Raw genomic sequence first — 72,089 nt, 5'->3', positions numbered from 1 at the left:
TGATCCTGCCATATAATTCCAGTGGTACTGGCGTATAAATCCAGTGATACTGCTGTATCATTCCAGAGATACTGGTGTATAAGTCCAGTGATCCTGCCGTAAATTCCAGTGATCCTGCCATATAATTCCAGTGGTACTGGTGTATAAAACCAATCCAGTGATACTGCCATATACAGTATGTCCAGTGGTACTGCCGTATAAGTCCAGTGGTACTGCCGTATAATTCCAGTGATCCTGCCGTATAATTCCAGTGGTACTGGTATATAATTCCAGCGGTACAGGCGTATAATTCCAGTGATACTGCCGTATATGTCCAGTGGTACTGTCATATAAATCCAGTGGTACTGGCATATAAATCCAGTCTAGTGGTGCTGCCGTATAAGCCCAGCCCAGTGGTGCTGCTGTATAAATTCAGTGGTGCTGTCCATTGTTGTATATGATTTACTCCAAATAAAGGGGTTATTAATATTTAATCCAAATAATTTTCACAGGGATTGCCCTGTGTGGTGTAGAGGTACGTTCTCCTGTTCTGCATATTGTTATATAACTCCAGAAAAATAATGGAGAACAAAAATTTGGAGGATAAAATAGGGAAAGATCAAGAACCACTTCCTCCTAGTGCTGAAACTGCTGCCACTAGTCATGACATAGACGATGAAATGCCATCAATGTCGTCTGCCAAGGCCGATGCCCAGTGTGTTAGTAGAGGGCATGTCAAATCCAAAAAGCCAAAGTTCAGTAAAAAAGACACGCCCCCCCCCCAAAAAAAAATATGGAAATTATCTGAGGAGAAACGTAAACTTGCCAATATGCCATTTATGACATGGAGTGGCAAGGAACGGCTAAGCCCCTGACCTAAGTTCATGACTAGTGGTTCAGCTTCACATGATGATGGAAGCCCTCATCCTCCCACTAAAAAAATTATAAGAGTTAAGATGGAAAAAGCACAGCAAAGAACTGTGCGTTCTAAGATGGTATCACAAATCCCCAAGGAGCGTCCAAGTGTGTCGGCGGTTACGATGCCTGACCTTCCCTACACTGGACAGGAAGAGGTGGCTCCTTCCACCATTTGCATGCCCTCTGCAAGTGCTGGAAGTAGCACCCACAGTCCAGTTTCTGATATTCAAATTGAAGATGTCACTGTTGAAGTACACCAGGATGAGGATATGGGTGTTGCTGGGGCTGAGGAGGAAGTTGACGATGAGGATTCTGATGGTGATGTGGTTTGTTTAAATCAGGCACCGGGGGAGACACCTGTTGTCCGTGGGATGAATAAGCCCATTGTGATGCCTGGGCAAAATACCAAAAAAGCCACCTCTTCGGTGTGGAATAATTTCTCCACAAATCTGGACAACAGGTGTCAAGCCGTGTGTTGCCTCTGTTAATCTGTAATAAGTAGGGGTAAGGACATTAACCACCTAGGAACTAGAGATGAGCGGGTTCGGTTCTCCGAGAACCGAACCCCCCCGAACTCCATGTGGTTTACACGGGTCCGAGGCAGGCTCGGTTGTTCCCGCCCGACTCGGAAAACCTGAACGAGGGAAAACGTCATCATCCCGCTGTCGGATTTTCGCGAGATTCGGATTCCATATAAAGAGCCGCGCGTCGCCGCCATTTTCACTCGTGCATTGTAGAGAGCAGAGAGGACGTGGCTACGTTCTGTCTGTGTAACATCTCAATAATATCAGTGCTCATTATCAGTGCTTATTGCTGCTCAGTAATACTAGTAGTGTGTCTCTCTTGTGCTGCATCTTGCTGCTCAATGTCAGTTCTCAGTAGTATCCTCATCAGTGCTCAGTATCACTGTTCATTGTCTTGTGCTGCATTGTGGTGCTCAGTATACTACAGTACATTACTAATAGTCCAGTGTCTTGTGCTGCATCTTGCTGCTCAGTGTCAGATCTCAGTAGTATCCTCATCAGTGCTCAGTATCACTGCTCATTGTCTTGTGCTGCATTGTGGTGCTCTGTATACTACAGTACATTACTAATAGTCCAGTGTCTTGTGCTGCATCTTGCTGCTCAGTGTCAGTTCTCAGTATTATCATCATCAGTGCTCAGTATCACTGTTCATTGTCTTGTGCTGCATTGTGGTGCTCAGTATACTTCAGTACATTACTAATAGTCCAGTGTCTTGTGCTGCATCTTGCTGCTCAGTGTCAGTTCTCAGTATTATCATCATGAGTGCTCAGTATCACTGCTCATTGTCTTGTGCTGCATTGTGGTGCTCAGTATACTTCAGTACATTACTAATATACTAGTCCAGTGTCTTGTGCTGCATCTTGCTGCTCAGTGTCAGTTCTCAGTATTATCATCATCAGTGCTCAATATCACTGCTCATTGTCTTGTGCTGCATTGTGGTGCCTGCATTGTGGTGCTCAGTATACTACAGTACATTACTAATAGTCCAGTGTCTTGTGCTGCATATTGCTGCTGTAGGGTGCTGTGATAGTGTCCTGTCACTGTGCATAGGTCATCATCATTCCAGTCACAGTGGTATCTGGTATCTATCTAGTGGTATCTAATTCCAGACATTACCGCCGTCTAATTCCAAATATATTACTGGCATATAATTCCATACATTAAAAAATGGAGAACAAAAATGTGGAGGGTAAATTAGGGAAAGATCAATATCCACTTCCACCTAGTGCTGAATCTGCTGCCACTAGTCATGGCAGAGACAATGAAATGCCATCAACGTCGTCTGCCAAGGCCGATGCCCAATGTCCTAGTAGAGAGCATGTAAAATCCAAAAAGCAAAAGTTCAGTAAAATGGCCCAAAAATCTAAATTAAAATCGTCTGAGGAGAAGTGTAAACTTGCCAACATACGCGGATTCAGGGGGGGGGCACCAAGGCACGTGCCCCCCCTGTCATTTAGGAGGTGTTTTTTTTTTAATGCTGCACTGCACAATGAGGCCGCCGGCTGTCAGTCCCTCCTTCCTGTAGCAGCTTACCTAGGAACGAACAGCCCAGCTCCGCCTCCTGCATTCTGATTCGCGGGCTGGGCTTAATCCGGACTTTAGTGTCACCCTCTCCCTGACTGCACTAGTACACGGGGGAGGAGGGGCTCCACGGAACGCTGATTGCGGGGGAGTGAGAGCCGTCAATGTCGCCGTCTGTTAGATGGAGCAAGCTGCCGCCTGATGGAGCCAGCCGGACCCGCCACCAGGAGACAGATCCCTGCACAGAGTTGGCAGTGCAGGGGTGATTGAGCTGAGCTGGGGACCGAGGAAGCAGGTAGGGTGCAGGGACACGGGAAGGGCTACTGAGTGAGTGTGTAGTGCTGCACTCGCATGTGCAGGGCCAGACAGAAACAGCAGCAGACCAGTGCTCTCTCAGTGTCTGCCCCCTTCTCCAGCCTGGTGCCCCCACCATTACTGCCCCCGGCCCCAGTATCTCCCATCCTGCCAGCCCAATGTTTCCCCTTCTCTCCCCAACAAGCCCACTGTTCCCATCTCACTGCTATCCCATCTAGAACCCCCCAGTGAGTCTAGACATACTGATCCCTCCTCACCAGCCCAGTGTTACCCCTTTCACTGCCCCCTTCCCATCCTGCCAAGTGCCTCCCCATTCATAGTGCCCTGGGCCCCCCAATCCAGCCCAGTGTCCCCCACCATCTCACTAACTCCCTTATCCCAGTATCTACCACCCTGCCTGCCCAGTGTCTCCCCTCTTCCAGCCCCCTGCCCCCATCTCACTGCAAGAACATCCCCTCATTCAGCCCAGTGTACCCCCTACTACAGCCTAATGTTTCCCCCTCCCACCACCATCTCTCTGCCCCATTCCCATCTAGACCGGTGTCCCAAATATAGATCCCACTGCCTGTCACCTACTGCCTTTCTATATCCAACTATCACTCCCCATCACTTTTCTCTCCTGTGACCCATTGCCTTTTACTCTCTACCTGACATCACCCACTGCCTCTCCCCGTCACATTCTCCCTGTCACCCACTGCCTTTCTGTCTCCCACTATTTCACCCCATCACTTCTCCCTCCTGTCTGCCTCTCCCTGTCACCCACTATCTCTCCCCGTCACTTTTCTCTCCTGTCACCCATTGCCTTTTACTCTCTACCTGACATCACGCACTGCCTCTCCCCGTCACATTCTCCCTGTCACCCACTGCCTTTCTGTCTCCCACTATTTCTCCCCATCACTTCTCCCTCCTGTCTGCCTCTCCCTGTCACCCACTATCTCTCCCCGTCATCCACTATATCACAAACAATCTCTCCATGTCACATTCTGTGGCGTCACCCACTGCCTCACGGATATGGCATTCTCTTTGAAGCCACACCTATTGTTGCAAGGCCAAACCCACTTTTCTGGAGCACGTGCGTCTTATGTGCGCTCTAAAGTACCTCCCCCTCGTTTCCTCTGTCATGGTGCCCCCCCTGTCATTTTGTTCTGGATCCGCCCCTGCTTGCCAATATGCCATTTACGACACGGAGTGGCAAGGAACGGCTAAGGCCCTCTCCTATGTTCCTCATGACTAGTGGTTCAGTTTCACATGACGATGAAAGCACTCATTCTCCCGCTAGAAAAATGAAAAGAGTTAAGCTGGCAAAAGCACAGCAAAGAATTGTGCGTTCTAAATCACAAATCCCCAAGGAGAGTCCAAATGTGTCGGCGGGTGCGAAACCTGACCTTCCCAACACTGGACGGGAAGAGGTGGCTCCTTCCACCATTTGCACACCCCCTGCAAGTGCTGGAAGGAGCACCCACAGTCCAGTTCCTGATATTCAAATTGAAGATGTCACTGTTGAAGTCCACCAGGATGAGGATATGGGTGTTGCTAGCGCTAAGGAGGAAATTGACGAGGAGGATTCTGATGGTGAGGTGGTTTGTTTAAGTCAGGCCCCCGGGGAGACACCTGTTGTCCGTGGGATGATTAAGGTCATTGACTTGCCTGATCAAAATACCAAAAAAATCACCTCTTCGGTGTGGAATTATTTAAACAGAAATGCGAACAGGTGTCAAGCCGTGTGTTGCCTTTGTCAAGTTGTAATAAGTAGGGGTAAGGACGTTAACCACCTAGGAACATCCTCCCTTATACGTCACCTGGAGCGCATTTATCAGAAGTCATTAACAAGTTCAAAAACTTTGGGTGACAGCGGAAGCAGTCCACTGACAACTAAATCCCTTCTTCCTCATATACCCAAGCTCCTGCAAACCACACCACCAACTCCCTCAATGTCAATTTCCTCCTTAGACAGGAACGTCCTGCAGGCCATGTCACTGGCAAGTATGATGAGTCCTCTCCTAACTGGGATTCCTCCGATGGATCCTTGAGTGTATCGCCTACTGCTGCTGGCGCTGCTGTTGTTGCTGCTGGGAGTCGATCGTCATCCCAGAGGGGAAGTCGGAAGACCACTTATACTACTTCCAGTAAGCAATTGACTGTCCAACAGTCCTTTGCGAGGAAGATGAAATATCACAGCAGTCATCCTGTTGCAAAGCGGATAACTCAGGCCTTGACAACTATGTTGGTGTTAGATGTGCGTCCGGTATCCACCGTTAGTTCACAGGGACTTAGAGAATTGCTCGAGGTAGTGTGTCCCCGGTACTAAATCCCATCTAGGTTCCACTTCTAGGCAGGCGATACCGAGAATGTACACAGACGTCAGAAAGAGTCACCAGTGTCCTACAAAATGCAGTTGTACCCAATGTCCACTTAACCATGGACATGCAGACAAGTGGAGCAGGGCAGACTAAGGACTACATGACTGTGACAGCCCACTGGGTAGATGTATTGCCTCCCGCAGCAACAACAGCGGTGGCACCAGTAGCAGCATCTCGCAAATGCCAACTCGTTCCTAGGGAGGCTACGCCTTGTATCACCGCTTTCCATAAGAGGCACACAGCTGACAACCTCTTACGGAAACTGAGGAACATCATCCCAGATTGGCTTACCCCAATTGGACTCTCCTGGGGATTTGTGATATCGGACAACGCCACCAATATTGTGCGTGCATTACATGTGGGCAAATTCCAGCACGTCCCATGTTTTGCACATACAATTAATTTGGTGGTGCAGAATTTTTTAAAATACGATAGGGGCATGCAGGATATGCTGTCGACCGAAGAATTGCGGGCCACTTTCGGCATTCAGCCACCGCGTGCCGAAGACTGGAGCGCCAGCAAACACTCATAAACATGCCCTGCCATCAGCTGAAGCAAGAGGTGGTACCAAGGTGGAATTCAACCCTCTATATGCTTCAGAGGATGGAGGAGCAGCAAAAGGCCATTCAAGCCTATACATCTGCCTACGATATAGGTAAAGGAGGGGGAATGCACCTAACTCAAGCGCAGTGGAGAATGACTTCCATGTTGTGCAAGGTTCTCCAACCCTTTGAACTTGCCACACGTGAAGTTAGTTCAGACACTGCCAGCCTGAGTCAGGTCATTCCCCTCATCAGGCTTTTGCAGAAGCAGCTGGAGAGATTGAAGGAGGAGCTAAAATGGAGCGATTCCGCTAGGCATGTGGGACTTGTGGATGGAGCCCTTCATTCGTTTAACCAGGATTCATGGGTGGTCAATCTGTTGAAATCAGAGCACTACATTTTGGCCACCGTGCTCGATCCTAGGTTTAAAGCCTACGTTGTATCTCTCTTTCCAGCAGACACAAGTCTGCAGACATTCAAAGACCTGCTGGTGAGACAATTGTCAAGTCAAGCTTAACGTGACCCGCCAACAGCTCCTCCTTCATTTTCTACCGCCACTGGGGCTGCCAGGAAAAGGATAACATTTCCAAAACCACCCACTGGCGGTGATGCAGGGCAGTCAGGAGCAAGTGCTGACATCTGGTCAGGACTGAAGGACCTGCCACCGATTACTGACATGTCGTCTACTGTCACTGCATATGATTCTGTCACCATTGAATGAATGGTGCAGGATTATATGAGTGACAGCACCACTGTAGGCATGTCAGACAGTCCGTACGTATACTGGCAGATAAAAGAGGCAATTTGGAGGCCCTTGCACACACTGGCTTTATTTTACCTAAGTTGCCCCCCCTCCAGTGTGTACTCTGAAAGAGTGTTTAGTGCAGCCGGTCACCGTGTCAGCGATCGGCATAGGAGGTTACTTCCAGAAAATGTGGAGAAGATGATGTTCATCAAAAGGAATTATAATAAATTCCTCCATGGAGACATTTACCAGCAATTGCCTCCAGAAAGTACACAGGAACCTGTGATGGTGGATTCCAGTGGGGACGAATTAATACTCTGTGAGGAGGATGTACACAGTGAAAGGGGTGAGGAATCGGGGGATGAGGATGAGGTGGACATCTTGCCTCTGTAGAGCCAGTTTGTGCAATGAGAGATTGATTGCTTCTTTTTTGGTGGGGGCCCAAACCAACCAGTCATTTCAGCCACAGTTGTGTGGCAGACCCTGTCACTGAAATGATTGGTTTGTTAAAGTGTGCATGTCCTGTTTATACAACATAAGGGTGGGTGGGAGGGCCCAAGGTTAATTCCATCTTGCACCTCTTTTTTTTATTTATCTTTGCATCATGTGCTGTTTGGGGACTATTTTTTTAAGTGCCATCCTGTCTGACACTGCAGTGCCACTCCTAGATGGGCCAGGTGTTTGTGCCACCCACTTGGGTCGCTTAGCTTAGTCATCCAGCGACCTCGGTGCAAATTTTAGGACTAAAAATAATATTGTGAGGTTTGAGGTGTTCAGAATAGACTGGACATGAGTGGAAATGTTGGTTATTGAGGTTAATAATACTATAGGATCAAAATTACCCCCAAATTCTATGATTTAAGCGGTTTTTGAGGTTTTTTTGAAAAAAACACCCGAATCCAAAACGCATCCGAATCCGACAAAAATTCTTAAGGGAGGTTTTGCCAAAATGCGTCCAAATCCAAAACACGACCGCGTAACAAAATCCAAAACCCGAAAAGTGTCCGGTGCACATCTCTACTAGGAACATCCTCCCTTATATGTTACCTGCAGCGCATTCATCAGAAGTCAGTGTCAAGTTGTGAAACTTTGGATAAGAGCGTAAGCAGTCCACTGACACTTAAATCCTTTCTTCCTCCTGTACCCAAGCCCCTGCAAGCCACACAACCAACTCCCTCAACGTCAACTTCCTCCTCAATCAGTCAGTAGTTCTGCAGGCCATGTCACTGCCAAGACTGAGGAGTCCTCTCCTAACCGGGCTTCCTCTGATGGATCCTTGAGCGGTACACCTGCTTTTGCTGCCGCCGCTGCTGTTGTTGCTGCTGGGAGTCGATCGTCATCCCAGAGGGGAAGTCGGAAGACCACTTGTACTACTTCAACTAAGCAATTGACTGTCCAACAGTGAGGAAGATTAAATATGACAGCAGTCATCCTTTTGCAAAGCGGATAACTGAGGCCTTGACAGCTATGTTAGTTTTAGACGTGCGTCCGGTATCTGCCATTAGTTCAGTGGGACTTAGAGAATTGTTTGAGGTAGTGTGTCCCCGGTACCAAATCCCATCTAGGTTCCACTTCACTAGGCAGGCGATACCAAGAATGTTCAGAGACGTCAGAAAAAGTGTCCTCAGTGTCCTAAAAAATGCAGTTGTACCCACTGTCCACTTAACCATGGACATGTGGACAAGTGGAACAGGGCAGACTAAGGACTATGTGACTGTAACAGCCCACTGGGTAGATGTATGGCCTCCCGCAGCAACAACAACAGCGGCACCAGTAGCAGCATCTCGCAAACGCCAACTTGTTCCTAGGCAGTGCTATGCTATGTATCACCGCTTTCTCTAAGAAGCACACCACTGACAACCCCTTACGGAAACTGAGGGACATGATCGCACAATAGCTTACCCCAATTAGACTCTCCTGGGGATTTGTGAAATCGGACAACGCTACCAATATTGTGCGTGCATTACATCTGGGCAAATTCCAGCATGTCCTATGTTTTGCACATACAATTAATTTGGTGGTGCGGAATTTTTTGAAAAATTACAGGGGCTTGTAGGAGATGCTGTCGGTGGCCCGAAAAATTGCGGGCCACTTTCGGCATTCAGCCACTGCATGCCGAAGACTGGAGCGCCATCAAACACTCCTGAACCTGCCCTGCCATCACCTGAAGCAAGAGGTGGTAACGAGGTGAAATTCAACACTCTATATGCTTCAGAGGATGGAGGAGTAGAAAAAAGCCATTCAAGCCTATACATCCACCTACGATATAGGCAAAGGAGGGGGAATGCACCTGACTCAAGCACAGTGGAGAATGATTTCCGTCTTGTGCAAGGTTCTCCAACCCTTCGTACTTGCCACACGTGAAGTCAGTTCAGACACTGCCAGCTTGAGTCAAGTTATTCCCCTCATCAGGCTTTTGGAGAAGCAGCTGGAGAAATTGAAGGAGGAGCTAAGATGGAGTGATTCCGCTAAGTATGTGGGACTTGTGGATGGAGCCCTTCATTCGCTTTGTCAGGATTCAAGGGTGGTCAATCTGTTGAAATCAGAGCACTACATTTTGGCCACCGTGCTCGACCCTAGGTTTAAAGCCTACGTTGTATCTCTCTTTCCAGCAGACACAAGTCTGCAGAGGTTCAAAGATCTGCTGGTGAGAAAATTGTCAACTCAAGTGGAATGTGACCCGTCAACAGCTCCTCCTTCATTTTCTCCTGCAACTGGGGCTGCGAGGAAAAGGATAACATTTCCTAGCCCACCCGCTGGCGGTGATGCAGGGCAGTCAGGAGTGTGGGCATCTGGTCCGGACTGAAGGACCTGCCAATGATTACTGACATGTCTTCTGTCACTGCATATGATTCTGTCACCATTGAAAGAATGGTGGAAGACTATATGAGTGACAGCATCCAAGTAGGCATGTCAGACAGTCCGTATATATACTGGCAGGAAAAAGAGGCAATTTGGAGGCCCTTGAACAAACTGGCTTTATTTTACCTAAGCTGCCCCCCCCCCTCCAGTGTGGTCTCCGAAATAGTGTTTAGTGCAGCCGGTAACCTTGTCAGTGATTTGCGTAGGAGGTTACTTCCACAAAATGTGGAGAAGATGATGTTCATCAATTTCTGCCGTATAAGTCCAGTGATACTGCCGTATAATTCCAGAAGTACTGGTGTATAATTCCAGCGGTACTTGCGTATAAATCCAGTCCAGTGATACTCATCGTCAACTTGCTCCTCAGCACCAGCAACCCCCATATCCTTATCCTGGTGTACTTCAACAGTGACATCTTCAATTTGAACATCAAAAACTTCACTGTGGGTGCTCCTTCCAGCACTTGCACAGGGCGTGCAAATGGTGAAAGGTCAATGTTGGGAAGGTCAGGCATCGCAACTGCCGACACATTTGGAATCTCCTTGGGGATTTGTGATATCATCTTAGAACGCACAGTTCTTTGCTGTGCTTTTGCCAGCTTAATTCTTTTCATTTTTCTAGCGGAAGTATGAGGGCTTCCATCGTCATGTGAAGCTGAACCACTAGTCATGAACAAAGGCCAGGGCCTTAGCCGTTCCTTGTCACTCCATGTCGTAAATGGCATATTGGCAAGTTTACGTTTCTCCTCAGATCATTTAAATTTATTTTTTGGGGTAATTTTACTGAACTTTTGCTTTTTGGATTTGACATGCCCTCTACTATGACATTGGGCATCGGCCTTGGCAGACGACATTGATGGCATTTCATCGTCAATGTCATGACTAGTGGCAGCAGTTTCAGCACTAGGAGGAAGTGGTTCTTGATCTTTCCCTATTTTATACGACAGTACCACTGGAATTATATGGCAGTATCACTGGAATTATACGGCAGTACCACTGGAATTATACGGCAGTACCACTGGACATTTACGCCAGTATCACTGGACTGGAATTATACGCCAGTACTACTGGAATTATACGGTAGTATCACTGGACTGATACGGCAGTATCACTGGATTTATACACCATTACAACTGGAATTACACGGTAGGATCACGGGAATTATATGGCAGTATCACTGTACTTATACGCCAGTACCACTGGAATTGTACGGCAGTACCACTGGTCATATACAGCAGTATCACTGGACTGGATTTATATGCCAGTACCGCAGGATAACACAGCACCACTGCAATGGACTGGACTTATACAGCAGCACTGGACATATGGCAGCAGAGGACACCACCACTGTGACTGGACTGATGCAGCACAAGACACTACCACTGAACTGATGCAGGACAATGAGGATGGAGACACGTCCTCTCTCTACACTCTCCAATGCCAGAGTGAAAATGGTGGGGACGCGCGGCTCATTATATGGAATCCAAACCCCGCGAGAATCCGACAGCGGGATGATGACATTTTGCCTCGTTCTGGTTTCCGAGTCAGGCGGGAAAACCCGAGACTCGGATCCGGGCTCGGGTACTGAAGTTCGGCGGGGATGGGGGGTTCGGTTCTCAGGGAACAGTACCCGCTCATCTCTATATAATATTATAATATAATACATTATTGCACCCCTCAGTCAGTGTGACTATTTTGATTATATATCATTGCACACTGACTGTAGCAGTCACATCCTATACACGGTAGTACTTAAAATAGAATATAATAGCATATTTATTTATCACCAGTCAGTGTGTGCCTCCACCCGAGCCATGAATGTAGCAGGATGAAATTATACACTGTACTTAAAATAACACTGTTCACCCCCCCCCCCCCCCCCTCCCCCCTTCAACTCCTGATTGGAATTTGAAGTATTGTAGGCGGTTGTGATACAAAATAAAAATAAAAATAAGATACACTGTAAGACCTCATGTTTTTCTCTATGCGTGTTCCAGTTTCTCTCTCTGCACGTATAATGTCATACACACGTGTGATGACGGGTCCTACTCACAATACTGCAGGACTGCAGACACAGGCATGCGATGGAACTGGCATCCAATGGCTTTCTAATCACTGACAGCCTGCCCAGCTCTCAGACAATTTCGGTGGAGCTCGCGGTCCGCCGGAAATGCCCTGTATACAGCCTTGTCAGCAGGCCCCCTGGGACCGCACAGGGCCCTAAGCAGCTGCTTTAGTTGCCTTGTGATAAATACGCTACTGCTGCTGCTGTGACCTGTGGTGCTGAAAAGTGAGCTGCAGGAGTAATTATCACAGGGCTCATTACGGTATTTTTTCACAATTTTTTTTTTCTACATTCAGCCAGGTTACTAAAAAAAATGACTAAAGATTTTGTAGCAGTTTTTCACGAAAACTGCTCCAAAGGCCCTTTAATACTTTCAAGTGATACTAAAAACACCCTTTTTAATATTATTTTAGTTAAAAAAATTGATAATATATGCCTTTACTGAAGTGCTGTGAGAACGAGCAAAAGCTGCAGCAGGGGATGCTGGGAAATAAAGTGGCGGAGCTCAGTAAGGATAAGTGAAAGAAACAGGAGGCAGGTCAGAGTGGCTTTGGACCTGGGGATGGGAAAGAGCGTGGCTTCAGTGGGGGTGTTGAGAGAGAGAGAGACAGAGCAGAGGCAGGTGCAACAGAGGCAGCAGCCTGAAGTGACCCGGCATATTCTCGTTCACTTCATTAACATACATGCTCTCCGGGAACCTATCACTCACTGGAGAGCCCCAGCCACAGTCTGCAACTCTCCCTGCTCCTCTGATTGGCCGGTGTACATGAAGGGGGCAGAGAGGATGGGAAGGAGGCGTGGTAACAGTAGTCTTCCCTGCTTTTCTCCTCTCACCGGCCTACTTACACCATCCTGAGATGGTGAGATTTTTCTAAGAAGCCAAACTGAGAGAAGAGCAGGAGGGCTGGAAGTGACAACCTTTTACTACTGTAGCTCACACCAGTGGCGTAAGTTCATCCCAGATGCCCGGAGACAAGATAGATATTGGTGCCCCCCCACCCTCGCTATATATAGATAAATATATGTATGTATGTACAAATGTATGTATGTATGTATGTATATATATACAGTATATATATATATATATATACACAAAAAATATATGTATATGGAATATTCTGAATAGAAAAATAGGTGCACATCCATATATATAAGGCAGACACCTTACTGATAGAGCTATTAGCTATTGATTGCATAGTAAGCCTGCAGGTTCTAACTATTTGAAGTTAGAATTGTAAGTTCAAAACCACTGCATCTAGGTAGATCTATCTAGTGTGCAATCACACACCACATAGATCTGCTCAGTCACTCACAATGCTTATTATTTCTGTACAAATTATTTTACAAGGGTCATAATCATAACCAGGATTAGAACCCATGACCTATTATACTGAAAACAGGCACCTTACTGATGGATCTATTTGCTCATGTATGGGAAGTGTGAGAATTCTAACTATATGAAGTTACTTGTAATTGCCAGAGAACTAACTTCATATAGTTAGAATTCCAAAGCAAGTAGCTTCATCAATTAGGTGTCTGCTTGCCCGTGGCAAGATCCGCTACTGGTTCTAATCCTGGGAATGATACTTGTAAAATGTGTATGTATAAGAAAGAGGCTGTGACTTGTAAGGTGCAGGGAGGAAGAGATAGCGACAGCTATCAATTAATTAATTGAATGGTGTCACTGAACACACGGAACAGGGGGAGAGGTGCCCCCCTACAGAGCAGGAGCCGGGCGGCAGCAGACTCCGTTGCCTCCCACAGTTATGCCTCTGGCTCACACTGATATGTATTATAGAGGAGAGGGGACCGCACAATGATATATTTGGGGAATAAACAGCTTCCACTATTAAAGTTGTTTTCTCCCCAATACGTGACATCTCTTTGATTATACTTTATTGTTGCTTTTTCTAATAAACCTTTCAAAATTGCATATAAGACTTTTTCTTTTTCTTGCGGCCCACACAAGACGTATCTCTGTGCACCTTACCTCCATCCAAGGCTTAGTAAATAGACCCCTTAGACCTTGAGTATTTGGCCCGGTTGGGAATTTGAGTTTGACATGCCTGGTCTACACTGATCAGGGGCACTGGGGAAATGTAAGATTTCTGTGAATGGGACCAAGCTGTGAAAAGCCCTGTTATCACTGATAAATAAAGGCTTTCCACTGCTCCATGAATAGACCCCAAAGATCTTATATTATCTAGTAATGGTAGAATTCAATATGTGAAAATAAATATTTACACTTTAATAGGCATCTCCCAATTTGTATAAAGAAATAATTATTTATATTAATAAATAATGGAATATGTGTGTGACCTACAAATGTCAAGGTTATGTTCTTTCTATTCATAAGAATTCTGTTTTAGCATATGGTAATCAAGTCAATTTGTGAATACAAATTAAACATGACTGTTATGTAGTTAAATAAAGTGCATTAGTTATGCAAATGGAATGCACTACAAATTACACAGAATTGTTTTAATAATGAAGTTGAGCTGCTGGGACAGCAATATACCGTATAATTAATTACAGTTAAAAAGAGCAGAAACCCTGAAATGCAATCTGTACAGTAGATTTGTACGTTTGTTTATATCTGTAGGGAATGATAATAACATATATTTAATTCACAAACAGACTTTAAAGGGTACAAGATAAACACATGTGGGTAATTGGTTATTTCCATTGCACCATATTAAAATAATGTCCTATCTAATTTTTAAATGTGCAAACAAATTTGTTCTCCTATAATCAAATGTCCTGGCAGTGATAAGTTGCAGCTAAAGCATAGTAATATGTTAGGTGGGGGCAGTTATACAAGACAGTGGGGTATATTTACTAAGAATCGTATTTGTGTAAATTTGGTGGGAGTTTAATCTCAAATTGTATCCGTTGTGGGTTTTTTGCAACTTTTTGAATAAATTGCATGTAATTTACTAAGCTGCCAAGTTGTCTTCTTTCGTATTTTCCGACGTCGATGTGATTCGTATTGTCGGGCAGTGTTTTACGGGAGTGATTAGTAAAACACTTCCGGACTTAACACAATGAATCCCGGCCGGATCAGTGAGATCCGTGCAGGGCTTCATTGTGTACATTATATGAAGTGTGGAAAGTGCTAAAAATAGAAAAAAAAATTGCGTGGGGTCCCCCCTCCTAAGCATAATCAGCTTGGTTGCAAAAATACAGGGGAAAAATAGCGTAGGGTTCCCCCCCATATTTAAAAAACCAGCACCGGGCTCTGCGTCCGGTCCTGGTTCAAAAAATATGGGGGACAAAAGATGTATGGGTCCCTCGTATTTTTTAAACCAGCACCGGGCTCCACTAGTCAGAGAGATAATGGTACAGGTGGGGGACACTTTTATACTGGTCCCTGCGGCCGTGGCATTACCCCCCCCCCCCCCAACTAGTCACCCCTGGCCGGGGTACCCTGGAGGAATGGGGACCCCTTAAATCAAGGGGTGTCGCCCCCTCCAGCCACTTAAGGACCAGAGTGACCCCCACAAGAGTGACCCCAATTAACTTTGCGGTTAACCGCAAACCGCAAAGTTCCCATCACTGGTTATAATGGAGCTGCGCTAAGCTACATTGTAACCAGTGTGCTCCTCCTGATTGACAGTGCAGGAGCGCACAGCCAATCAGGAGAGTGCGATGACGTGGCGCTCCCTGATTGGCTGGCAGGACCTTCACTGACAGAAGTTACGGGGGGTCCCGCCAGTCGGGGAAAGGGGTTCCATGTGTAAATATGGAACCCCTTTAGTTGCGAGGTTCAGGTTGTCGGTTTATTATTTTAAACAAGTACGTGGATTACAAAGTTAAAGAAGAGGACAGAACGACACCGGATTGTTTGTAAGTATACATTTTATTTACAGGTACCCCGTGGATTCTACGTGGACAAGGGGACCGAGGTGCTCCGTGTCAACATAGGTAAGTATGTGTGTGTGTAAGTGTGCATGTATGTCAATTAAAGTTATACTATCACGGTGTGTGTGTTGTGTATTTTGTGGTGTATTTTCTTTTGTAGTAGAACTACAGGTACCAGCGGGCCCCTTATTTCCCCGCATGCTGGTACTTGTGGTACTCCAAGTACCAGCTTGCGGGGAGGCTTGCTGGGACTTGTTGATCTACTACAAAAAACAATATTCTTTATTTTTACACAAAGGCTTTCAGCCTTCCATCCACCGCCCATGGATGAGGGGGACAGCCTCGGGCTTCACCCCTGGTCCTTGTGTGGCAGGAGGCAGGGGACCCCATGATTTAAGGGGTCCCCACTCCTCCAGGGTACCCTGGCCAGGGGTGACTAGTTGGGGGGGGTAATGCCACGGCCACAGGGACCAGTATAAAAGTGTCCCCCAGCTGTGGCATTATCTCTCTGGCTAGTGGAGCCCAGTGCTGGTTTAAAAAATATGGGGGACCCCTACATCTTTTGTCCCCCATATTTTTTGAACCAGGACCGGATTCAGAGCCCGGTGCTGATTGTTTAAATATGGGGGGGACCCTACGCTATTTTCCCCCTGTATTTTTACAACCAGGATCGGCTCCAAGAGCCCGAGGCTGGTTATGCTTAGGATGGGGGACCCCACGCAATTTTTTCCAGACATTTTTAGGGAAAATGGACCCTTTCCCACAGATAAGCATGCACGGATTTCACTGATCCATGCATGACTATCACAATACGCTTTTCAAAAGCAGGTCTATTTTTTTCCTTCATTTTATTACGATTTGTACTTTTTAACGGCAGTGTTTGGCTATTGTCGGCAGTGATTGAGAATACAAATTCATAGTAAATTACCGTGTTGCATCAAATATCAGCCATGTTTGTCCGATGGCGTATTCATTCATATTTGTGAACTCTGTCCTGAAATATATTACGAATCCCCTCATCGCTGCCGAGATTTGTGTTTAATAAATTCCCAAATTGACACTTAGAACAAAAAAACTAAATCGGTCAAAATCGGGAGTTTAGTAAATATACCCCAGTGAGTGTGATTTAGTTGAAATGTGTTGGCTTTTGTTTTCTTATTCTTATTTTAATAGGACACCACACTATAGAGCACATTAAAACTAATACTAAACTGAACCACATCAGGGTTGCCGACATTCTGGCTGGCCCCTCTGGGAGACATGACGCGGTATAGGGGCATGGTGGGGGTGTGGTGTTCATGGTGGCATCATCATGGCAACGCCCCCACTTCACAATGTTACTATTACAGGAACTGTGCAGGGGGGACAGGGCTATGATTACGCGACTCAGCATGAATCATTTAATCAGGTCCCCTTGGACTGTTCCCTTGTGCTCTGTCAGTGGGCGGCCGAGCTGGGGGGGGGGAGGAAGGTTTGCCCAATGTGGGAGACTTTCCCACCTTTCCATGGGAGGCGGGAATGCCGCTCCTCCTGGCCATTCCGGGAAGGTAGGCAAGTGTGAACCATATTCTTTCATCTAACAAAGAGTCCATCATCCTAAAACACATATTGTTGTACAGATAAATTGATTGCAAAATCTATTGCTATAACCAACTATTGGCAGCTATAGATTAATATATATGTCATATATTAATATATGTCTTCAGGGGTGGATTGGGCATAAAATTCACAGGGAAGATTTGCGGTAGGCCAGCGTGCCTGTGGGGCTACCTGTCCTGCTAGCAAGAGCTCTGAAAAGACAGCAGCAGCCAGCGCTTTAGTGATTCTCCGGTGCACTCGCTTAGAAACACTGATCAGACCAGAGAGCGGACAGCACCTTCACTACATCAGAGCGCGCCCACCAAAGAGTGCATATTTCACTGGAGGACAGTGAGTGAAAGAACCCCTTCAAAGAAACTTTCAGCATCTTAAGGTAGGTAAACTGTGTAGCAATTCACACCTCCAAAGGCACCTTGTTTCATGAGACAGAGCTACTCTGTAATCCCCACCCATATGGAGAAGAACTACACCAGTGCCACACACTGATGCAGAGCATAACTTGCAGCTCCTGCAAAAGGGCTTCCACTCTGCCCCACACACACTTGGGGCAATGCACACTGGTTGGCCCCCACACCAAGCACTGGAGCAGGTAACTGACCTGGGGGAGCCATGGGGACTGGGTCTTAGGGTTCTGGACACTAGGGGGGCTCATGAGGTGTGTGAGATAGATGGGTTTAGGAGTGGGGGGTCCAAGGCTAAGTTAGGGGACATGGCTTATTTGGGCTAATGTTGGGGTTGTATGGGCTAGTTTTTTTTGCAGAGATAAGGTGTGTACACATGGTGAGATCCCTGCTATGTTCGATTGTGACTATGCGATTTCCCTTGAACTCCCCCAGAGGCCAGATAGCACAGATAGAACAGATTTTGACTATCTGTGCTTGAGATTTTGTCTATGTACGATTTTGATTAAGCGCCAATATTGCCTATACTAGATAGTCAAGATTGATTTGACTGCACAGTCTATCTAGCCTTACGATACCGACCCCCCGGGAGCGTGCATCGGGATCGAATCTGTATCGCAAGCTGCCTAACACCTTGAGATATGCAATAACTTTTCTTAAGATTTTGACTATATAGTCAAAATCTTACAGATTTATCTCACCATGGGGTAAATTTACTAAGATGGGAGTTCTATTTAAGATGGGATGTTGCCCATAGCAACCAGATTCCATGTATTATATTCTAGAAGGTGCTAGATAAATGAGAAGTAGAATCTGATTGGTTGCTATGGACAACATCCCATCTTAAATAGAACTCCCATTTTAGTAAATTTACCCCCATGTGTACACACCTTAAGAGGACTCTGACTTTGTGGGGCTGTTTATTTTTGTAGGCTGTAATCCCAGAACATCTCCGCAAAACATCTTAAATTCTGCACAACAGACTTCAGAAGCATCAAAAATATCCAAGGACTTATCTTAACTTTGTACAGCCCTATGTGGACATCTCTCCAAAATCAATGGATTGCATTCCTGCACTGAGATTCACATTGGATTGAAACCTCTGGGACTCAGACTGGCACTACAGCTGCAGAGATCATCTCCAGATCAAGGTACAGTACCATGGAAAACAAACTACCTTTGGCTCCATCCACGTCCTCCCTTAGACATCAGTTACCTACTGTATGTTCTCTGTTCAGCAAATAACTCTTATCTCTTGCATTAATAATCTATAATACAATATCGCCAGCCACTGAATTTCTGGATGTCTACATTTGAAAACACAGTTATTCCCAAGAGACATGTTATCTCTACCCTTGCAAGGAATATCCATTTCAAAAAGGGGTCTCATGCACGGATTCACACCTATACAGTAGGAATAGCTTCTAACACCTTTCCACAAGCCTGCTTTGTCCTGAAATAATTTGTGTGACACTAAATCAGCAACTGAAAAGAAAAGTTACCTGTAGTTTATTTAATTAACCCTTGTTCAAAATACAAGAGAAGCAGCTGGATATAGCAATAGCCAATTTAAAACAAACTCCTTTCTTGAATCTATTATACTGTAACTTCTAGATCACTCACAGAATTGAGAAAAACTGTGTAATCTTCTCTCATCATCAAATGCAAGTCATACTTGCTCTGCCATTGATGACCCAATGTATTTGTACACCTCCAGCTTTATACTTTCACTCCATCCACCATGAGAGGCAGTTTCTATTAATCCAACACAGGTTTCCATTCTTAAATCGCTAGGCATTTTCAAAATAACTCACCGGGACAGTCGGGAAAAGCGAGGCTGAAAACCTCTTATCCCCTGAAGCCATCTAAGCACTTTGTCTTCAGGCTCACCAGTTTCACATAGAAAACAAATAGAAGTGGTACCCAACAGATGGCCATGTGATTTGAAGTACAGATCTGTAAACTCTCGCTCTTTGAATGACATCCCAACAGTGCCAACACACTCAACATAAAGAAAACTGCAGGACCTCTGGTATAACCAATCAGGTCCATCCTTTGTAATGCCAGATCTATAAGAAACAAGACTGCTACAATTGCCGACCTTATTGAATCTTCAGATCTAGCCTGTGTTATGGAGACTTGACTGGACGAAAATGCAGCACCTATCTTGGAAGCTGCAGTTCCAACAAACTACTCTGTCATTCACAACTCCAGACTGGACCGCAATGTAGGCGCGGTGGCCATCTGCTTTAAAAAGTACTTAAACTTAGAGTCTGCCCAATGGAAATGACTCACTCATTTCAGTGCATTGCTGTCTGGAGTTCTACAGAATTGGGTTTCAGAGTACTTCTCATTTACCGTCCTCCTGGCGATGGAAAGATATTTCTATAAGAGTTTGCAGGTATTGTTGCTGGGATAGTTCTGGAGCACCAAAGATTTCAATGCATGGAGCGATGATGAGCCCTCATAACTTGGCCAATACCTCTTGTGCACAATGAATGCTCTAGGGCTCACACAAGATCAATATGGTTGCAACCCCTCGAAACAGATCTTTGCCCATGGAATTGACCAGGTATCGTCTAAGGAAGGGTATGATTCCTCAGGCTCTTGCAGATAACTTGAACTTCTCTGAAGTAATGGGGGCCAGTGAAGATCCTTGTTACCTAGTCTGTTATAACAGGGATGTGACAGCTGTAATTGGTACAATTGCCCCTATGCCTATACGACTCTGCAAACCACACTGCCAAGTACCTTGGTTTGACAACAGTATTTGTGATCTTAAGAAAAGGGGTCATAGACTTGAAAGACAATGGAGGAAGACAAACCTGGTAGAGGATAAATTAAATCTAATCAAACACATTGGAAATATCAATCAACGATCACCCGCAAGAATACAGAGTTCCTTTCAAATAAGATCATGGCAGTAAAAAATAGGCCAGCTCAGCTTTTCCGTACAGTGGAGTTGCTTTGCAAACCAGCATGCCTGCAGCCTGACGAAACCCTCTCCCAGTCAATTTGCAATGATTTTGCAAAATTCTTGTCAGATAAAGTATCCACAATCCAGGCTGGAATTCCCACAGTGATACCAAAGGAGTACCAATCTAGCAAGCCTGCCAATGTAAGTCAGTTGTCTTCATGGAACAGCTTTGACCAAGTGAAAGTACAAAACATTGCTGAAATTATCCGAATGTTGTGTTCCTCCACCTGTGATCTGGACCCTGCTTCAACCAAGCTTCTATTAGGATGTATGGAAATAATTGGCCCCGTATTTGCAAAAATAGGTCAATGCTCTTTGCAGATAGGCATTTTTCCTGGACCACTAAAGGAAGCAATAGTCAGACCACTTCTTAAAAAATCTAATTTAGAACCTGACTGCATGACCAACTACAGGCCACTATCAAACCTATGGAATATGTGCTTAATGATCTACTAATGGCAAGAGACAGAGGTGACTGTTCAATTTTAATCCTTCTGGATCTCTCTGCAGCATTTGACACAGTGAACCATGGGATTCTAATTGAGCATCTGAAGAATTTATGTGGTCTAGATGGCACAGTCCTTAGCTGGTTCAAATCATTTCTTAATGGCAGGTCACAGAGAGTTTTGTCTGGAGTATACTCTTTGCCACCAGTGCTATTGACTTGTGGTGTCCCACAGTGTGTACAGATGATACACACCTGTACCTGTTCTTTGCTCCAGGTAATGATAAACCAATAACAACCCTAAATGGCTGCCTAGCTGAGCTCTAGGAATGGATGAGTACCAGTTGGCTGAGACTGAACCCTGATAAAACAGGAGTCCTGATGACAGGTCACAGGACAAGACTACAGTATAGCCAACTGACAGGACTTACGGTTGGGGGTTCAGAACTACAAAACACTGAACATGTGAGAAATCTTGATTTTGTCCTGAATAGTGGCCTGACACTTAAACATCAGGTGTCAGCCACAATCAAATCCTCATTCTTTCATCTGAGGAACATATCCAGAAGCAAGCACTTAATTCCCTCTGAAAATCTACCTAAAGTCATGCATGCATTTGTGTCACGCCTAGACTACTGTAATGCCCTCTACCTTGGTCTTCCAGCAAAAGAATTGCACAGCTTGCAGATGGTACAAAATGCAGCTGCCAGGCTATTAACCAACCATGCCTGTTCCATCCACATAACACCCAGTCTCTACTCCCTTCACTGGCTACCTGTAAAATGTAGAATCGTTTTCAAGATTGGCTTACTCACTTTCAAAGCCGTACATGACCAGGGCCCAAGGTACTTGAAGCAGTTTCTGAATCCTTACTGTCCCTCTTGATTACTATGATCTATAGATGAAGGATTTTTAGGAGTACCTAGAATCTCCTGGAATTCATCTGGGGGTCAAGCTTTTAACTTTGTGGCTCCGACTCTATGGAATTCTCTTCCCCGCACAGTGCAAGAAGCCTCCACTCTAGAATCCTGCAAAAAAGACTAAAGACATCTATTTACTCATGCATTTCACTAATATCTACTCTTAAGCTTGTTTTGTATTTTGAGCTGTAAAGACAATTGTAAAGTGCTTTGAGTCCTACTAAGAGAAAAGTGCTATATAAATATTATTATTATTATTATTATTATTATTAAAACAGGGATATTTCTACAAATTGTCAATACCACCTGTTCTACCAGAAAAAAAACTTGCCCACTAATGGGCAAAACCATACTGCACTGCAGGTGGGGCAGATGTAACATGTGCAGAGAGAGTTAGATTTGGGTGGGTTATATTGTTTCTGTGCATGGTAAATACTGGCTGCTTTTTTTTTTACACTGCAATTTATACTTCAGTTTGAACACACCGCACCCAAATCTAATTCTCTCTGCACATGTTACATCTGCCCCACCTGCAGTGCAACATGGTTTTACCGATTAGTGTGCTTTTTAGTTTGCTAACAAACCTGAATAAGGACCTGTATCTTAAGTTCTAACAAAATATTAACGTTGTAAACATGCTTCTAGCCCATCACTTCAGAATAAATGCTGACTTATCAGTGCTGTAATACCCTTGTATGTACATAGTAGCATACCTGCTATTGTAATACAGTGGAGTTACTAGTCTCCGACCGTATGCTACAGTATTATACATAAAAGAGTGCTTAGGTATTGTACATTCTTACTGACCTTGTGCAAGGTATGTGCAATCACCTTAACTACTGTATGATCTCAAAAAGCAGAGTTAAAAGGGTTATCCTTAATCCTCCTTCATTTAAGTTTGACTAGTTTTTTGGCCGATCATTCATTGGGTCCTCCCCTCTCACCATTGGCCGCAGACTGCAGACATCTGTTTTGTTGGTCGCATCAATCTTGGGCTTTTGCTGTGAAGGACTTTGCTTTCTGTATGCACAGCTTTCCCATCCGTCCATCTCAGCAGTACTGGCTCCTTGTATGCATGGCGAAGATGGGACAGACCATTTCCCAAAACTTGTATGAATTTTAAGCCGCGGTACGACCTGCAGCGTCACAATACTTTTATGAAATTGGAGTACGGCCTGCAGCTTCACAGTACTTGTATTAATATTACACTGGATCTGGCCTACAGCGTCACAATACTTGTATGAATATTAAGCTGCAATACGACCTGCAGTGTCACAATACTTGTATGAAATTGGGGTAAGGCCTACAACGTCATAATACTTGCATGACTATTACACTGCGGTATGGCCTGCAGCGTCACAATACTTGTATGAATATTAAGCTGCAGTACGATCTGCAGTGTCACAATACTTGTATGAAATTGGGGTAAGGCCTGTAACGTCACAATACTTGTATGAATATTACACTGTAGTCTGACTGACAGTGTCACAGTACTTGTAGATGAAAAAATAATAGCATAGTATATTGGGGTACAGCACAAAAAAAAATATTTACTGTATATATATATATTTTTAAATTGTATTTTTAGCTTATATTTTTTTACACTGGGGCAGAGCCCCAGGATGGATGGCCAGAGCACCCCTGTAGGACACAACAGCCCCTTGATGGATGGACAGAGCATGCCTAGATGGACAGCGCACCCCTGGACAGACAGAGCACCCCTAGATGGACATAGCACCCCTGGAGGACACAGCAGCCCCTTTGTGGATGGACAGAGCACCCATGGACAGAGACAGAACAGCCCCTGGATGGATGGACACAGCACCCCTGGATGGACACAGCAGTCCCTTGATGGAAAACACAGCACCCCTGGATGGACAACACAGCACCCTTGGACAGATACAGCATGTACACAGCACCCTGGACGGACACAGCACATCTGCATTATATAGGCTCCACAGCCAGAGTGAAAAAATGGTGCGATCAACGGTGACTTTTATAGAATCCAATACCCACGGGAATCCAACAGCGGGAGGATGATGTTTTGCCTCATTTTGGGATCCGAGTCAGGCAGGAAAACCCAAGCCGGAATGACTCAGATGTTGGCTCGAGAAGTTCAGGTGTTTCCAATCCTCGGAGAATCGGACCCGCTCATCTATAATAGATATTTATTTAAAATAAATTTTTTATTACTTATAATTTATTCCAAAGAAACCTTTATGTAATGTTTAGGGAACTGTTTTCGATTGAAACTTCAAGAATGCATTTTCTGCATTTTGTTTTGTGATTTGATATAAGAAGTTGTTCAGATTGAATGCAATCAATTTGCCAGCTGTCGGGATTCCGGCGGTCAGGAAACCGACGGCGGAATTCTGACAGCCGACAATGCAGACAGCCGGAATCCCAGTGCACAGGGCCTATTCCCACTCGTGGGTGTCCACGCCACCCATAAAGTGAAAATGTAACCTGTGGTGAGCGCAGCTGCTGGTATTCTGGCGGGCAGAATGCTGCTGTCGGGATCTTGACAGCCGGTATCCTGCCTGCCGGTAAAATATGTAATCTGTTCAAATATGATAAGTTATAAACTTATTGCACTTCTTTACTCCTTAACTTTGCTGCCCATGAACTATGAGCATAATCTATCACCCAACAATTGTTCTTTTCTTCTGTTTCTGGCTGAATGTAAGATGGGTGCTGGTGCGGCAATGATCATCTATAATGGCTGCAGGCTGTGTCCAGGCGATTTGCACAAACTGTCCTGATTTTAGTGGGATAGTCCATTTTTTTGGGCACTTAGCAGAGCAGCGTGAATAGACGCTGTACGCATGTGAATGGAGTCTATTCACTGGGAGAGAGGGATAGGGGCATGGCCAGCAAGTCAGTTGCCCCACAGTGCTGATAACGAGGGTGTGGCTAGCAATCGCAGCACTTCCCATAAGACCACACCCCCTAGCTGTGAGACCACAACCCCTCCCAATTGAGGCCACACTTCTTTCTGGAGCGCCTGCACCTACGGCGTGAGGGTTCCGATCTCCTGGACCCAAAAGCTGGGCGCCTTATAAATAAAATGTAATAATAATAATAATAATAATATTAAGCAAATTGTACATGGTCATAGCCCTATATATAAAGGATATGCTGGAACAAGTCTCTATGGGATATATTTATCAAAAATATTTGCAGAATATCCCCCAAAAAACACCACTTTTTGTGGGTTTCCCGCAAATATTATGGAATACAACAGAACTGCTGCCATCCCCCATTTTCATCGACAAAGCAGCCCCTGATCGGATCTCTCTCAAGGAAAGTTGCGAAAAGAAGGCCATAGGCTTGTATTGGGTAACGCCATCAAAAGATGGCATTACCTATCGGCTCCAAGCTCCAGAATGCACATATGTAGATGTGGTAAAAAACCCCGAAAACTGGATTTTTGTGGCTTTTATCGCATTTTAGGCTTTAGTAGAAAAATAGTAGGAGGAAATGTGACAAATGAAAAGCAAGGGATGTAGTTTTGTGCCTGGCGGTAAGGAGACTGCCGGTCTCTATACCGACGCCTACATCCTGCCCCCTCAACATCCCGACAGATGGCATGCCGACTAACAGGGCCTATTCCCACTCATGGGTGTCCACGACACCCATAGAGTAAAAACCTGTGGCGAGCGCAGCAAGCCCGCAAGGGGCTTTGTTGCGCTTCCCCCTGCCGGCATTCTAATTCCTGGAATCCCGGCATCAGTATGGTGACCGGCGGGATCCCAAGTGCCGGTCACCTATACCCAAACCCCGACAAACTCAGCTACAATTACATTTGGCCCAATGTGTACTAGAGTACCACTATGGTTCATAAGATTAACCAGGGCACTACTGTGGGGCATTACATTAGCTAAGGTACTACTATGGTTCAGAAAATGAACTAGGGCACTATTATGGGGCATAAAATTAACAACTGCTGCAGAGAGATGTCTCTCTAGTAGCATTAAGACAGGGGCCATTTCAAAATGTTGCTATGAGGCCCACAAAATTCTGTCTACGCCCCTGATGAAAAGGGTATATACTAGAGATGAGCGGGTTCGGTTCCTCGGAATCCGAACCCGCCCGAACTTCATGTTTTTTTTCACGGGTCCGAGCGACTCGGATCTTCCCGCCTTGCTCGGTTAACCCGAGCGCGCCCGAACGTCATCATGACGCTGTCGGATTCTCGCGAGGCTCGGATTCTATCGCGAGACTCGGATTCTATATAAGGAGCCGCGCGTCGCCGCCATTTTCACACGTGCATTGAGATTGATAGGGAGAGGACGTGGCTGGCGTCCTCTCCATTTAGATTAGAAGAGAGAGAGTGAGATTGATTTGAGACAGAGACACTTGATTTACTGGAGCTTAGGAGTACTGTAGAGAGTGCAGAGTTTAGTAGTGACTGACCACAGTGACCACCAGACAGTGCAGTTTTATTTAATATAATCCGTTCTCTGCCTGAAAAAAACGATACACAGTGACTCAGTCACATACCATATCTGTGTGCACTGCTCAGCCCAGTGTGCTGCATCATCTATGTATATATCTGACTGTGCTCACACAGCTTATAATTGTGGGGGAGACTGGGGAGCAGTGCCAGTTATAGGTTATAGCAGGAGCCAGGAGTACATATTATTAAAATTAAACAGTGCACACTTTTGCTGCAGGAGTGCCACTGCCAGTGTGACTGACCAGTGACCTGACCACACTGACCACCAGTATAGTTAGTAGTATACTATATTGTGATTGCCTGAAAAAGTTAAACACTCGTCGTGTGACTTGTGTGGTGTTTTTTTTTTTATTCTATAAAAAACTCATTCTGCTGACAGACAGTGTCCAGCAGGTCCGTCATTATATAATATATACCTGTCCGGCTGCAGTAGTGATATATATATATTTTTTATATCATTATTTATCATCCAGTCGCAGCAGACACAGTACGGTAGTTCACGGCTGTAGCTACCTCTGTGTCGGCACTCGGCAGTCCATCCATAATTGTATACCACCTACCCGTGTTTTTTTTTCTTTCTTCTTTATACATACATACTACATCTCATTATCAACCAGTCTATATTAGCAGCAGACACAGTACAGTAGTCCACGGCTGTAGCTACCTCTGTGTCGGCACTCGGCAGTCCGTCCATAATTGTATACCACCTACCCGTGGTTTTTTTTTTCCTTCTTTATACATACATACTACATCTCTTTATCAACCAGTCTATATTAGCAGCAGACACAGTACAGTAGTCCACGGCTGTAGCTACCTCTGTGTCGGCACTCGGCAGTCCATCCATAATTGTATACCACCTACCCGTGGTTTTTTTTTCTTTCTTCTTTATACATACATACTACATCTCTTTATCAACCAGTCTATATTAGCAGCAGACACAGTACAGTACGGTAGTCCACGGCTGTAGCTACCTCTGTGTCGGCACTCGGCAGTCCGTCCATAATTGTATACCACCTACCCGTGGTTTTTTTTTCTTTCTTCTTTATACATACATACTACATCTCTTTATCAACCAGTCTATATTAGCAGCAGACACAGTACAGTAGTCCACGGCTGTAGCTACCTCTGTGTCGGCACTCGGCAGTCCATCCATAATTGTATACCACCTACCCGTGGTTTTTCTTTCTTTCTTCTTTATACATACATACTACATCTCTTTATCAACCAGTCTATATTAGCAGCAGACACAGTACAGTAGTCCACGGCTGTAGCTACCTCTGTGTCGGCACTCGGCAGTCCATCCATAATTGTATACCACCTACCCGTGGTTTTTTTTTCTTTCTTCTTTATACATACATACTACATCTCTTTATTAACCAGTCTATATTAGCAGCAGACACAGTACAGTAGTCCACGGCTGTAGCTACCTCTGTGTCGGCACTCGGCAGTCCATCCATAATTGTATACCACCTACCCGTGGTTTTTTTTCTTTCTTCTTTATACATACATACTACATCTCTTTATCAACCAGTCTATATTAGCAGCAGACACAGTACAGTACGGTAGTCCACGGCTGTAGCTACCTCTGTGTCGGCACTCGGCAGTCCGTCCATAATTGTATACCACCTACCCGTGGTTTTTCTTTCTTTCTTCTTTATACATACATACTACATCTCTTTATCAACCAGTCTATATTAGCAGCAGACACAGTACAGTACGGTAGTCCACGGCTGTAGCTACCTCTGTGTCGGCACTCGGCAGTCCGTCCATAATTGTATACCACCTACCCGTGGTTTTTTTTTCTTTCTTCTTTATACATACATACTACATCTCTTTATTAACCAGTCTATATTAGCAGCAGGCACAGTACAGTAGTCCACGGCTGTAGCTACCTCTGTGTCGGCACTCGGCAGTCCATCCATAATTGTATACTAGTATCCATCCATCTCCATTGTTTACCTGAGGTGCCTTTTAGTTGTGCCTATTAAAATATGGAGAACAAAAATGTTGAGGTTCCAAAATTAGGGAAAGATCAAGATCCACTTCCACCTCGTGCTGAAGCTGCTGCCACTAGTCATGGCCGAGACGATGAAATGCCAGCAACGTCGTCTGCCAAGGCCGATGCCCAATGTCATAGTACAGAGCATGTCAAATCCAAAACACCAAATATCAGTAAAAAAAGGACTCCAAAACCTAAAATAAAATTGTCGGAGGAGAAGCGTAAACTTGCCAATATGCCATTTACCACACGGAGTGGCAAGGAACGGCTGAGGCCCTGGCCTATGTTCATGGCTAGTGGTTCAGCTTCACATGAGGATGGAAGCACTCAGCCTCTCGCTAGAAAAATGAAAAGACTCAAGCTGGCAAAAGCAGTAGCACCGCAAAGAACTGTGCGTTCTTCGAAATCCCAAATCCACAAGGAGAGTCCGACTCCAATTGTGTCGGTTGCGATGCCTGACCTTCCCAACACTGGACGTGAAGAGCATGCGCCTTCCACCATTTGCACGCCCCCTGCAAGTGATGGAAGGAGCACCCGCAGTCCAGTTCCTGATAGTCAGATTGAAGATGTCAGTGTTGAAGTACACCAGGATGAGGAGGATATGGGTGTTGCTGGCGCTGGGGAGGAAATTGACCAGGAGGATTCTGATGGTGAGGTGGTTTGTTTAAGTCAGGCACCCGGGGAGACACCTGTTGTCCGTGGGAGGAATATGGCCGTTGACATGCCTGGTGAAAATACCAAAAAAATCAGCTCTTCGGTGTGGAAGTATTTCACCAGAAATGCGGACAACAGGTGTCAAGCCGTGTGTTCCCTTTGTCAAGCTGTAATAAGTAGGGGTAAGGACGTTAACCACCTCGGAACATCCTCCCTTATACGTCACCTGCAGCGCATTCATAATAAGTCAGTGACAAGTTCAAAAACTTGGGCCGACAGCGGAAGCAGTCCACTGACCAGTAAATCCCTTCCTCTGGTAACCAAGCTCACGCAAACCACCCCACCAACTCCCTCAGTGTCAATTTCCTCCTTCCCCAGGAATGCCAATAGTCCTGCAGGCCATGTCACTGGCAATTCTGATGATTCCTCTCCTGCCTTGGATTCCTCCGATGCATCCTTGCGTGTAACGCCTACTGCTGCTGGCGCTGCTGTTGTTGCTGCTGGGAGTCGATGGTCATCCCAGAGGGGAAGTCGTAAGACCACTTGTACTACTTCCACCAAGCAATTGACTGTCCAACAGTCCTTTGCGAGGAAGATGAAATATCACAGCAGTCATCCTACTGCAAAGCGGATAACTGAGGCCTTGACATCCTGGGTGGTGAGAAACGTGGTTCCGGTATCCATCATTACTGCAGAGCCAACTAGAGACTTGTTGGAGGTACTGTGTCCCCGGTACCAAATACCATCTAGGTTCCATTTCTCTAGGCAGGCGATACCGAAAATGTACACAGACCTCAGAAAAAGAGTCACCAGTGTCCTAAAAAATGCAGCTGTACCCAATGTCCACTTAACCACGGACATGTGGACAAGTGGAGCAGGGCAGGGTCAGGACTATATGACTGTGACAGCCCACTGGGTAGATGTATGGACTCCCGCCGCAACAACAGCAGCGGCGGCACCAGTAGCAGCATCTCGCAAACGCCAACTCTTTCCTAGGCAGGCTACGCTTTGTATCACCGGTTTCCAGAATACGCACACAGCTGAAAACCTCTTACGGCAACTGAGGAAGATCATCGCGGAATGGCTTACCCCAATTGGACTCTCCTGTGGATTTGTGGCATCGGACAACGCCAGCAATATTGTGTGTGCATTAAATCTGGGCAAATTCCAGCACGTCCCATGTTTTGCACATACCTTGAATTTGGTGGTGCAGAATTTTTTAAAAAACGACAGGGGCGTGCAAGAGATGCTGTCGGTGGCCAGAAGAATTGCGGGACACTTTCGGCGTACAGGCACCACGTACAGAAAACTGGAGCACCACCAAAAACTACTGAACCTGCCCTGCCATCATCTGAAGCAAGAAGTGGTAACGAGGTGGAATTCAACCCTCTATATGCTTCAGAGGTTGGAGGAGCAGCAAAAGGCCATTCAAGCCTATACAATTGAGCACGATATAGGAGGTGGAATGCACCTGTCTCAAGCGCAGTGGAGAATGATTTCAACGTTGTGCAAGGTTCTGATGCCCTTTGAACTTGCCACACGTGAAGTCAGTTCAGACACTGCCAGCCTGAGTCAGGTCATTCCCCTCATCAGGCTTTTGCAGAAGAAGCTGGAGACATTGAAGGAGGAGCTAACACGGAGCGATTCCGCTAGGCATGTGGGACTTGTGGATGGAGCCCTTAATTCGCTTAACAAGGATTCACGGGTGGTCAATCTGTTGAAATCAGAGCACTACATTTTGGCCACCGTGCTCGATCCTAGATTTAAAGCCTACCTTGGATCTCTCTTTCCGGCAGACACAAGTCTGCTGGGGTTGAAAGACCTGCTGGTGAGAAAATTGTCAAGTCAAGCGGAACGCGACCTGTCAACAACATCTCCTCCTTCACATTCTCCCGCAACTGGGGGTGCGAGGAAAAGGCTCAGAATTCCGAGCCCACCCGCTGGCGGTGATGCAGGGCAGTCTGGAGCGACTGCTGATGCTGACATCTGGTCCGGACTGAAGGACCTGACAACGATTACGGACATGTCGTCTACTGTCACTGCATATGATTCTCTCACCATTGAAAGAATGGTGGAGGATTATATGAGTGACCGCATCCAAGTAGGCACGTCACACAGTCCGTACTTATACTGGCAGGAAAAAGAGGCAATTTGGAGGCCCTTGCACAAACTGGCTTTATTCTACCTAAGTTGCCCTCCCACAAGTGTGTACTCCGAAAGAGTGTTTAGTGCCGCCGCTCACCTTGTCAGCAATCGGCGTACGAGGTTACATCCAGAAAATGTGGAGAAGATGATGTTCATTCAAATGAATTATAATCAATTCCTCCGTGGAGACATTCACCAGCAGCAATTGCCTCCACAAAGTACACAGGGTGCTGAGATGGTGGATTCCAGTGGGGACGAATTGATAATCTGTGAGGAGGGGGATGTACACGGTGATATATCGGAGGATGATGATGAGGTGGACATCTTGCCTCTGTAGAGCCAGTTTGTGCAAGGAGAGATTAATTGCTTCTTTTTTTGGGGGGGTCCAAACCAACCCGTCATATCAGTCACAGTCGTGTGGCAGACCCTGTCACTGAAATGATGGGTTGGTTAAAGTGTGCATGTCCTGTTTATACAACATAAGGGTGGGTGGGAGGGCCCAAGGACAATTCCATCTTGCACCTCTTTTTTCTTTTCTTTTTCTTTGCGTCATGTGCTGTTTGGGGAGGGTTTTTTGGAAGGGCCATCCTGCGTGACACTGCAGTGCCACTCCTAGATGGGCCCGGTGTTTGTGTCGGCCACTAGGGTCGCTTATCTTACTCACACAGTCAGCTACCTCATTGCGCCTCTTTTTTTCTTTGCGTCATGTGCTGTTTGGGGAGGGTTTTTTGGAAGGGACATCCTGCGTGACACTGCAGTGCCACTCCTAGATGGGCCCGGTGTTTGTGTCGGCCACTAGGGTCGCTTATCTTACTCACACAGTCAGCTACCTCATTGCGCCTCTTTTTTTCTTTGCGTCATGTGCTGTTTGGGGAGGGTTTTTTGGAAGGGACATCCTGCGTGACACTGCAGTGCCACTCTTAGATGGGCCCGGTGTTTGTGTCGGCCACTAGGGTCGCTTATCTTACTCACACAGTCAGCTACCTCATTGCGCCTCTTTTTTTCTTTGCGTCATGTGCTGTTTGGGGAGGGTTTTTTGGAAGGGACATCCTGCGTGACACTGCAGTGCCACTCCTAGATGGGCCCGGTGTTTGTGTCGGCCACTAGGGTCGCTTATCTTACTCACACAGCGACCTCGGTGCAAATTTTAGGACTAAAAATAATATTGTGAGGTGTGAGGTATTCAGAATAGACTGAAAATGAGTGTAAATTATGGTTTTTGAGGTTAATAATACTTTGGGATCAAAATGACCCCCAAATTCTATGATTTAAGCTGTTTTTTAGGGTTTTTTTAAAAAAAACACCCGAATCCAAAACACACCCGAATCCGACAAAAAAAATTCGGTGAGGTTTTGCCAAAACGCGGTCGAACCCAAAACACGGCCGCGGAACCGAACCCAAAACCAAAACACAAAACCCGAAAAATTTCAGGCGCTCATCTCTAGTATATACAGTCTAGTCCTGTTGTAGCTACTGGTCTCCAGTCAAACTATTGCAGCTGTGTTTTGAGTAGTTGTGACAGTACTCAGTACAGTGTATCTTCCTGAGGAAAAAGATTAACACATTTAATAATTAGAACTCTGAGTTACTTACTTATACCCCTTTCGTTTCGCCTGAGGCGGGTCGCACACTGGAGCCTGACACGGAAGCTCCCAGTGTGCGACCCACCTCAGGCACCCTGCTACCACTGAGTGCAACCCGGCGGGGGCTGCGCTTGTAGATCACATGATCTCCAAGTGCTGTCTGTACACATAGAGTGAACGGGAAATGGGTTGCATCGACCCGGCACTGTTCACACCACACAGTGAGCCGGGTTGAACACATGGTCAACCGTGCTCACGACCAGGGTTGAAATACCGGGTCACTCGACCCGGTATTTCAACCCTTGCACCTTTCAGACCGCACCTGAACACGGGTTATGGGGTAGTTTAGAATTGATCGCTGTTAGCAGTTGGGCAAAACCATGTGCACTGCAGGTGTGTCAAATATAACATGTGCAGAGAAAGTTAGATTTGGGTGGGTAATTTTGTTTCTGTGCAGGTTAAATAATGGCTGCTTTATTTTTACACTGCAATTTAGATTTCATTTTGAACACACCCCACCCAAATCTAACTCTCTCTGTACATGTTATATCTGCCCCTCCTGCAGTGCACATGGGTCCTCATTCCGAGTTGATCTCTCGCTAGCTACTTTTAGCAGCCGTGCAAACGCATAGTCGCCGCCCACAGGGGAGTGTATTTTAGCATAGCAGGCGTGCGAACGCCTGTGCAGCAGTGCGCCTGCAAACACATTTTGTGCAAAACAAGACCAGCCCTGTAGTTACTTGTTCTGTGCAATGATTGCTGTGACGAGTGACACGGTAATGACGTCAGATACCCGCCCTGCAAACACCCCGCCACGCCAGCGTTTTTCCAAACACTCCCAGAAAACGGTCAGTTGACACCCAGAAACTCCCACTTCCTGTCAATCTCCTTGCGTCCGCCAGTGCGACTGAAAGCGTTGCTAGAACCTGTGCAAAACCACCATGCTCGTTGTACCCGTACGTCGCGCGTGTGCATTGCGGTGCATACGCATGGGCAGATTTGCCATTTTTTTAACTGATCGATACGCAGCGAACAACGACAGCTAGCGATCAACTCGGAATGAGGGCCATGGTTTTGCCCAACTGTTAAAAAATTTGCTGCTGCGATCAACTCTGAATTAGGCCCTATGCGTGCTCATGTGCCAATAACCCATGTTCATAGGTGGCGGTCTGAAAGGGGTATTACTAGTATTTATATTGTGGTGTACTACGTCAATTACATTGTTTTCCAGTGGTATAATTTTTTTAGCATTCTGCAATGTTGGATGAATATTTACTATTAAAATTCCAAATGATGCTACTTCTCATGAAATGAATTTAGTTGTCTTACCTCTTGGGTTACCCAGCACCTTACTAAAAGAGTGATATCATTAATCATATGCTGCACAATATATTATTCAAATAGATAAACAGCTGAAATAATCAGATCATTGTAACATTTCCCAAAAGAATTATCCTTTGTTTTTAGAACTTTGTAATTACCAGTATACAAACGACTGTGCACCAGCATCTGCTGTACACTATACTGCAGGTACTGTGAGGCAGCAATCAGAGTGGCCATATACACCTCATAAAACCTACTCAAACGAATTGATTCTTCTCCAGATAAATGTATGCACGTGGATGTTTTATGACTCATCCAATCAATATATTGATGCATAAATAAATCACAGATGTTGCAGTATCACATACCATAGGGGCATAAAGCATCTGTTGTGAATTTGTATTCCATGTGGCTCTAGCCTATTACTCTCAGAGATAAACTAGTGTGTTGAGTAATTGTGTGATGCCACCTGGGGGATTCAATACTTTATGTAGGTAATACTGTGATTCCATATTTTTCACTTGATGAGGGCAGGGTAGGATTAATTCTAATCAATTATCTACCTCACAATCAGAACTGTCAGGTCAATTAGAGAGAGGGATTATTAATCATCAGTTGGATTCTCATGAGCAAAATAAAGCTCTGGACTTCTTATTAAAACATTGTAAGAAAAGAATTCTTCAGGGGATGTGGGTAAGAATAGTAATTAAGCACAGCTTTGCCCCCCCCCCCCCAAAAAAAAATAAAATAAATAAAAATAAAATAAAAATAAATTTCAAATACTTTAATTTAGAAATGTATCATAAATACATAAACAGGCATATACAATAAGTAGTGGTAGTAAGTGGTACACATCAGAATATCACAGATAAATATATAAACAATATACAATAAAAGTCTCTTCTGTAAAATGCTCTCTGGCAGTTTGGGTGGCTGCTAATTTTTCTTAAAAATGGTTATTCCGGCAGTTTATCACATTTTAAGTAGAGATGAGCGGGTTCGGTTCGCCGAGAACCGCACCCCCCAAACTCCACATGTCAAACACGGTTCCGAGCCAGGCTCGGTTGTTCCCACCTGACTCGGAAAACCTGAACGAGGCAAAACATCATCATCCCGCTGTCGGATTCTCGCGAAATTCGGATTCCATATAAAGAGCTGCGCATCGCCGCCATTTTCACTCGGGCATTGTAGAGGGTACAGAGAGAACGTGGCTACGTTCTCTCAGTGTCAAATCTCAGTATCAGTGCTTATTGCTGCTCAGTAATACTAGTACAGTGTCTCTCTTGTGCTGCCTCTTGCTGCTGTAGGGTGCTGTGGTAGTAGTGTCCTGTGCATCAGTCATCGTCATTCCAGTCACAGTGGTATCTGGGGGGTGACAATTCCAGAGTGCTTTTGTGCTGCTCACTAATACTAGTACAGTGTCTTGTGCTGCATCGTGCTGCTCAGTGTCAGTTCTCAGTACTATCATCAGTGCTCATTGTCTTGTGCTGCATCGTGCTGCTCAGTAATACTAGTACAGTGTCTTGTGCTGCATCTTGCTGCTGTAGGGTGCTGTGGTAGTAGTGTCCTGTGACTGTGCATCGGTCATCATCATTCCAGTCACAGTGGTATCTGGGGGGTGACAATTCCAGAGTGCTTTTGTGCTGCTCACTAATACTAATACTAATACTAGTACAGTGTCTCTCTTGTGCTGCATCGTGCTGCTCAGTGTCAGTTCTCAGTAGTATCATCAGTGCTCAGTATCACTGCTCATTGTCTTGTGGTGCTCAGTAATACTACATTACTAATACTAGTACAGTGTCTTGTGCTAATCGTGCTGCTCAGTGTCAGTTCTCAGTAGCATAATCAGTGCTCAGTAGTATCATCAGTGCTCAGTATCACTGCTCATTGTCTTGTGGAGCTCAGTAATACTACATTACTAATACTAGTACAGTGTCTTGTGCTGCATCATGCTGCTCAGTGTCAGTTCTCAGTAGTATCATCAGTGCTCAGTATCAGTGCTCAGAAGTATCATCAGTGCTCAGTATCACTGGTCAGTGCTCAGTGTCTTGTGCTGCATCGTGCTGCTCAGTGTCTGCCATTTGATATAATTCCCGTGATGCTGGCTTTTAATTCTAGTGATTTTGTCATTTTCTTCCAGTGATTTGGACCAATAATACCATTGATTAGAACGAATAATTCCTGTGATACTGGCTTTTAATTCTAGTGATTTTGTAATTTTCTCCCAGTGATTTGGACCAATAATACCATTGATTAGAATGAATAATTCCTGTGATACTGGCTTTTAGTTCTAGTGATTTTGTCATTTTCTTCCAGTGATTTGGACCAATAATTCCATTGATTAGAACAAATAATTCCAGTGATATTGCCTTATTTGGCAGGTGTTTGTGTTGCTTAGCTTAGCCATCCAGTGACCGCCATCCAGCGACCGCCATCCAGCGACCTTGGTGCACCTCTTTTTTTCTTTGCATCATGTGCTGTTTGGGGACTATTTTTTTTAAGTGCCATCCTGTCTGACACTGCAGTGCCACTCCTAGATGGGCCAGGTGTTTTTGCCGCCCACTTGGGTCGCTTAGCTTAGTCATCCAGCGACCTCGGTGCAAATTTTAGGACTAAAAATAATATTGTGAGGTGTGAGGTGTTCAGAATAGAATGGAAATGAGTGGAAATTACTGTTATTGAGGTTATTAATACTATAGGATCAAAATTACCCCCAAATTCTATGATTTTAGCTGTTTTTGTGTTTTTTTTAAAATTCACCCAAATCCAAAATGCATCCGAATCCAAAACCCGAAAGGGTGGTTTTGCCAAAGCGCGTCTGAATCCAAAACACGACCGCGGACCCGAATCCAAAACCAAAACACGAAAAATGCCCGCTGCACATCTCTAATTTTAAGATAGGTTGTAAGAAAAAGAACCTTCATGGTTGGCAATTACACAAATATAACAATAAAGTGTGCGTACCAAATCTATAAGTCATGCAGGCTTATCTGCATGATCTCTTGGGTCTGCCTACTTTTATTTCTGTGGCACACCAGAAAAAAATGTGTATGCTCCTTTAATTGTAAAAAAAACTGTGTTTGCTAACCTTATACATTTTACTGGCACAGCAAGAGTTAACAGAGTGGACCAGAGCCTGGTCACATGTCCTAGCAGTGAGGTGGCAAGATTTGATTGTATGGAGACTGAAGGGAAGAAGAAGTGGTCACATGGGTTGTTGAGCTGTAGTGATTACAGACAGCAGACATGTGTGGAGTGGAGCAGTGAACTTGCGGGTGGTCACGCAAGGTGGTTGTGAGCAGTGCCGTAACTAGGCATTTTAGCGCTGTGTGCAAGAAACGACAGTGGCGCCCCCCCCCATGTAAGACAGGGGCAGTGCGCGCCGTAGGCGCGTGCAAAATTTAGAGGGGCGTGGCTTCATGGGGAAGGGGCGTGGCCACAAAATAATAGCAATTCATACTACGGTGCACAGTAGTCTACATTATTCAAATTACGCTGCACAGTAGCGCCACTACACCAGGTAGAGCCCCTTTTATACATTACAGCAGACAGCGTCCCCCTTTTGACACATTACAGCAGACAGTCCCCCTTTTTACACATTACAGCAGACAGCGTCCCCGTTTATACACATTATGGCAGACGGTGTCCCCCTTTATACACATTGCGGCAGCCAGGCCCCCTTTTTACACATTACGGGAGCCAGTCCCCCTTTTTACACATTGCGGCAGCCAGGCCCCCTTTTTACACATTACGGCAGACAGTCCCCTTTTTTACACATTGCGGCAGCCAGTCCCCCTTTTTACACATTGCAGCAGCCAGTCCCCCTTTTTACACATTGCGGCAGACAGTCCCCCTTTTTACACAATGCGGCAGCCAGTCCCCCTTTTTACACATTGCGGCAGCCAGTCCCCCTTTTTACACAATGCGGCAGCCAGGACCCCTTTTTACACAATGCGGCAGCCAGGACCCCTTTTTACACATTGCGGCAGCCAGTCCCCCTTTTTACACAATGCGGCAGCCAGGACCCCTTTTTACACAATGCGGCAGCCAGGACCCCTTTTTACACATTATGGCAGACGGTGTCCCCCTAAAAGAGAGAGAGAGAGAGAGAGAGAGAGAGAGAGATACTTACCTGACAGGCTCCTCGTGCTGGCAGCTCCCTCGGTGCAGGCAGTGAGATGAGAAGGAAGAGGAGGGAGGGGGAGCAGGGAGCCGCAGCAGCGCTATTTGATTGGTAGTAAGCGCCGCTGCAGCATCCCCCTCTTCTTCTGTATTGGCTGCCTGGCGCTGCTGTGGATGCTGGGATGAAGGAACCGCATCCCAGCATCCATAGCAGCGCCGGGCAGCCAATACAGAAGGAGAGGGGGATGCTGCAGCGGCGCTTACTACCAATCAAATAGCGCTGCTGCGGCTCCCTGCTCCCCCTCCCTCCTCCTCCTTCTCTCCGCTGCTCGGCGCTTCTGTCTTCCCCTCCACAGCGCGGAGGCGGCGCACACAGCAGAGGCGGCATGTAATGAGTCAATTTGACTCATTACATGCCGCTGGCCGTTGCGCCCTCAGGGCAACTGCGCTGTGTGCCAAGCCCCCTTGGCACACACGTAGTTACGGCCCTGGTTGTGAGACACGCTGCAGAACTAAGGCAGCGGGGTGCTTGCCGGAAAGTTATGAGAGCAGGAAGAGCGGGCGTGAGATGCCGCAGCCAGGGTCCCAGACACACCAAGACCTGTGCCGAAAAATTATGAGCCACTTTCGACATTCAGCCACTGTGTGCCGAAGATTGGAGTGACAGCAAACACTCTTGAACCTGATCTGCCATCAGCTGAAGCTAGAGGTGGTAACGAGGTGGAATTCAACACTCTACATGCTTCAGAGGATGGAGGAGCAGCAAAAGGCCATTCAAGCTTATACATCCACCTACAATATAGGCAAAGGAGAGGGAATGCACCTGACTCAAGCGCAGTGGAGAATGATTTCTGTGTTGATCAAGGTTCTCCAACTCTTCGAAGTCAGTTCAGACACTGCCAGCTTTAGTCAGGTTATTCCCCTCATCAGGCTTTTGCAGAAGCATCTGGAGAATTTGAAGGAGGAGCTAAGACGGAGCGATTCCGCTTAGTATGTGGAACTTGTGGATGGAGCCCTTCATTCGCTTTGCCAGGATTCAAGGGTGGTCAATCTGTTGAAATTAGAGCATTACATTTTGGCCACCATGCTCGATCCTATGTTTTTTTTAATAAAGTAATTTTTATTCAATAATATGTAGATTGAGTTACAGACATTGCATATCAACGGCATATCACATCATCACATTAATCACATCTTCGTTTACATACATTTTGTCAGCCCGTCTGAACTTGCAACATCTGCAACCAGTATATAAATCAACATATCCGTTTTTTAATTTTTACCCTTAAACTAACCCACAAAAGGGTACATAAAAAGAAAAATAAAAAGAAATAAGAAACATAGGAAGAACATAGTGAGAAATAGTCATCTGAACTAGGACCTTATCAGTCGCATATGTATTAAGGCAAGCCCGCAGAGCTGCGCTGTCAGCCTTTTAGACATACATCATTATATATTAGATCAGTGGCACAATAGCTCTTCGGTATCCTCTATGATTGAGGGACTAGGTGGGAGTGGGGAGATTCCAGCCAGCGAGACCAAATTCTTTCAAACTTGGCCGCTGCGTTCTGTTTCATATAAATATATCTTTCCTTGAGTATTGTGTCGTTAACCAAGGTCTTGAGTGCAGAGATTAAAGGACCGCTAGGGGCCATCCAGAGTCTCGCAATGCACACCTTAGCCAAGGCACATACATTGCGAGCATATAGATCGACCGGGCCAGTCTCAGAAGTAGAGCCTCCTATCCCCAAAATACAGAATTGTGGGGTAAGCAGTCCGCCAGTCACTCCAGTACTCTCCAGCACCGATCTAACCCCCGACCAGAACACCCGTAGTCTTGGACAATCCCACACCATATGCCAAAATGTTCCCATATCCGCCTCGCACTTAGGGCAGAGACCAGATCTGCCAGTCCCAAAAGAGGCCAGTCTAGCTGGAGTCATATATGTTCTATGTAGAATGAAGAATTGGATTTGTTGGTATCTGAGGGACTTGGTGACCGTGGCGGGGTATTCCAGAGCAAGAGCCCAGTCCTCCTCACCCATGAGACCTACATCCTCCTCCCATTTTCCACGGAGACGTGTCAGCGGGTCCGCATGGATTTTGGTGAGAAGATATCCATACGCAAGGGAAACCATCTTAGTTCGACCCAATGTAGTTACAAAGGTCTTGATGGGAAATGGGAGGATTCGCGGGGGGGAATCCGCAAACTGGGACTGGAGGGCATGTCGAAGTTGAAGGTATCTGAAAAAATATGAGTTAGGTAAGCCAAACTCATCTTTCAGTTGCTGAAAGGATTTGAGTGAGTCATTTAGGTAGAGTTGGGAAATAGAGACCACCGATCTAGGGGCCCACACCTCCCGTCCCTCAAGCGCATGCAACTCAGGAAGCCAGTCAGAGTACCAAAGGGGGGTGTCTGGGTCCAGGTCGACGTACCCTAAGAGGTCTCTCAGGGCCCGCCATATTTTTAAGGCCTGAAAAATAATAGGGGGAAGGAACCGGGCCCCGCTCCCACTCAGCAGCACCTGTATAGGAGAGAGGTGAGGAAAATAGCAGCGGATAAACTCGCACTGCAAGGTATCATCACCAGAATCCCGCACCCATACACTAATATGAGTCAGCTGAGCAGCGTAGTAATACATCTGGAAATTAGGCAAGGCTAGGCCGCCATCAGAGCGCAGCCTAGTAAGAGTATTTAATTGTATCCTAGGTCGTTTGTTAGCCCAAACAAGTGAGGATAGAACACTATTTAGTTTCCTAAAGAATGTTGGATAGATATATACAGGGGATTGAAGTATAATGTATAGGAGTTTGGGCAGTATGATCATTTTGATGAGATTAACCCTGCCAGACACCGTCAATGGAAGCCTACACCAGGTTTTGGATTTGCACACTATCTGCTGCATGGTCGGGTCCAGATTCAGAGGGATGAAATCAGAAGGGTCATTAGTTATTTGGATTCCAAGGTATTTAAATTGTGTTGTCCAACATAATGGTAGGGAAATTTTTGGAACAGTAGGAGGGAGGCCTATGACTGGCATAATATATGATTTAGACCAGTTGATCAGAAGACCCGAGTGAGCACCAAAGTCCTCAATCACACGCAGCAGAACGGGCATTGACCTGGCGTAGTCTTGCAAAAATAATAACATGTCGTCGGCATAAAGTGCTATCCTATCCTCGCGTGAGCCCGTGCAAATTCCCATAATATCTGGGTGTGATCGTATCAAACAGGCCAAGGGCTCGATGGCCAAGGCAAACAGTGCGGGGGATAGGGGACAGCCCTGTCTGGTACCCCGGGACAATTGAAAGGAGGGGGATACATAACCATTCACCAAGATCCTGGCACTCGGATGCTGGTACAATAATTTAGTCCATCTGATATAGTTGGGCCCAAAGCCCATACAAGACATCACCTCCCATAAATAGGCCCATTCAATACTGTCAAAGGCCTTGGCCGCGTCCAGCGAGACCACAGCCGAGTCAGAAGGGAAGTCACGTGGGAGTTGTAAAATGGTATACAGTCTACGTAGGTTGATAGATGTGGACTTCCCAGGCATGAAACCAGTCTGATCTGGATGAATGAGGGAGGTGATCACTGTATTAAGTCGTACTGCCAATATCTTTGCCAGGATCTTGGCGTCGGTGGGGATTAGGGATATCGGTCTATAGGAATCCGGAGACCTAGGGTCTTTACCGGGCTTCGGGATCACTATTATAATTGCCTCTGACATAGAGGGGGGAAGTTCGTTATTGGAAAATATATCTAAGAATAAGGCATGGAGCCTGGGCCCGAAAAAATCAACGTGAGTTTTGTATACTTCTGAGGGAATTCCGTCACACCCCGGGGCCTTGCCATTGGGAGACATACCAATAGCCGCAGTCACCTCCGCGAGCGTCAAGGGTGCTTCCAGTGCCTCACGGGCCTCGGGGGGGAGCACTGGTAGCGAGATACCCGCCAAATAGTAGGAGAGATCCATAGTGGAGAACGTCAATTGTGAACTGTAAACTTTGGTGTAGTAGGATCGGAATAGCTGCGCAATGTCCGGTGTGGTGTCAACAAAGGACCCATCCCCATCGGACATTTGTGTAATTACAGTCCCAGGGCGATCCTGATGTATCAGCCGGGCCAGGAGGCCACCCGTCCTATCAGCCTGCATATAAATATTAGTGGCCCTAAAGAGGAGGGACCGTGAGTTTTTATCGGTCAGGTGGGCAAGCCACGCTGACTGGGCCACCAGCCATCGTGTTTTCGTCGTGGGGGTACCATCTAGCAAATATTGAGACTCTAAATCCCTGGCGTCACTCTCCAGGGTCTTCTCCCTTTCTCTAGAGGACACTTTGTGAGCTGCTATGCGTCCTATATAAGAGCCCCTCAGAAAAGCCTTAAATGAATCCCATACCATAGTTCCCGGGGCAGATCCTGTGTTGTCGCTAAAGTAACCCTCCCACTGAGTCTCCAGGTCACCACAGTCACCCAGCTGAGTCAGCCAAGATGGGTGCAACTTCCAATAAGAGTGTCCCCTCTGACCCTTCACAGCTAGAGTCATCAGCAAGGGGGAATGGTCAGAGATCCCTCGGGCCTCATAACGGACGTCAGTGATTGCAGGGATAAGGGCGGGGGACACCAGTACCAGGTCTATTCTAGAAAAGGAGCCATGTGTGCCGGAGAAACAGGAGAACTGACGGACTGCAGGGTGGCGAAGCCTCCACACATCAACCCATTGTAGATTATTCAAAAAATCAGCAAATTTGGTATACCCACTGCCCACCATCACATCATTCGGAGACCGCCATCGGTCCACAGAGACATCTAATATATTATTAAAGTCGCCCAGACATATCACCGGAGTGGTAGGGGAGGAAGCTATAAAAGATGCAGCTTGCTGCAGTACAGCGTATGAAAAAGGAGGGGGGACATACACTGCTAAGATGTAATATGGCTGGGAACTTAGTTTGCATTCCAGAAACACAAATCTGCCATACGTGTCAGTTTTGACCGATATTAACTCAAATTGCACCGTTTTCTTAATCAGAACAGACACTCCCCTGGAGAAGGAGGAATGAGAGGCATGATAAGCCCATCCCACCCAGGCCCGTCTTAGAGATAGCAACCTATTTCCCTGCAAGTGGGTCTCGCTGAGGCATGCAATGTCCGGGTCATATTTCTTAATCATATTTAGAACCAAAGAACGTTTGATTTTGTTATTTAGTCCCCGGACATTCCATGCCAGGAATTTCAAGTTACTCATGACCCAAGGTATATTCTATGTACCACACGGATAGACCTCGCACAATATATATCCAAACATCAGCACCATTAGCCATAGCGACATATATCTCATAGGAGCTCTGCGTTATAAGCCACAATATCTGGTATATCAAACATCCCAGTTTTAGAGAAAACATAGATATGAAAAATAATAAACTAAAGAAAAGAAACCAAAAACAACAAGAAGAGCCGCAACTAGCAGCTTCCCAACCATCCCTCCCCTCCCCGTACACCACCCCGAACTCCGGCATACTTATATCCCAAAACGCCAAATCCAACTACCAAATGCTAAGAAGGCCCAGATTCTCAACTTAACCTAAACCCTCTAAACCAGTAGCACCTGAACTTGGAAAAGTCTTGAGCCACCAATGCAAAAGGTGGGGGGCTCCCCGAATTGTGGTCGTCTCCTCCGGTGGTCAAGATCCCGGCATCTTCAGCGCGGGGAATCAGTCCGGAGCTAGCTGACGAGCACCCGGCGCATATCCGTCCAGCCACTGGGCCGCCTCTCTAGGAGAATTAAAAACTTGGTCTCCCCATCCGCCACCACTCGGAGCCGAGAGGGAAACAGCATGGAGTATGAGAGGTTGAGGTCCCGCAGGCGTCGCTTGATAGGCATAAACTGGGCCCTGTCCTTCTGAACGTCCGCGGCAAAGTCCGGGAAGGCCGACACTCTGACTCCGTTGCGGACCAATGGGCCCTTTGTGCGGCCAAGGCGGAGGACCGAGTCACGATCCTTATAGTGCAGGAATTTGGCGATGAAGGTGCGAGGAGGGGCACCAGGAGGTAATGGCCGAGATGGTATCCTGTGCGCTCGCTCCACCGTGAATTGTGCCGTAAAGGACTCAGCCCCATATATCTCTTTGAGCCAGGATTCGAGGAAGTCCTCCGGCTGCGAGCCCTCCTCTCTCTCTGGCAGACCCACAAATCGGACATTGTTTCTGCGCAGTCGACCCTCCATGTCTAGGAGCTTGGTTTGGAGAGATGAGACCTGCTGGGTCACTGCGGACACGGATTGCTTAAGGGGGCCACACACATCCTCCAAGTTGGAAACACGCGTCTCCGCCTCACCCACTCTCTCACGTATACGTTGAACATCTTGTCGTAGTAAGGAGAGGTCGCACTGCACCTTTTCCATCTTATCGGAGAGACGCTGCTCACTGCCCGCTATAGCTTCCAACACCTGCTGGATAGACGGCGCCTCCGCTGTCATTGGGGAGTTGGTGATAGACGCTGGAGGGGAGCTTGAGTGTGTTGGAGAGGCACCCTGAGGTGGAGCCGATGACCCCTTGGGGTTGGGTTGCCTAGTAAATCTTTCCAGTTTGGCCGCGGCCGCACTCCGGCCTCCCCCAACCATATTGACAGATGTCGGTCACCCACTCCTCCGAGCAGAGTTGTAGTATAAAGTATAATTAGGAGACAGCAGGCTGTATGCTTTTAAAGCCGGGAAGGATCTTTGGTTCCAAATATCAATGGACAAGAGCACAGGCTTTGTGTAAAAAATAAAAAAATAGTATATGATATTGATGTTATTGAGGGGAGAATGTCCTGCAGCAAATTCCAGGTAGAAGCAGAGTATTAGTGTGTGTCACACTATGAATTATTAATGTAACACAAGAGTGCATTGAGTTGCAGTGTGCATGCAGTCCTTGCAGGGTAGGCAGGGATGTCTGTGTGCTGAGACTGTCTGTTGAACTGCACCCAAAATGGCCACCGGGCTTTTAATCACTTCACCCCTTCACTGGAGTACCTGTGCCTTATTGTGTAGTCAGGAGTCTCAGGTCCTCATCAGCCAGGTACAGGAGGGCAGGAGGGCTTTCAGTGTCCCCTGCAGTGTGCCCAGCGTCAGCCAGCGTCGCCCGCCCGTTCGTCCGTCCGTCAAGAGGGTCCTGTAGCCGCGCGGCCGGGAGCGCCAAACTCGAGGCCGGGGGGTCCGGAGGAGTCACAGGCCTCAAAGCCGGAAGTCATCCGCCGCGGTCAGACAGCGCCCAGAGACCCCGGACAAAGGTGCCCGCCGCTGCTCGGAGGTGAGGGGGGACCAGCACCGGGGGGTAGACGCTCCGGAGGGACACAGGATAGGTGCAGGATATATAAAATCGGGGAGCTCCCGGGATCCGCTGCTTACTCCCTCACCGCCGTGGCCACGCCTCTCGATCCTATGTTTAAAGCCTACGTTGTATACCGCTTTCCGGCAGACACAAGTCTGCAGAGGTTCAAAGACCTGCTGGTGAGAAAATTGTCAACTCAAGCGGAATGTGACCCGTCAACAGCTCCTCCTTCATTTTCTCCCACAACTGCGGCTGCGAGGAAAAGGATAAAGTTTCCGAGCCCACGCGCTGGCGGTGATGCAGGGCAGTCACGAGCAAGTGTTGACATCAGGAGCTGTCAACAATTACTGACATGTCTACTGTCACTGCATATGATGCTGTCACCATTGAAAGAATGGTGGAGGATTATATGAGTGACAGCATCCAAGTAGGCATGTCAGACAGTCCGTATGTATACTGGCAGGAAAAAGAGGCAATTTGGAGGCCCTTGCACAAACTGTCTTTATTTTACCTAAGTTGCCCCCCCTCCAGTGTGTACTCCGAAAGAGTGTTTAGTGTAGCCGATATCCTTGTCAGCGATCTGCGTAGGAGGTTACTTCCACAAAATGTGGAGAAGATGATGTTCATCAAAATGAATTATAAATTCCTCCAGGAAGACATTAACCAGCAATTGCCTCCAGAAAGTACACAGGGACCTGTGATGGTGGATTCCAGTGGGGATGAATTAATACTCTGTGAGGAGGAGGATATACACATTGAAAGGGGTGAGGAATCGGAGGATGAGGACGACATCTTGCCTCTCTAGAGCCAGTTTGTGCAAGGAGATATTAATTTCTTCTTTTATGGTGGGGGGATTAATTGCTTCTTTCTCTTACATCCTAGGGGATACTGTGAATCCATTTAGTACCATGGGGTATAGATGGGTCCACTAGGAGCCATGGGACTATAGAAGTTTGTTTAGGTGTGCTGGCTCCTCCCTCTATGCTCCTCCTACCAGACTCAGTTTAGTAAATGTGCCCGGAGGAGCCGGTCACATCTCTGGAAGCTCCTAATGAGTTTTCTGCATTTATTTTCTAAGTTTGTTGTTTTCAGGCAGGACTGGATGGCACCAGCATGCCTGCTTCATGGGACTTAGGGGATGGGGGGGATGGCCCAACCTCTCTCAGGGTTAATGGTCCCGTTCCCTGCTGACAGGATGCTAGCTCCTGAGGGAACTATTCGCAAGCCCACCACGGCGCGGCGAGCGTACATTACCGCAGCACGCCACCGCACCTAACAGGGCCATAAGAAAGAAGAGTGGTGAGTACTAAGCTGGCGTCCCGCTTAGTCGCCGGCCATTATGGCTGAATGAGGGTACAGAGACGCACAGCTTCTAAATGAGGCAGACTGCGTCTCCCGACTGTGTACAGACACAGACGTTGAACTGCAGACACAGTACCCATACTAGCAGCAGAGCCATAAAAGGAGTCTGTCTCCATTTTATGCACATAGACACATACAGCCAGTATAAAAAAGAGTGGGAAGACAGCATGCCATTGAAGGGGCGGGGCTTCACTATAAGCAGATCCATCAGCTCACAGGCACCATTTTCCCTATTGCAGCCGACACAGACGCTGACTGACAGGGACGCGCAGCTCCTCCGGAGAGGCTCCAGATTACCTCAGCGGTACCAGGGGGTCATAGTGGGGGGGAGCGATAATTAGTGTACTAAATCCCTAATCTAGGTAATTAGTCTGCGACCCGGCTAAGCTTGGCATTAGCGATTAGGGCGCAGTGTGCTGGTTTCATACTCTCTCTGTGTCTCCCTGGAAGGGCTTGTTGTGTGTTAATTGTGCATTTAACCTTTTCCTGTGTGTGCGTGCTGTCACTGTTACAGTATGTCAGGCAAAGAGTGTGTTTCATGCAAGGCACAGTGTTCCTCTTCTCTAGGGGTTCACTAGTGTGTAATCAGTGTAGTATCCCTTCCCAGGCTAGCGGGGCAGAACCAGCATGGCTCGACTCCATTAGGGGAATGATTTCCTCCATTTCTACTAATGAGAGAATGTGAAAGAGACGCAATACTTAAGACAGTCTATGACTGAGTTTATGAAAAAGGATTCAGTACCCAAACCAGCGTTTCAGTCCCCTGCCATTTGTCCACAAAAATGTACTTTGACCCATATCCTGCAGTCTGACTCTGATGATGAGGGGTCAGACATGGAGAAGGGTGAGGTGGACTCAGAGGTGGGGGAGGGTACTCTGTTGCAGGGAATGTGGGCTCTCATAGAAGCTATCAGAGAAGTTCTGAAAATCCCTGATAAGGTGACAGAGGACAGTGAGGAATCTTATTTTAATATAAAGAAAAAATCCTCAGCCACTTTTCCTGTGTCATACGAACTAAATACCCTGTTTGAAGAACCGTGGGTTAATCCAGGTAAGAAATTTCAAATCCCTAAATGGTTGTTATCTTTTCCTTTTCCTCCTGAGGATAGGAAAAAATGGGAGAATCCCCCGGTAGTGGATGCATCGGTTTCCAGGTTCTCACGGAAAATTGTATTGCCTGTCCTGGGTGCAGCCTCCCTAAAAGACGCGGCTGATCGCAAAATTGAGACTACGCTCAAATCTTTGTATACAGCTCCTGGGGTGGCCCAGAGACCCACTTTAGCAAGTGGGTGGATTAAGCGAGCCATTGCTAAATGGTCGGGTAACCTAATTGAGGAGTTAGATACCTTGCCCCAAGGGGAGATTGTTTTGCTCCTGGAACATATACAGGATTCTGCAAACTTTGTGGTGGAAGCCATAAAAGAAATAGGCTTGCTTAATGCACGCGCTACAGCAATGGCACTTTCTGCATGCAGGGGTTTATGGCTATGCCAGTGGACTGCGGATGCAGACTCCAGGAAAGTCGTGGAAGGACTACTTTTCACAGATGAGGCCTTATTTGGAGATGAACTAGATAAATGGATCTCCAAAGCTACTGCGGGTAAGTCCACATACCTTCCTTCTGCAGCTCCCCCAGCTAGGAAGGCCCACTCAGGACTCAATTTACAGTCCTTTCGGACTGCCAAGTTTAGGGGTAAGCCCAGAAGTTCTTCTACTGCCGTCAGAGGCGCTAGAGGTAAACCACGCAAACCAGCAACTGCCGGTTCACAGGAACAGGGCTCAGGCTCTGCTTCCTCAAAACCTTCAGCATAACGGTGGACCGCAATACCTGGAAGACTGGCAGGTCGGAGCCCGGCTAAAATTCTTCAGTCACATCTGGACAATATCGTACCACGATCCCTGGATCATCTTATATCCCAGGGATACAGACTGGAGTTCCAGGAGTCCCCACCTCACAGATTCTTCAAATCAGGCTTAACAGTTTCACTAGGGGCAAGTATAACTTTACAGGACGCCATTCAAAAACTGGTACAGACCCAGGTCATTGTTCCAGTTCCACCTCATCTACAAAATAAGGGGTACTATTCCAGCTTGTTTGTAGTACTGAAACTGGACGGTTCAGTAAGACCAATTCTGAACCTCAAGTCGTTGAACCCGTACTTGCGAGTGTTCAAATTCTAGATGGAGTCTCTGAGAGCGGTGATCTCAGGTCTGGAGGAGGGGGAATTCCTAGTGTCTCTGGATATCAAGGATGCGTACCTTCATATTCTGATCTGGCCGCCTCATCAGGCTTATCTACGGTTTGCACTGAAGGACTGTCACTACCAGTTCCAGGCCCTGCCATTTGGTCTCTCCACGGCTCTGGGTGTGTTCACCAAAGTGATGGCAGAGATGATGTTTCTACTCCGCAAACAAGGAGTGAACATAATTCCGTACCTGGATGATCTTCTGATAAAGTCACCGTCCAGGGAGGGGTTATTGACCAGAATTAGCCTCTCAACCAGACTACTCCTGGCTCACGAATGGATTCTGACCCTACCAAAATCTCACCTAAATCCAACACAGAGGCTTTCTTTCCTGGGTATGATACTAGACAAAGAGTCTCAGAAAGTGTTCCTTCCCTTGGTAAAGGCAATGGTAATCCAGTCGCTGGTTTGGGCTGTCTTGAAGCCGACCCGGATTTCGGTGTATCTCTGCATATGCCTTCTGGGGAAAATGGTGGCCTCTTACGAGGTGATTCAGTATGGAAGGTTTCACGCTAGGCCATTCCAACTGGATCTGTTGGACAAATGGTCCGAATCGCATCTTCACATGCACCAGAGGATTTGTCTGTCACCAAAAGCCAGGATCTCCCTTCTGTGGTGGCTACAGACTTCTCACCTAGTCGAGGGTCGGAGTTTCGGCATTCAGAATTGGGTTCTGCTAACCATGGACGCAACCCTCAGAGGTTGGGACACAGTCACCCAGGGGGTACAGTTTAAGGGAAGATGGTCAAGTCGGGAAGCCGTCCTTCCAATAAACATCCTGGAACTCAGGGCTATCTTCAACACCATTCTGCAGTCCTCATTTCTGCTACAAAATCAGGCCATTCAAATCCAGTCGGACAATGTGACAGCGGTAACGTACATAAACCGACAGGGTGGAGCGAAAAGCAGAGATGCAATGTCAGAGGTGTCAAAAATTCTCTGCTCTGGGCGGAAAAACATGCCATGGCATTGTCGGCGGTATTCATTCTGGGAGTAGACAACTGGGAAGCAGACTTCCTCAGCAGACATGACCTCCACCCGGGGGAGTGAGACCTTCACCCGGAGGTGTTCCGATAGTTGACACGTCGGTGGGGGTATCCCCAGATCGACATGATGGCCTCTCGATTCAACAAGAAGCTTGAGCGGTATTGTTCCAAGTCGGGGGACCCACAAGCAGTGGCAGTAGATACTCTGACAACTCCATGGCTCTACCAGCTGGTGTACGTGTTTCCTCCACTTCCTCTGATCCCAAGAATTCGAAAGAGAATAAAAAGGGAAAAGGTATAAACAATCCTCATTGCTCTGGACTGGACACGCGGATCTTCTCGAGATGCTGCTCGAAGATCCGTGGCCTTTACCTCTTTGCGAAGATCTTCTGCACAGGGTCCATTCGTCTATCATATGTTTAACGGCATGGAAGCTGAACGGCTGATTCTAGCCAGGAGAGGGATTCCTGACAAGGTCATCCCGACTATGGGGGTAATTCTGAGTTGATTGCAGCAGACAGTTTGTTAGCAATTGGGCAAAACCATGTGCACTGCAGGGGGGGGGGACATATATAACATTTGCAGAGAGAGTTACATTTGGGTGGGTTATTTTGTTTCTGTGTAGGGTAAATACTGGCTGCTTTATTTTTACACTACAATTTAGATTTCAGTTTGAACACATCCCACCCAAATCTAACTCTCTCTGTGTCACTGACCTGGATTGGGAGTGTTGTGAACTCGGGGGCTCCTCCGATGGTCGGGAAGAGGCACCACAGCTGGGTCGGAGCAGAGAAGGCCGGATATAGGTTTTCCTCATACAGGACTCTGACAATTATGTTTGATGAAGAAATGCTGAAGAACTTTATTTAGGGAAGGGAGCAATACAGCAACACATGGAAGAAAGAGGACTTGTGGGCAATGTCAAAGGCTACTGAAGAATTTGTGAGTGATGTTTAGAGATACATGAATAAAGAACTTGTGAGCGATGGTGAAAGACACTTAAGAATTCGTGAGCGATGTTTAAAGTCACTGGTGAATGAAGAGCTAGTGAGCGATGTTAAAAGATACTGAAGAATTTGTGAGCGATGTTTTAGAGACACTGATGATTGAAGAACTTGTGAGCGATGTTTAAAGACACTGATGATTGAAGAACTTGTGAGCGATGTTTAAAGACACTGAAGATTTTGTGAGCGATGTTTAAAGACACTGATGATTGAAGAACTTGTGAGCGATGTTTAAAGACACTGATGAATGAAGAACTTGTGAGCGATGATAAAGACACTGATGAATGAAGAACTTGTGAGCGATGATAAAGACACTGGGGAATGAAGAACTTGTGAGCGATGTTTAAAGACACTGATGAATGAAGAACTTGTGAGCGATGATAAAGACACTGATGAATGAAGAACTTGTGAGCGATGATAAAGACACTGGTGAATGAAGAACTTGTGAGCGATGATATAAGGCACTGAAGATTTTGTGAACAGTGTTCAAAAGACGCTGATGATTGAAGAACTCGTGAGCGATGTTTAAAGACACTGGAGACTTGGTGAGCGAGCAGAACGATATGCTGGGAAAGTTGACTGGATGCTGGAAACTCTAGGAGATAGCACAGCAGTCACAGGAGCACTGGAGATCACCTCTGGAAAAGCGACGATACTCAGGCGCCGGAGCTCTGCCCCGCGTCTGGTTTTGAATCTCCCGCCCTAACAGGATTGGTGGAGCGGTTCTGTGACGCCACCCGCTCCCCGCCCACGTGACGCCGGGTGCAATGGCGGCGCCCACACTCCGAGGAACCGCCGGGAGCAGCACCAGCCAGACGCCGGGACCCGGCGACCGCCGGAGGCGGGGGAGCCAGACGGACCAGCAGACACGCAGGGGTAGGCGTAGCGGCCGCTGCCTCTGGTGTGTGACAGTACCCCCTCCTCCAGGAGTGGCCCCCGGACACTTCCCGGGCTTTGTTAGATGTCTGGAATGGAAGATCCGCACTAGTCGGGGAGCCGTGACTTCAGCAGCTTTGACCCAGCTCCTCTCCTCAGGACCATAACCTTTCCATTCTACCAGATACTGTAGATTCTTGTGAAGATAACGAGAGTCAAGAATAGCTTTAATTTCAAATTCCGTTCCAGCTTCAGTCTCTACAGAGGTTGGCCTAGGAGATTCTGAATGGAACCGATTCAAAACAAGAGGACGAAGGAGAGAGACATGGAAAGAATTTGGTACCCGAAAGTGGGAAGGTAATCCCAATTTGCAGACAACCGGGTTCAGGACTTGCAACACGGGGTAAGGACCAATGAACCTTGGAGCAAACTTCATAGCAGGCACTCTTAAACTGAGATTGCGGGTAGAGAGCCATACCCTGTCACCCACTTTGTATTGGGGAGCTGCCCGTCGCTTCCTATCCGCAAAGAATTTGTAGCGGCCGAAGATTTTCTTGAGGTTAGCATGAACCCTACTCCAGATTTGACTGAAGTGCCGGAGAGTAGAGGCTGCAGTAGGGACATCTTCCGGAGGACAGATGGGTAATTCTGGAACTTGAGGATGGAATCCATAATTAATGAAGAATGGAGACTCACCAGTGGAGGAGTGGTACAGATGATTATGGGCAAACTCGGCCCAGGGTAACAGTTCCACCCAATTGTCTTGTGAAGGAGAGAGATAAACGCGGAGAAAAGTCTCTAAATCTTGATTGACGCGTTCAGTTTGCCCATTGGTTTGAGGATGGTAAGCAGATGAGAACTTGAGCTTTATTTGTAAGGCAGAACAGAGGGCCCTCCAGAACCTTGCCGTGAACTGCACCCCCCGATCAGAGACTATCTCCTGAGGTAACCCGTGCAGGCGGAAGTGTTCACGAATGAATAATGAAGCCAACTTGGGAGCTGACGGTAACCCGGTCAATGGAATAAAATGTGCCATTTTAGAAAAGCGGGTAATAATCACCCAGATGGTATTATGACCCTTGGAGAAGGGTAATTCGGTAACAAAGTCCATCGAAATATGGGTCCAAGGTCTCTTAGGAATGGACAGTGGATGAAGCAACCCCGCAGGAGGCAGACAAAGAGTTTTGTGCTGAGCATATTGAGGACACAAGTTGACATAATCCTGTATATCCTTCTTCATAGTGTCCCACCAGTATGACCTTCGTAGAAATTCCCACATTTTTTGAACTCCAGGATGACCGGAAAACTTGGAGATATGAGCCCACTGCAACAATTTTGGTCGAAATTTAGCTGGTACAGACATTCTCCCAGGAGGAGGACCCAGAGTGGTAGGAGCTGCCGAAATAGAGACTGGACTGAGAATCAAAGCCTTTTCAACTGAATTTTCTTCATCCGAGGCCGTTAAGGAACGAGATAGAGCATCAGCCTTAGTGTTAAAAGTCCCGGCCCGGTACTTAATGATGAACGAGAAACGAGTGAAGAAGAGCGCCCATCTAACTTGACGGGGATTCAAGCACTGGGCCGTCTTGAGATACAGCAAGTTCTTGTGATCGGTGTAAATCGTAATTAGATGTTTAGCACCTTCCAATAAGTACCTCCATTCTTCTAGGGCAGATTTTATCGCCAAAAGTTCCTGGTCTCCAATGGTGTAGTTTCGTTCAGCGGGAGAGAACTTGCGAGAATGGAAACCACATGGTTGTAACTTCCCATCAGAGTAGTACTGGGAAAGTACGGCACCGATGCCTACCGAGGAAGCATCGACCTCCAAGAAGAATGGTTTTGAAAAATTCGGTTGCTGGAGTACCGGAGCGGACATAAAGGCTGCTTTCAACCGGGCGAACGCAGCTACCGCTTCAGAAGACCAGTGACTTGGGTCAGACCCCTTTTTGGTTAGGGCAGTAATAGGTGCCACAATGGTAGAGAATCCCTTTATGAATTTCCGGTAGTAATTTGCAAAACCCAGAAATCTTTGTACCGCTTTCAAGGAGAGAGGCTGAGTCCAGTCCCGAATGGCAGTGAGTTTTTCCGGATCCATGCGGAGCTCCGTACCTGAGATGACATAGCCAAGAAATGGAATTGAAGGGACCTCAAAGGTACATTTGGAAATCTTGCCGTAGAGATGATTCCTTCGTAGGCGAAGAAGTACTTCCGTGAGATTCTTAGAAAATATCAGAATGTCATCCAAATATACCACTACGCTTAGGTATAACATATCCCGGAATATCTCATTCACAAATCCCTGGAAAACAGCAGGGGCATTGCTGAGGCCAAACGGCATTACCAAATATTCATAATGCCCGTCCCTGGTATTGAAGGCTGTCTTCCATTCGTCCCCCTGTCGGATGCGTATCAAATTATAGGCTCCCCTTAAATCGAGCTTAGTGAAGACGTGGGCTCCGCGAACCCTATCAAATAGCTCCGTGATGAGCGGCAAAGGGTATTTGTTCTTAACGGTGATATCGTTTAAGCGCCGATAGTCAATACATGGTCTTAACCCTCCGTCCTTCTTCTTCACAAAAAAGAAACCTGCTTCCGCCGGGGAGGTAGAGAAGCGAATGAATCCTTTCAGCAAATTAGACTTGATGTAGTCTGACATAGCTTGGGTCTCGGGTAATGACAAGGGGTAAGTACGTCCCCGGGGTGGCATTTTCCCTGGGATGAGCTCAATGGGGCAGTCCCAGGGTCTATGGGGTGGTAACTGATCGGCCGCCTGTTCCGAAAATACATCTGTGAACTCCCAATAGACCTCCGGAATGAGCTCTTCATCCGACTTGGAAGATACCCGGAGCAGGTAGACAGGAGTGAGACAATTAGAATGACAAAAAGAACTCCAGTACAGTATTTGTGACGACTTCCAGTCGACGTGAGGGTTGTGAATTTTAAGCCAAGGAAAAACCTAGAACCAGATCGTGGGGCATCTCCCGAATCACTAGGAACTCCAGATGTTCTTGATGCAGAGCTCCCACCTGCAGCTTGATTGGCACTGTGCGACTGGTAATAAGACCATTAGAAATTTGGGCACCATTGATGGCGGTCAACGTAATAGGCCGTTTGACAGACTGTAACTGTAAACCTAAGTTCTGGACACAAGAAAGGGAAACAAAATTCCCTGCAGCCCCAGAGTCCAGCAAAGCTTTAACAGGTTTGGCTATTGACTCAGGAAACAGAGACACGGAGAGTAAACAGTCCACTGTCGGAGAAGGTTTAGATGTAATTCCTAACTCGACTCCTCCGGAACAAGCTAGGACTGCCCGTTTCCCGGACGGGACTTGCAGAACTTGAGAAAATGATCCGCGGCTCCACAGTAGAGGCAGAGTCTACCCTCACGACGTCGCTGTCGTTACTCCGGGGACAGCCGAGATCGATTGATTTGCATGGGTTCGTCTGGACCTGGAGTAACCGTTTGCTTAGACAGAAGAGACCGGAATCTGGATCGATCTGACCGACTACGTTCGCCACCTCGTTCCTGCATGCGAAGATCCACCTTTACACAGAGTGAGATCAACTGTTCTAAGGAATCTGGCAGATCCCTACTGATCAGTTCGTCCTTTAGGCGGTCGGAGAGCCCTTTCCAAAAAGCAGCCCGGAGAGCATCATTATTCCAGCGTAGTTCTGAAGCTATGGTCTGGAAGTGAATCACATACTGCCCCACTGAACGGGATCCTTGTCGGACTCGGAGCAAGTCTGAAGAAGCAGCGGTCGTTCTGCCGGGCTCATCAAAGATCCTTCGAAATGACGCAATGAAATTGGTGTAACTAGAAACCAAAGGGTCAGATCGCTCCCACAATGGTGACACCCAATCCAACGCTGAACCTTCCAGCAAGGAAATAATGTACGCCACCTTGGACCGATCCATGGGGAAGTTGTGCGAAAGAAGTTCAAAATGCACCTCGCATTGGTTGAGAAAACCATGGCAATTCTTTGGATTCCCATTATAGCGAGAGGGAGTGGGAAGATGAAGGCGTGACCTAGTTCCAGACAAGGATTGAACATTACTAGGGACAACCACTGGAGCGGGTACTGGAGCTGGAGCCGGAACTACTGAAGCCAGAGAAGCCTGAATTTGATCCAGCCGGCCGGATAATTCCTGGAGATACTGCATCACCTGGCTCTGTGCAGCCTCCTGACTCTGAACTCGGGAAACCAAGTCCTGGATGGCACTTGCCTCTGGGTTCCGATCCCCCGGGTCCATGAGGCCTGAGTATACTGTCACTGACCTGGATTGGGAGTGTTGTGAACTCGGGGGCTCCTCCGATGGTCAGGAAGAGGCACCACAGCTGGGTCGGAGCAGAGAAGGCCGGATATAGGTTTTCCTCATACAGGGACTCTGACAATTATGTTTGATGAAGAAATGCTGAAGAACTTTATTTAGGGAAGGGAGCAATACAGCAACACATGGAAGAAAGGGGACTTGTGGGCAATGTCAAAGGCTACTGAAGAATTTGTGAGCGATGTTTAGAGATACATGAATAAAGAACTTGTGAGCGATGGTGAAAGACACTAAAGAATTCGTGAGCGATGTTTAAAGTCACTGGTGAATGAAGAGCTAGTGAGCGATGTTAAAAGACACTGAAGAATTTGTGAGCGATGTTTTAGAGACACTGATGATTGAAGAACTTGTGAGCGATGTTTAAAGACACTGATGATTGAAGAACTTGTGAGCGATGTTTAAAGACACTGAAGATTTTGTGAGCGATGTTTAAAAAACACTGATGATTGATGAACTTGTGAGCGATGTTTAAAGACACTGATGAATGAAGAACTTGTGAGCGATGATAAAGACACTGATGAATGAAGAACTTGTGAGCGATGATAAAGACACTGGTGAATGAAGAACTTGTGAGCGATGATAAAGACACTGATGAATGAAGAACTTGTGAGCGATGTTTAAAGACACTGATGAATGAAGAACTTGTGAGCGATGATAAAGACACTGATGAATGAAGAACTTGTGAGCGATGATAAAGACACTGGTGAATGAAGAACTTGTGAGCGATGTTTAAAGACACTGATGATTGAAGAACTTGTGAGCGATGTTTAAAGACACTGAAGATTTTGTGAGCGATGTTTAAAGACACTGATGATTGAAGAACTTGTGAGCGATGTTTAAAGACACTGATGAATGAAGAACTTGTGAGCGATGATAAAGACACTGATGAATGAAGAACTTGTGAGCGATGATAAAGACACTGATGAATGAAGAACTTGTGAGCGATGATAAAGACACTGGTGAATGAAGAACTTGTGAGCGATGATATAAGGCACTAAAGATTTTGTGAGCAGTGTTCAAAAGACGCTGATGATTGAAGAACTCGTGAGCGATGTTTAAAGACACTGGAGACTTGGTGAGCGAGCAGAACGATATGCTGGGAAAGTTGACTGGATGCTGGAAACTCTAGGAGATAGCACAGCAGTCACAGGAGCACTGGAGATCACCTCTGGAAAAGCGACGATACTCAGGCGCCGGAGCTCTGCCCCGCGTCTGGTTTTGAATCTCCCGCCCTAACAGGATTGGTGGAGCGGTTCTGTGACGCCACCCGCTCCCCGCCCACGTGACGCCGGGTGCAATGGCGGCGCCCACACTCCGAGGAACCGCCGGGAGCAGCACCAGCCAGACGCCGGGACCCGGCGACCGCCGGAGGCGGGGGAGCCAGACGGACCAGCAGACACGCAGGGGTAGGCGTAGCGGCCGCTGCCTCTGGTGTGTGACAGTACCCCCTCCTCCAGGAGTGGCCCCCGGACACTTCCCGGGCTTTGTTAGATGTCTGGAATGGAAGATCCGCACTAGTCGGGGAGCCGTGACTTCAGCAGCTTTGACCCAGCTCCTCTCCTCAGGACCATAACCTTTCCATTCTACCAGATACTGTAGATTCTTGTGAAGATAACGAGAGTCAAGAATAGCTTTAATTTCAAATTCCGTTCCAGCTTCAGTCTCTACAGAGGTTGGCCTAGGAGATTCTGAATGGAACCGATTCAAAACAAGAGGACGAAGGAGAGAGACATGGAAAGAATTTGGTACCCGAAAGTGGGAAGGTAATCCCAATTTGCAGACAACCGGGTTCAGGACTTGCAACACGGGGTAAGGACCAATGAACCTTGGAGCAAACTTCATAGCAGGCACTCTTAAACTGAGATTGCGGGTAGAGAGCCATACCCTGTCACCCACTTTGTATTGGGGAGCTGCCCGTCGCTTCCTATCCGCAAAGAATTTGTAGCGGCCGAAGATTTTCTTGAGGTTAGCATGAACCCTACTCCAGATTTGACTGAAGTGCCGGAGAGTAGAGGCTGCAGTAGGGACATCTTCCGGAGGACAGATGGGTAATTCTGGAACTTGAGGATGGAATCCATAATTAATGAAGAATGGAGACTCACCAGTGGAGGAGTGGTACAGATGATTATGGGCAAACTCGGCCCAGGGTAACAGTTCCACCCAATTGTCTTGTGAAGGAGAGAGATAAACGCGGAGAAAAGTCTCTAAATCTTGATTGACGCGTTCAGTTTGCCCATTGGTTTGAGGATGGTAAGCAGATGAGAACTTGAGCTTTATTTGTAAGGCAGAACAGAGGGCCCTCCAGAACCTTGCCGTGAACTGCACCCCCCGATCAGAGACTATCTCCTGAGGTAACCCGTGCAGGCGGAAGTGTTCACGAATGAATAATGAAGCCAACTTGGGAGCTGACGGTAACCCGGTCAATGGAATAAAATGTGCCATTTTAGAAAAGCGGGTAATAATCACCCAGATGGTATTATGACCCTTGGAGAAGGGTAATTCGGTAACAAAGTCCATCGAAATATGGGTCCAAGGTCTCTTAGGAATGGACAGTGGATGAAGCAACCCCGCAGGAGGCAGACAAAATGTTTTGTGCTGAGCATATTGAGGACACAAGTTGACATAATCCTGTATATCCTTCTTCATAGTGTCCCACCAGTATGACCTTCGTAGAAATTCCCACATTTTTTGAACTCCAGGATGACCGGAAAACTTGGAGATATGAGCCCACTGCAACAATTTTGGTCGAAATTTAGCTGGTACAGACATTCTCCCAGGAGGAGGACCCAGAGTGGTAGGAGCTGCCGAAATAGAGACTGGACTGAGAATCAAAGCCTTTTCAACTGAATTTTTTTCATCCGAGGCCGTTAAGGAACGAGATAGAGCATCAGCCTTAGTGTTAAAAGTCCCGGCCCGGTACTTAATGATGAACGAGAAACGAGTGAAGAAGAGCGCCCATCTAACTTGACGGGGATTCAAGCACTGGGCCGTCTTGAGATACAGCAAGTTCTTGTGATCGGTGTAAATCGTAATTAGATGTTTAGCACCTTCCAATAAGTACCTCCATTCTTCTAGGGCAGATTTTATCGCCAAAAGTTCCTGGTCTCCAATGGTGTAGTTTCGTTCAGCGGGAGAGAACTTGCGAGAATGGAAACCACATGGTTGTAACTTCCCATCAGAGTAGCACTGGGAAAGTACGGCACCGATGCCTACCGAGGAAGCATCGACCTCCAAGAAGAATGGTTTTGAAAAATTCGGTTGCTGGAGTACCGGAGCGGACATAAAGGCTGCTTTCAACCGGGCGAACGCAGCTACCGCTTCAGAAGACCAGTGACTTGGGTCAGACCCCTTTTTGGTTAGGGCAGTAATAGGTGCCACAATGGTAGAGAATCCCTTTATGAATTTCCGGTAGTAATTTGCAAAACCCAGAAATCTTTGTACCGCTTTCAAGGAGAGAGGCTGAGTCCAGTCCCGAATGGCAGTGAGTTTTTCCGGATCCATGCGGAGCTCCGTACCTGAGATGACATAGCCAAGAAATGGAATTGAAGGGACCTCAAAGGTACATTTGGAAATCTTGCCGTAGAGATGATTCCTTCGTAGGCGAAGAAGTACTTCCGTGAGATTCTTAGAAAATATCAGAATGTCATCCAAATATACCACTACGCTTAGGTATAACATATCCCGGAATATCTCATTCACAAATCCCTGGAAAACAGCAGGGGCATTGCTGAGGCCAAACGGCATTACCAAATATTCATAATGCCCGTCCCTGGTATTGAAGGCTGTCTTCCATTCGTCCCCCTGTCGGATGCGTATCAAATTATAGGCTCCCCTTAAATCGAGCTTAGTGAAGACGTGGGCTCCGCGAACCCTATCAAATAGCTCCGTGATGAGCGGCAAAGGGTATTTGTTCTTAACGGTGATATCGTTTAAGCGCCGATAGTCAATACATGGTCTTAACCCTCCGTCCTTCTTCTTCACAAAAAAGAAACCTGCTTCCGCCGGGGAGGTAGAGAAGCGAATGAATCCTTTCAGCAAATTAGACTTGATGTAGTCTGACATAGCTTGGGTCTCGGGTAATGACAAGGGGTAAGTACGTCCCCGGGGTGGCATTTTCCCTGGGATGAGCTCAATGGGGCAGTCCCAGGGTCTATGGGGTGGTAACTGATCGGCCGCCTGTTCCGAAAATACATCTGTGAACTCCCAATAGACCTCCGGAATGAGCTCTTCATCCGACTTGGAAGATACCCGGAGCAGGTAGACAGGAGTGAGACAATTAGAATGACAAAAAGAACTCCAGTACAGTATTTGTGACGACTTCCAGTCGACGTGAGGGTTGTGAATTTTAAGCCAAGGAAAAACCTAGAACCAGATCGTGGGGCATCTCCCGAATCACTAGGAACTCCAGATGTTCTTGATGCAGAGCTCCCACCTGCAGCTTGATTGGCACTGTGCGACTGGTAATAAGACCATTAGAAATTTGGGCACCATTGATGGCGGTCAACGTAATAGGCCGTTTGACAGACTGTAACTGTAAACCTAAGTTCTGGACACAAGAAAGGGAAACAAAATTCCCTGCAGCCCCAGAGTCCAGCAAAGCTTTAACAGGTTTGGCTATTGACTCAGGAAACAGAGACACGGAGAGTAAACAGTCCACTGTCGGAGAAGGTTTAGATGTAATTCCTAACTCGACTCCTCCGGAACAAGCTAGGACTGCCCGTTTCCCGGACGGGACTTGCAGAACTTGAGAAAATGATCCGCGGCTCCACAGTAGAGGCAGAGTCTACCCTCACGACGTCGCTGTCGTTACTCCGGGGACAGCCGAGATCGATTGATTTGCATGGGTTCGTCTGGACCTGGAGTAACCGTTTGCTTAGACAGAAGAGACCGGAATCTGGATCGATCTGACCGACTACGTTCGCCACCTCGTTCCTGCATGCGAAGATCCACCTTTACACAGAGTGAGATCAACTGTTCTAAGGAATCTGGCAGATCCCTACTGATCAGTTCGTCCTTTAGGCGGTCGGAGAGCCCTTTCCAAAAAGCAGCCCGGAGAGCATCATTATTCCAGCGTAGTTCTGAAGCTATGGTCTGGAAGTGAATCACATACTGCCCCACTGAACGGGATCCTTGTCGGACTCGGAGCAAGTCTGAAGAAGCAGCGGTCGTTCTGCCGGGCTCATCAAAGATCCTTCGAAATGACGCAATGAAATTGGTGTAACTAGAAACCAAAGGGTCAGATCGCTCCCACAATGGTGACACCCAATCCAACGCTGAACCTTCCAGCAAGGAAATAATGTACGCCACCTTGGACCGATCCATGGGGAAGTTGTGCGAAAGAAGTTCAAAATGCACCTCGCATTGGTTGAGAAAACCATGGCAATTCTTTGGATTCCCATTATAGCGAGAGGGAGTGGGAAGATGAAGGCGTGACCTAGTTCCAGACAAGGATTGAACATTACTAGGGACAACCACTGGAGCGGGTACTGGAGCTGGAGCCGGAACTACTGAAGCCAGAGAAGCCTGAATTTGATCCAGCCGGCCGGATAATTCCTGGAGATACTGCATCACCTGGCTCTGTGCAGCCTCCTGACTCTGAACTCGGGAAACCAAGTCCTGGATGGCACTTGCCTCTGGGTTCCGATCCCCCGGGTCCATGAGGCCTGAGTATACTGTCACTGACCTGGATTGGGAGTGTTGTGAACTCGGGGGCTCCTCCGATGGTCAGGAAGAGGCACCACAGCTGGGTCGGAGCAGAGAAGGCCGGATATAGGTTTTCCTCATACAGGGACTCTGACAATTATGTTTGATGAAGAAATGCTGAAGAACTTTATTTAGGGAAGGGAGCAATACAGCAACACATGGAAGAAAGGGGACTTGTGGGCAATGTCAAAGGCTACTGAAGAATTTGTGAGCGATGTTTAGAGATACATGAATAAAGAACTTGTGAGCGATGGTGAAAGACACTAAAGAATTCGTGAGCGATGTTTAAAGTCACTGGTGAATGAAGAGCTAGTGAGCGATGTTAAAAGACACTGAAGAATTTGTGAGCGATGTTTTAGAGACACTGATGATTGAAGAACTTGTGAGCGATGTTTAAAGACACTGATGATTGAAGAACTTGTGAGCGATGTTTAAAGACACTGAAGATTTTGTGAGCGATGTTTAAAAAACACTGATGATTGATGAACTTGTGAGCGATGTTTAAAGACACTGATGAATGAAGAACTTGTGAGCGATGATAAAGACACTGATGAATGAAGAACTTGTGAGCGATGATAAAGACACTGGTGAATGAAGAACTTGTGAGCGATGATAAAGACACTGATGAATGAAGAACTTGTGAGCGATGTTTAAAGACACTGATGAATGAAGAACTTGTGAGCGATGATAAAGACACTGATGAATGAAGAACTTGTGAGCGATGATAAAGACACTGGTGAATGAAGAACTTGTGAGCGATGTTTAAAGACACTGATGATTGAAGAACTTGTGAGCGATGTTTAAAGACACTGAAGATTTTGTGAGCGATGTTTAAAGACACTGATGATTGAAGAACTTGTGAGCGATGTTTAAAGACACTGATGAATGAAGAACTTGTGAGCGATGATAAAGACACTGATGAATGAAGAACTTGTGAGCGATGATAAAGACACTGATGAATGAAGAACTTGTGAGCGATGATAAAGACACTGGTGAATGAAGAACTTGTGAGCGATGATATAAGGCACTAAAGATTTTGTGAGCAGTGTTCAAAAGACGCTGATGATTGAAGAACTCGTGAGCGATGTTTAAAGACACTGGAGACTTGGTGAGCGAGCAGAACGATATGCTGGGAAAGTTGACTGGATGCTGGAAACTCTAGGAGATAGCACAGCAGTCACAGGAGCACTGGAGATCACCTCTGGAAAAGCGACGATACTCAGGCGCCGGAGCTCTGCCCCGCGTCTGGTTTTGAATCTCCCGCCCTAACAGGATTGGTGGAGCGGTTCTGTGACGCCACCCGCTCCCCGCCCACGTGACGCCGGGTGCAATGGCGGCGCCCACACTCCGAGGAACCGCCGGGAGCAGCACCAGCCAGACGCCGGGACCCGGCGACCGCCGGAGGCGGGGGAGCCAGACGGACCAGCAGACACGCAGGGGTAGGCGTAGCGGCCGCTGCCTCTGGTGTGTGACAGTACCCCCTCCTCCAGGAGTGGCCCCCGGACACTTCCCGGGCTTTGTTAGATGTCTGGAATGGAAGATCCGCACTAGTCGGGGAGCCGTGACTTCAGCAGCTTTGACCCAGCTCCTCTCCTCAGGACCATAACCTTTCCATTCTACCAGATACTGTAGATTCTTGTGAAGATAACGAGAGTCAAGAATAGCTTTAATTTCAAATTCCGTTCCAGCTTCAGTCTCTACAGAGGTTGGCCTAGGAGATTCTGAATGGAACCGATTCAAAACAAGAGGACGAAGGAGAGAGACATGGAAAGAATTTGGTACCCGAAAGTGGGAAGGTAATCCCAATTTGCAGACAACCGGGTTCAGGACTTGCAACACGGGGTAAGGACCAATGAACCTTGGAGCAAACTTCATAGCAGGCACTCTTAAACTGAGATTGCGGGTAGAGAGCCATACCCTGTCACCCACTTTGTATTGGGGAGCTGCCCGTCGCTTCCTATCCGCAAAGAATTTGTAGCGGCCGAAGATTTTCTTGAGGTTAGCATGAACCCTACTCCAGATTTGACTGAAGTGCCGGAGAGTAGAGGCTGCAGTAGGGACATCTTCCGGAGGACAGATGGGTAATTCTGGAACTTGAGGATGGAATCCATAATTAATGAAGAATGGAGACTCACCAGTGGAGGAGTGGTACAGATGATTATGGGCAAACTCGGCCCAGGGTAACAGTTCCACCCAATTGTCTTGTGAAGGAGAGAGATAAACGCGGAGAAAAGTCTCTAAATCTTGATTGACGCGTTCAGTTTGCCCATTGGTTTGAGGATGGTAAGCAGATGAGAACTTGAGCTTTATTTGTAAGGCAGAACAGAGGGCCCTCCAGAACCTTGCCGTGAACTGCACCCCCCGATCAGAGACTATCTCCTGAGGTAACCCGTGCAGGCGGAAGTGTTCACGAATGAATAATGAAGCCAACTTGGGAGCTGACGGTAACCCGGTCAATGGAATAAAATGTGCCATTTTAGAAAAGCGGGTAATAATCACCCAGATGGTATTATGACCCTTGGAGAAGGGTAATTCGGTAACAAAGTCCATCGAAATATGGGTCCAAGGTCTCTTAGGAATGGACAGTGGATGAAGCAACCCCGCAGGAGGCAGACAAAATGTTTTGTGCTGAGCATATTGAGGACACAAGTTGACATAATCCTGTATATCCTTCTTCATAGTGTCCCACCAGTATGACCTTCGTAGAAATTCCCACATTTTTTGAACTCCAGGATGACCGGAAAACTTGGAGATATGAGCCCACTGCAACAATTTTGGTCGAAATTTAGCTGGTACAGACATTCTCCCAGGAGGAGGACCCAGAGTGGTAGGAGCTGCCGAAATAGAGACTGGACTGAGAATCAAAGCCTTTTCAACTGAATTTTTTTCATCCGAGGCCGTTAAGGAACGAGATAGAGCATCAGCCTTAGTGTTAAAAGTCCCGGCCCGGTACTTAATGATGAACGAGAAACGAGTGAAGAAGAGCGCCCATCTAACTTGACGGGGATTCAAGCACTGGGCCGTCTTGAGATACAGCAAGTTCTTGTGATCGGTGTAAATCGTAATTAGATGTTTAGCACCTTCCAATAAGTACCTCCATTCTTCTAGGGCAGATTTTATCGCCAAAAGTTCCTGGTCTCCAATGGTGTAGTTTCGTTCAGCGGGAGAGAACTTGCGAGAATGGAAACCACATGGTTGTAACTTCCCATCAGAGTAGTACTGGGAAAGTACGGCACCGATGCCTACCGAGGAAGCATCGACCTCCAAGAAGAATGGTTTTGAAAAATTCGGTTGCTGGAGTACCGGAGCGGACATAAAGGCTGCTTTCAACCGGGCGAACGCAGCTACCGCTTCAGAAGACCAGTGACTTGGGTCAGACCCCTTTTTGGTTAGGGCAGTAATAGGTGCCACAATGGTAGAGAATCCCTTTATGAATTTCCGGTAGTAATTTGCAAAACCCAGAAATCTTTGTACCGCTTTCAAGGAGAGAGGCTGAGTCCAGTCCCGAATGGCAGTGAGTTTTTCCGGATCCATGCGGAGCTCCGTACCTGAGATGACATAGCCAAGAAATGGAATTGAAGGGACCTCAAAGGTACATTTGGAAATCTTGCCGTAGAGATGATTCCTTCGTAGGCGAAGAAGTACTTCCGTGAGATTCTTAGAAAATATCAGAATGTCATCCAAATATACCACTACGCTTAGGTATAACATATCCCGGAATATCTCATTCACAAATCCCTGGAAAACAGCAGGGGCATTGCTGAGGCCAAACGGCATTACCAAATATTCATAATGCCCGTCCCTGGTATTGAAGGCTGTCTTCCATTCGTCCCCCTGTCGGATGCGTATCAAATTATAGGCTCCCCTTAAATCGAGCTTAGTGAAGACGTGGGCTCCGCGAACCCTATCAAATAGCTCCGTGATGAGCGGCAAAGGGTATTTGTTCTTAACGGTGATATCGTTTAAGCGCCGATAGTCAATACATGGTCTTAACCCTCCGTCCTTCTTCTTCACAAAAAAGAAACCTGCTTCCGCCGGGGAGGTAGAGAAGCGAATGAATCCTTTCAGCAAATTAGACTTGATGTAGTCTGACATAGCTTGGGTCTCGGGTAATGACAAGGGGTAAGTACGTCCCCGGGGTGGCATTTTCCCTGGGATGAGCTCAATGGGGCAGTCCCAGGGTCTATGGGGTGGTAACTGATCGGCCGCCTGTTCCGAAAATACATCTGTGAACTCCCAATAGACCTCCGGAATGAGCTCTTCATCCGACTTGGAAGATACCCGGAGCAGGTAGACAGGAGTGAGACAATTAGAATGACAAAAAGAACTCCAGTACAGTATTTGTGACGACTTCCAGTCGACGTGAGGGTTGTGAATTTTAAGCCAAGGAAAAACCTAGAACCAGATCGTGGGGCATCTCCCGAATCACTAGGAACTCCAGATGTTCTTGATGCAGAGCTCCCACCTGCAGCTTGATTGGCACTGTGCGACTGGTAATAAGACCATTAGAAATTTGGGTACCATTGATGGCGGTCAACGTAATAGGCCGTTTGACAGACTGTAACTGTAAACCTAAGTTCTGGACACAAGAAAGGGAAACAAAATTCCCTGCAGCCCCAGAGTCCAGCAAAGCTTTAACAGGTTTGGCTATTGACTCAGGAAACAGAGACACGGAGAGTAAACAGTCCACTGTCGGAGAAGGTTTAGATGTAATTCCTAACTCGACTCCTCCGGAACAAGCTAGGACTGCCCGTTTCCCGGACGGGACTTGCAGAACTTGAGAAAATGATCCGCGGCTCCACAGTAGAGGCAGAGTCTACCCTCACGACGTCGCTGTCGTTACTCCGGGGACAGCCGAGATCGATTGATTTGCATGGGTTCGTCTGGACCTGGAGTAACCGTTTGCTTAGACAGAAGAGACCGGAATCTGGATCGATCTGACCGACTACGTTCGCCACCTCGTTCCTGCATGCGAAGATCCACCTTTACACAGAGTGAGATCAACTGTTCTAAGGAATCTGGCAGATCCCTACTGATCAGTTCGTCCTTTAGGCGGTCGGAGAGCCCTTTCCAAAAAGCAGCCCGGAGAGCATCATTATTCCAGCGTAGTTCTGAAGCTATGGTCTGGAAGTGAATCACATACTGCCCCACTGAACGGGATCCTTGTCGGACTCGGAGCAAGTCTGAAGAAGCAGCGGTCGTTCTGCCGGGCTCATCAAAGATCCTTCGAAATGACGCAATGAAATTGGTGTAACTAGAAACCAAAGGGTCAGATCGCTCCCACAATGGTGACACCCAATCCAACGCTGAACCTTCCAGCAAGGAAATAATGTACGCCACCTTGGACCGATCCATGGGGAAGTTGTGCGAAAGAAGTTCAAAATGCACCTCGCATTGGTTGAGAAAACCATGGCAATTCTTTGGATTCCCATTATAGCGAGAGGGAGTGGGAAGATGAAGGCGTGACCTAGTTCCAGACAAGGATTGAACATTACTAGGGACAACCACTGGAGCGGGTACTGGAGCTGGAGCCGGAACTACTGAAGCCAGAGAAGCCTGAATTTGATCCAGCCGGCCGGATAATTCCTGGAGATACTGCATCACCTGGCTCTGTGCAGCCTCCTGACTCTGAACTCGGGAAACCAAGTCCTGGATGGCACTTGCCTCTGGGTTCCGATCCCCCGGGTCCATGAGGCCTGAGTATACTGTCACTGACCTGGATTGGGAGTGTTGTGAACTCGGGGGCTCCTCCGATGGTCAGGAAGAGGCACCACAGCTGGGTCGGAGCAGAGAAGGCCGGATATAGGTTTTCCTCATACAGGGACTCTGACAATTATGTTTGATGAAGAAATGCTGAAGAACTTTATTTAGGGAAGGGAGCAATACAGCAACACATGGAAGAAAGGGGACTTGTGGGCAATGTCAAAGGCTACTGAAGAATTTGTGAGCGATGTTTAGAGATACATGAATAAAGAACTTGTGAGCGATGGTGAAAGACACTAAAGAATTCGTGAGCGATGTTTAAAGTCACTGGTGAATGAAGAGCTAGTGAGCGATGTTAAAAGACACTGAAGAATTTGTGAGCGATGTTTTAGAGACACTGATGATTGAAGAACTTGTGAGCGATGTTTAAAGACACTGATGATTGAAGAACTTGTGAGCGATGTTTAAAGACACTGAAGATTTTGTGAGCGATGTTTAAAAAACACTGATGATTGATGAACTTGTGAGCGATGTTTAAAGACACTGATGAATGAAGAACTTGTGAGCGATGATAAAGACACTGATGAATGAAGAACTTGTGAGCGATGATAAAGACACTGGTGAATGAAGAACTTGTGAGCGATGATAAAGACACTGATGAATGAAGAACTTGTGAGCGATGTTTAAAGACACTGATGAATGAAGAACTTGTGAGCGATGATAAAGACACTGATGAATGAAGAACTTGTGAGCGATGATAAAGACACTGGTGAATGAAGAACTTGTGAGCGATGTTTAAAGACACTGATGATTGAAGAACTTGTGAGCGATGTTTAAAGACACTGAAGATTTTGTGAGCGATGTTTAAAGACACTGATGATTGAAGAACTTGTGAGCGATGTTTAAAGACACTGATGAATGAAGAACTTGTGAGCGATGATAAAGACACTGATGAATGAAGAACTTGTGAGCGATGATAAAGACACTGATGAATGAAGAACTTGTGAGCGATGATAAAGACACTGGTAAATGAAGAACTTGTGAGCGATGATATAAGGCACTAAAGATTTTGTGAGCAGTGTTCAAAAGACGCTGATGATTGAATAACTCGTGAGCGATGTTTAAAGACACTGGAGACTTGGTGAGCGAGCAGAACGATATGCTGGGAAAGTTGACTGGATGCTGGAAACTCTAGGAGATAGCACAGCGGTCACATGAGCACTGGAGATCACCTCTGGAAAAGCGACGATACTCAGGCGCCGGAGCTCTGCCCGGCGTCTGGTTTTGAATCTCCCGCCCTAACAGGATTGGTGGAGCGGTTCTGTGAGGCCACACGCTCCCCACCCACGTGACGCCGGGTGCAATGGCGGCGCCCACACTCCGGGGAACCGCCGGGAGCAGCGCCAGCCAGACGCCGGGACCCGACGACCGCCGGAGGCGGGGGCCGCCAGATGGACCAGCAGACACGCAGGGGTAAGCGCAGCGGCCGCTGCCTCTGGTGTGTGACAGTCTGCACATGTTATATCTGTCCCCCCCTGCAGTGCACATGGTTTTGCCCAACGGCTAACAAATTTGCTGTGGCGATCAACTCAGAATTAGGCCCAATGATCCAAGCCAGGAAGGGGGTAACGTCTAATATGTCTCTTGGTGTGAGAGCAGACAATATTCTACAGTGGAATTTCATCTGGGACGTTTCCTGCTTTTTCTGCAGTCAGGAGTGGATGTGGGCCTACGTCTAGGCTGCATAAAAGTCCAGTTTTCAGCCTTGTCTGTTTTCTTTCAGAAACAATTGGCTTCTCTCCCTTAGGTCCAGACGTTCTTGAAAGGTGTTTTGAACATCCAGCCTCCCTTTGTGCCTCCCACGGCACCTTTGGATCTCAATTTGGTGCTGCAGTTCCTCCAATCGGACTGGTTTGAACCATTACAGGAGGTAGACGTAAAGTACCTAACGTGGAAGACTGTCACACTGTTGGCTTTGGCTTCAGCAAGACTTGTTGGGGGCATTGTCTTATAAGAGCCCCTACCTGATTTTCCATGAGGACAGAGCTGAACTCAGGACTCGTCAGCAATTTCTTCCTAAGGTGGTGTCCGCGTTTCACATTAACCAACCTATTGTGGTTCCGGCTGTTACGGACATCTCTGCTACTTCAAAGTCTTTGGATGTTGTGAGGGCTTTGAAGGTATATGTAAAGAGAACAGCTCGTCACAGGATATCGGACTCGCTGTTCGTTCTCTATGATCCCAATAAAATTGGGTGTCCTGCTTCTAATCATTCAACTGCATGCTGGATTAGGCTCACTATCCAGCATGCTTATTCCACGGCAGGCTTGCCGGTTCCAAAATCTGTACAGGCCCACTCTACTAGGTCGGTGGGTTCTTCTTGGGCTGCTGCCTGGGGGTGTCTCAGCTTTACAGCTCTGCCGAGCAGCTACTTGGTCAGGTTTGAACACGTTTCCTAAGTTTTACAAGTTTGATACTTTGGCTTCTGAGGACCTTTAGTTTGGTCAATCAGTTCTGCAGGAACCTCAGCACTCTCCCACCCGGTTTGGGAGCTTTGGTACTTCCCCATGGTACTAAATGGATTCCCAGTATCCCCTAGGATGTAAGAGAAAATAGGATTTTAATTACTTACCAGTAAATCCTTTTCTCCGTAGGGGATACTGGGCGCCCGCCCGGTGCTTCGTTCTTTCTGCACTGTTACTTGGCTAAATAATGTTGTTTGGTTCAGCTGTTGCTGTTCCTGTTTACAGGTTTTGGTTAGCAAATACATAAACAGTAAAAGGTTAAAAAAGGATAACCATACAGTAGGTCCATTAAAAGATGAATTTGGAGTATTGTTAAATGATGACTAATCAAAAGCAGAAATACTGAACAAAGTTTTTTTCATCAGTGTTCGCCAGAGAAGAACTGATGGTGGGAGTAGTGCATAGCGATAGTGACAGTAATGGTTTGTGGTTAGATACTTGTTTAAGTGAAGAAGTAGTCAGGGAGAGATTATGCAAAATAAAGATTAATAAATTACCTGGCCCGGACAGACTTCATCCAAGGGTTCTTATGGAGCTTAGTTCACCACTAGCACGACCCCTGTACTTGATTTTCAACAGTTAAATTAGATCTGGCATGGTACCGAAGGATTGGCGTATGGTGGAGGTAGTGCCATTATTTAAAAAGGGATCCAAAAATCATCCGGGTAACTACAGGCCGATTAGTTTGAGATCTATAGTGGGAAAAATATTGGAAGAAATTCTAAGGGATAGCATACAGGAGTATCTGCAGACCACTAAGATTTTTAGCAAGAACCAGCATGGGTTTGTGAGGGACAGATCATGTCAAACTAACTTAGTTAACTTCTACGACAATCTTGACCAAGGAAAAGCAGTGGATGTGGTCTACTTAGAATTTGCAAAAGCTTTCGATGCAGTGCCTCACAGGAGATTAATCATCAACTTAAAAGAGCTTGGCCTAGGAAAAATTGTTTGTACATGGATAAGTAACTGGCTTGAAAACAGGGTACAGCGAGTAGTGGTCAACGGGAAGTCCTCAAGCTGGAAACCGGTTTTCAGCGGAATACCACAGGGGTCCGTACTCGGGCCACTACTGTCCAACATATTTATCAATGACCTAGAAATAGGCCTGGAAAGCACAGTGTCAATCATTGCAGATGATACTAAACTGTGTAGGGTAATTAATTCAGAAAAAGATGTGGAGTCTCTGCAGAATAACTTATCTAAACTTGAAATCGGGGAAAGTCTAGGGGTAACAATTTTGGAAAAGGATTTGGGGGTACTCATTGATAATAAACTTAATAACCGTATACAATGTCAAAGCGCAGTAAAGAAGGCAAGTAAGGTGTTAGCATGCATAAAACGGGGAATTGAGACAAGGGACGAGGATGTAATTCTGCTGCTGTACAAATCATTGGTACGTCCGCACCTGGAATATTGTGTTCAGTTTTGGGCACCACTGTCTAAAAAAGATATCGATGAACTAGAGAGGGTTCAAAGGCAAGCTACTAAATTAATTAAAGGGCTTGAGCGACTGGATTACGAGGAAAGGCTTACTACAGTAGGTTGAACATGTATACACTGGAAAAGAGGTGTCTAATACCCCTTTTCCACCTACGTACCGTGTCCGATCCGGGATGTTTAACACGGCTACAACCCGTGTCGGCTCCCCCGTTTCCACTACACTTCGACACGGGTTATTCCCGTGTCTGATCTGTTTCCACCTAACCCGGGTAAGCT

Source organism: Pseudophryne corroboree, chromosome 1, assembly GCF_028390025.1.
Source record: "Pseudophryne corroboree isolate aPseCor3 chromosome 1, aPseCor3.hap2, whole genome shotgun sequence".
Taxonomy (NCBI): Eukaryota; Metazoa; Chordata; class Amphibia; order Anura; family Myobatrachidae; genus Pseudophryne; species Pseudophryne corroboree.
This window is presented reverse-complemented; position numbering follows the sequence as displayed.